Source organism: Vulpes lagopus, chromosome 9 (genome assembly GCF_018345385.1).
Source record: "Vulpes lagopus strain Blue_001 chromosome 9, ASM1834538v1, whole genome shotgun sequence".
Taxonomy (NCBI): domain Eukaryota; kingdom Metazoa; phylum Chordata; class Mammalia; order Carnivora; family Canidae; genus Vulpes; species Vulpes lagopus.
In genome coordinates, this window is record NC_054832.1 from 48,638,112 (window position 1) to 48,690,449 (window position 52,338).

The 52,338-nt window shown below is 42.3% G+C and overlaps 2 protein-coding genes and 1 pseudogene across 5 annotated transcripts; 2 read left to right on the forward strand and 1 right to left on the reverse strand.

Moving 5' to 3' along the window:
- Positions 1-943: 943 nt before the first annotated feature.
- LOC121499113 lies at positions 944-2,463 on the forward strand (annotated as a pseudogene).
- A 12,362-nt stretch (positions 2,464-14,825) lies between these two features.
- RBIS (ribosomal biogenesis factor) lies at positions 14,826-19,972 on the forward strand. The gene is made up of 4 exons (XM_041769272.1): positions 14,826-14,951; positions 17,174-17,290; positions 19,433-19,549; positions 19,845-19,972. The coding sequence occupies exons 2-4, from the start codon at positions 17,177-17,179 to the stop codon at positions 19,914-19,916; spliced, it is 303 nt and encodes a 100-aa protein (XP_041625206.1). The 5' UTR covers positions 14,826-14,951; positions 17,174-17,176; the 3' UTR covers positions 19,917-19,972.
- E2F5 (E2F transcription factor 5) lies at positions 19,957-49,616 on the reverse strand. 4 transcript variants are annotated; one of them, XM_041769271.1, is made up of 8 exons: positions 49,186-49,616; positions 29,683-29,792; positions 28,561-28,722; positions 27,035-27,078; positions 25,549-25,613; positions 24,351-24,615; positions 22,078-22,122; positions 19,957-20,742 (listed from the first exon to the last, which is right to left on the reverse strand). In XM_041769271.1, exons 1-8 carry the CDS (start codon positions 49,408-49,410, stop codon positions 20,633-20,635), a joined length of 1,026 nt encoding a protein of 341 aa, XP_041625205.1. In that variant the 5' UTR covers positions 49,411-49,616; the 3' UTR covers positions 19,957-20,632. The 4 variants fall into 4 exon arrangements, with proteins under 4 accessions (XP_041625205.1, XP_041625204.1, XP_041625203.1 ...); XM_041769270.1 differs by having other exon boundaries at positions 22,078-22,125; XM_041769269.1 differs by lacking the exon at positions 19,957-20,742 and having other exon boundaries at positions 21,425-22,122.
- Between the last annotated feature and the right edge of the window lie 2,722 nt (positions 49,617-52,338).

A 52,338-nucleotide genomic window follows, 5' to 3' on the forward strand; every position in this document is an offset into this window, starting at 1 on the left:
GTGTATCATATCTCAAAATAACAAAACCTTCATTTTTTAAAAGATTTTATTTATTAATTCATGAGAGACACTAAGAGAGTGAGGCAGAGACACAGGCAGAGGGACAAGCAGGCTCCACGCAGGGAGCTCGATGCGAGACCCGATCCTGGACCTGCAGGATCACACCCTGGGCTGAAGCAGGCACTAAACTGCTGAGCCACCCAAGGATCCCCCAAACTCTCATTTTAAAGTGAAGGCTGGTAGCTTCTGTCACAGTAACAGGGGAAATTGTCTCAATTTCTACTATCTGTAATTATTGTAATTTTTGTAAATAAACTCACTTTTGTTTGGAAAAAAAATAGATGTTCACCACAATGTATTTATAATAGAAAAAAAATCTAGAGACAACAGAAATGTCAGTGATAAGAAGAGAGTGGAAAAAAATTTATTGTATATCAGAAAGATGCAATTTCAAAAAGACATTAATTTATTTTCAATATACTTATTAAGTATATGTGTTTACATTTACAGATTATTTTATAGATTACAAATTTTTATCTAGACAGAAATTCCAATTCCAATAAATAACATAGTATAATTGCTTAGGGAAAAAGCTGCAAAGAAAAATACTTTTGAAAATCTTCATGGTGGAATTTATTCATTGTTCAAAACATTTATTAGATTACCCTTAGATGCTGGCAGTTTTGGGGTGTCTGGGTAGTGCTGTTGGTTAAGTGTCTGACTCTTGGTTTCAGCTCAGGTTGTGATCTCAAGGTTGTGATCTCAGGGTCATGAGATGGAGCCTGTGTCAGGCTCTGCACTCAGTGTAGGGTCTGCTTAAGATTCTTTCTGCCCTCCCCTCCTCTAAAATAAATAAATAAATAAAATCTTTAAAAAAAAAAAAAAAAAACAGGTTCTTGCCGGAAGTGGAGAGCAGCTGATCGCAGTCGGGAGGTGGTACATTATGGCTGACATGCAAAATCCGGTGGAAAGATTGGAGAGGGCACTGGGCCTCCTGGAGGCAGTATCCCATGCCTCTGACATGCACTGTGGGTATGGAGACAGTGCTCCAAAAGCAGAAGCAGCTCCATGTGTGCAAGCATTTGCCTCACTCCTTGCTGGTCCTATGGCCAAGTACCTGAAGGTCAATAAAGATACTGGGGGAGATGTGCAGAAACATGTGGAGATGGTCCACAGAGGTCTGAAGTTGGAGCGAGCTCTCTTGGTTACAGCCTCTCGGTGTCAGCAGCCGGCACACAATAAGCTTTCTGACTTGTTGGCACCCAAATCAGGGCAGATCCAAGAAGTGATAACCTTCTGGGAGAATAACTGAGGCAGCAAGTTGTTGTCAGTGAAAGTATCCAGGCCCTGGGTTGGGTGGCTGTGGCTCCCAAGCCTGATCTTTATGTGAAATAAATGAATGATGCTGCCCTGTTTTACACAAACCGAGTCCTCAAGGAGTACAAAGCTGTTGATAAGAAGCATGTGGATTGGGTCAAAGCTTATGTGAGTATATGGACAGAGCTACAGGCTTACGTTAAGCAGTTCCATACCACCGGACTGGCCTGGAGCAAAACGGGGCCTGTGGCACAACAACTGAGTGGACTGCTATCTGGACCCTCTGCTGGATCGGGTTCTCCTCCCCACCCACACCAGGCCCACCTCCCACACCAGACCCCACCAGTTCAGGCTCAAATGAGTCTGCTTCCCGCTCAGCACTGTTTGCGCAGATTAATCAGGGGGAGAGCATCACACATGCCCTGAAATATGTATCTGATGACATGAAGACTCACAAGAATCCCTCCCTAAGGCCCAGAGTGGTCCAGTACCAAGTGGTCCCAGACCATTCTCTGCACCTAAGCCAGGAGTTAGCCCATCCCCCAAGCCAACCACAAAGAAGGAGCCAGCTGTACTTGGAACTGGAGGGCAAGAAGTGGAGAGTGGGAAATCAGGAGAATGTTTCCAACCTGGTGATTGATGACAGAGCTGCAACAGGTGGCTTACATATACAAATGTGTCAACACAACACAGCAAATCAAGGGCAAAATAAACTCCATTATGGTAGATAACTGTAAGAAACTTGGTCTGGTGTTCAATGATGTGGTGGGCATTGTGGAGATAACCAATAGTAGGGATGTCAAGGTTCAGGTAATGGGTAAAGTGCCAACCATTTCCATCAACAAAACAGCTGGCTGCCATGTTGACCTGAGCAAGAATTCCCTGGATTGCGAGATAGGGCCAAATCTTCTGAGATGAATGTCATCATTCCTACCGAAGGCGGCGACTATAATGAATTCCCAGCCCTGAGCAGTTCAAGACCCTATGGAATGGGGAGAAGTTGGTCACCACAGTGACAGAAATTGCTGGATAAGAGAAGTGCCACTGGGTTCTTTGCCCTCCCCCTCACACCATGGGATAAATCTGTATCAGGACGGTTCTTTTCTAGATTTACTTTACCTTTCTGCTCTTAAACTGCTTCTCTGCTCTGAGAAACACAGCTCCCTGCCTTCACTGAAATATACCTCAGGCTGAGATTTGGGGCAGGAGAGCAGGTCAGCTGGTCTTCTGTAGGAAGGTACGGCTTCTCCCTATCACCCCAACCACACCGCCAGTCCATTCTCTGGGAACCACACACCAGGACTGGTGTGTTTTAGGTTTCAGCCTTTGGGGGTTATTTGACCAACAGTCTTTCCAGAAGAATAAAGCAGTCCCCAGGGATTAACAGATGAGAATGTTCACACAAGGTCATCTTTTTCTAACAATGAGCGTGAAGGTAGCAGAGGCTGGGGGAGATCCTAGCCAGTTCTTCTAACCAAACTAATTTTTCACTGCTGACCAGCGAGGCAGGGCTTGCACTGGACCAAAGGCTGAAGCTTGGCCATCTAGCATTCCAAGCATCATTGTTTCCTGTAAGCATTCCTTTTATTCTGCATTCCATCCTGGCTTGGCCTGAACCTGGGTGCAGGTTCTCCTGTATCAGCTGCTGGCAGTGCCCTGCATCCAGGCCATTTAAAAGAGTCTTGGCCCCTTCCTTTCACTGGGGTCCCTGTCCAGCACCTTCCTATAGAGACAACTTAGACAAAAAAAGACAAAAAAAAGAAAAAGAGGAAAGCACACCATTCCGAGGAGTCTGAAATTCCTTCCTCCTTCTGTGCTAGGTTCCTGTCCACCTTCATTGCCTCCTTTGCCCTGTCATGCTCACCTGTTTTTGGTTTCTGTCCGGGCATCTGATCAAAGGACTAACGTCTCCACTGCAGCCTGGTTTTAGGTCTTATATAAAAATCTTGCACAGCACTGCTGATGTAAATTACAGTTTTTCTCTCTAGGACACTTACTAAAATATGCAACTTTTTTGGTGGGAAGTGAGATTGTCCTGTTGACTTCTACACATTTCCTGAGGCCTGTGGAAATAAACCTTTATGTACTAAAGTTATACAGAAAATGGAATAAAATTAATACCAAAAAAAAAAAACTAAACAGAACAAAAAAGACAAAAATGCTAGGCAGTTTTAAGCAAAGGGAATATAGACTAGTCAGCCTCCAGGATAGTCTTCAATGATCCTCACCTCCTGGTATTTAATTTTTTTTTGTGTAGTCGCCTTCCTTACTGAATAGGATGAGCATATATAAATAATAAACAGAGTGGAAGTGATAGTGTATGGCTTCTGAGTTTAAGTCATAAAAGACACTGCAATTTCTCCCTTGCTCTCTTGGATCCTCAGCCTGGAGGTAGCCAGCTTCCACATCGTGAGAATACTCAAACAGCCCCAGGGAGAGGTCCTCCCAGAGAGGGTTTCTGGCATCCTGGCACTAGTCAGTACCAACCTATAGCCATGTGAGTGAGTGGCTTTGCAAGTAGATCCCCTCAGCCCCAATCAAGGCTTCAGATGACTGCTGCCCCGGCCAATACCTAATTGAACCTCAGGAAAGACCCTGAGCCAGAACCATCAAGCCAAACCACAAGCCAAATTCCACATCCACTAAAATTATGAGATAATAAATGAGGACTGTTGTTGTGAGTGACTAGATTTTGGGGTGATTTGTTACATATTAGAAAACGAATACAGAAGCAAGCAAACAAAACCAGATAGAAAGCTCTGCCTTTACGGAGCTGACATTCCAGCAGGAGGAGACAGATAAAAAACAAAATGAATAAATATATGGTATGCTATGGAACAATAATGGGATAGCAGAGAAGGAATGTAGGTGGACTTGGAATTTTACAGAAGTAGTCAGTGAAGCCCTTCACTGAAAAAGACATCTCAGAGAAGATCTGAAGGACATGAGAAAGGAGCCTTGCAGATATTTAGGAGGAGAGTGCTCCAGGCAGAAGGGTTGAGGAGTTACATGCTTGGCATGGATTACAGAACAGTAAGAAAGCAGTGGGACCAAGGGGGCAGGGGAGGGGGTCACATATGGCTTCACAGGCTAGAGTAAGCACTTTGGCTTTTACTCTGAATGACGTGGGAACGTTGGGGATTTTGAGCTGAGGAAGGACATGATCTGATTAACATTTTAACAGGATTCCTGTGGCTGCTGGGTTTGCATAGAGATTAAAGCAGGGGAACCAGTCAGGAAGCTATCATAATAATCCAAATGAGCAACAATCCAATCATGAAATGGGCAAAAGACATGAAGAGGAATCTCACAGAGGAAGACATAGACATGGCCAACATGCACAGGAGAAAATGCTCTGCATCACTTGCCATCAGGGAAATACAAATCAAAACCACAATGAGTGAGATACCACCTCACACCAGTGAGAATGGGGAAAATTACCAAGGCAGGAAACAACAAATGTTGGAGAGGATGCGGAGAAAAAGGAACCCTCTTGCACTGTTGGTGGGAATGTGAACTGGTGCAGCCACTCTGGAAAACTGTGTGGAGGTTCCTCAAAGAGATAAAAATAGACCTGCCCTACGACCCAGCAATTGCACTGTTGGGGATTTACCCCAAAGATTCAGATGCAATGAAACACCGGGACACCTGCACCCTGATGTGTATAGCAGCAATGTCCACAATAGCCAAACTGTGGAAGGAGCCTCGGTGTCCATCAAAAGATGAATGGATAAAGAAGAGGTGGTCTATGTATACAATGGAATATTACTCAGCCATTAGAAACGACAAATACCCACCATTTGCTGCTACGTGGATGGAACTGGAGGGTATTATGCTGAGTGAAGTAAGTCAATCGGAGAAGGACAAACAGTGTATGTTCTCATTCATTTGGGGAATATAAATAACATTGAAAGGGAATATAAGGGAAGGGAGAAGAAAAAGACTCCTAACTTGGGGAAACGAACTAGGGGTGGTGGAAGGGGAGGAGGGCGGGGGGTGGGGGTGACTGGGTGACAGGCACTGAGGGGGGCACTTGACGGGTGCCCTGGATGAGCACTGGGTGTTATTTGTATGTTGGTAAATTGAACACCAATAAAAAATTAATTTATATATAAAAAAATAATAATCCAAATGAGAGGAAGGTGATGGAGAATAAAATCAGAATATAATCATGGCTGGTTATTTGTTTTCTTCTTTATATTTTTCTGAATTTTCCATTTTAACAATGACTCTTCATGGCCTTCCCGATCCAAAAGAAAAACAAGTCTTCAAGGAGGCAAATGTTTGTGAGAACTTTTAGTCCTCTGTATTTTCTGGTTATATTTATGAAAATATAGATGCCCATGTAATTCTTAGTAGGATTTCAGCAAAACAGGGGTTGCTACAAAACGACACAAAGAAAAAAAGTTAAAAACTGTCGACTTTAGTCTGTGCAGACTCAACATAACCATTTCAAATGAAAAACAAAATTATTGTTGAGCTTTAGACAGCTTGAGTGTTTGCATTATCAACTAAACTTGATAATTACAAAGCCCAGCATCCTTTCATTTTTTACTTTGAAATACCGTTCAAATTTAGAGGTCAAATTGCAATTAAACAGCACACTGCCTTCTTTGCCGTTGCCAATTTTAAACATGAGTTTTAAACATGCATCTGCTAAATATTCCACAATGCCTGTAATTTTTAACCATTACTCGCATTTTAACCAAGCATCATAGAAAAATGTGCCCTGGGGCACCTGGGTGGCTCAGCTCATTAAGTGTCTGCCTTTGGCTCGGGTCTTGATCCTAGAGTCCTGATGGGAGTCCTACCTCCAGCTCCCTGCTTGCTCCCTGCTCGGTGGGGAGCCTGCTTCTCCCTCACCCTCTGCTGCTCTCCCTACTTGTGCTCTCTCACTCGTGCTCTCTCTCAAATGAATAAATAAAATTTTTAAAAAATAATGTGCCCTTGGAATGCCTGGGTGGCTCAGCGGTTGGGTGCCTGCCTTCGGATAGTGAACCGGGATTCGGGATCGAGTCCCGCATCGGGCTCCCTGCGAGGAGCCTGCTTCTCCCTCTGCCTGTGTCTCTGCCTCTCTCTCTCAGTCTGTTTCTCTCATGAATAAATAAACAAATCTTTTAAAAAGTGCCCTGTGAATATTTTCATTGCCTTTGTGCTATGTATTTGAGCATTCTTAATCTTCAAATATTTCATATACAAGCTCTCCTTTGTGACTATACTTAGTTTAGTTCCAGGGTTTCTAGGCACTTGGCCAGGATATTACTCTGGATAAAAATCTGTTCAAATAAGTTAAAAATATATATGTTGAGCACCTAACATTCCTGAGGAACAGTGCTACAAGAAGATAAAAATAAGTGTTCTTCTAGGCATTTTTAGTCACGGGAAAGGTGACAGAGCTCTAAAGTCAGTTCTGTATATTGGCTACAATACCTTGCTTGCTTTTTTATACTTCAGGGCATTTTATTTCATTTAGCAAGTGTTTATGCCACACCTCCCCTGTGCTGGAAATACGGAATCCTAAAAAAAAAAAAAAAGAAAAGAAATACGGAATCCTACGTGGGGACACAAGGGCAACTGAGTCAGAGACCGGCCCTTGAAGAGCACACGGACTAGTCGAGAGACAAACATGCATACAAGTAATATGATATTTGAATTACAGAAAACATATAGTGAAACGCTAAAGCCTGTGACCTACCTCCTGCAGCTTAATAATAACCCATAGAAGTGAATCATTTTTCCTTCCCCCAAAAGGGCTAATCGTCTCTTTTCATTTACAGGTTCTAACCCTCCAGATATTTCCAGGAATTTGGCCTAGTTAGAAAGGTGGGGGATCCTGTCCATTCTGCTCCACTTTATTATACAGACTGTGTTACAGATATGTTTATTCTCAGTCTAAAATTAAATGCTCTGTCACTGAGGAGTCAGAGGGAAACTATTTCCATAATTAATCATGAAAATTTTCATGATCTAATTGGCCCCTCACAAGATATGCAGATTCATTGGAAGATAGCTTTCCTATTTACTTGGCCCACAAAGAAACTATACAGTAAGGCAAAATGCATATCATTTCTATTGACTGTTCTTGCACTGATACTCAGGGGAGCCATAGCAGGTGCGCCATCATCCAGGCTCTCTGTCAGCCATTTCCTGAACCCCTGCCTCCTTGCTTGCCATCATTCCTTCTTCCAATCTACTTTCATGCCGCCAACTAAATTCATTCCCTGTAACGAGCCATAGCATCTGTGGGGGGGAGGGGTGTGGAGGAAAGGGGAGTCCTTCATTGCATATAGAATAAAAATCCAAACTTTGTTATCTGCTTGTCCGTTTTTTCTCCTTTCCCCTTTCTTTTCCTTTCTCTCTTTCTCTTTCTTTCTTCTTCCTTCCTTTCTTCCTCCCATCTTCCTTCTTTCTTCCTTCCTTCTTCTCTTCCCTCTTTCCATCATAATTAAGGCTAAAAGACGTTAGGTTTTAGTAAGGGAGGGGAGATAGCAGCATCCTAGGGAAAGTCAGAGTCTGAGAAGGGTAAGGGAACCATTTCTGCAGGTGGCAGTAGCCAGAGTGGATGATTCAACAGATGGTGTGAGCCCAATGGGGGTGAGGAGCGTATCTTCATGAAGTCAGGATGAAAGAGGTGGCAACAGTGAAGGAAGATTGGTTACTAAGAGGAAGATAATCAAATGAGTGATTAGTATATATATTTAGAATAATGGGAGCCAGGTTTCTTACTTGGTGGAGAAAGAAATTACAAATATGAATAGGTAGAAAGCTAAAATAAATCTTATGGTTTCAACTGGAATTGGAGATACTGACATAAACTCATGGTTTTATAGATAGAAATAAACACAGTTGGTGAGGTGTGGGAACATGTATAGACAGGTAGATAGACAGGCAAATAGTATGTACATCCATGCACGTATTGCCTAGATCTGCCCACTGAGGCCTAGAACCATCAATATTCCAGGGCTTGGCTTCTAAATATTATACTCCACTGAAAGGAACCAGGGCTTCATGGAGAAATGACTAATTCTGGGACTTGGAATACATAGGCTTAAAATGAACCTGAAGTGCTTTGCTGTGACAGAAAGTAAGAAGGTGGCCAATGATCGATGGGAGCAAGTGAAAAGGATATATGTGGGGGAGCACTCACTGGCCAAATCTCAGGCAATGTAAACATCAAAAAGAATTATGATAATAAAAGGCTATAATCCACTGAATAAAATAGCAACCCGTGGGCCTGTATTAATATAAACAAATGAATAAATGAACAAAGAACAAAGTTTTTATTTACAATGGAATGTCAACTGATGACTATAGAAGGAATGACAAAAGTATAAAAATTACAATTTGGGGGCAGCCCGGGTGACTCAGCGGTTTAGTGCCACCTTCAGCCCAGGGCGTGATCCTGGAAACCTAGCATCGAGTCCCACATCGGGCTCCCTGCATGGAGCCTGCATCTCCCTCTGCCTGTGTCTCTGCCTCTCTCTCTGTTTCTTATGAATAAATAAAATCTTTTTAAAATTACAATTTGGGAATCAACACAGTAATAATTAAATTATCCAAGAAACATCAGCGACTACCAAAACCAGCATGAAAGTTTGATGAGGAATAAAATAGTGGCATAGTCTCAAATAGCTCCTCACAAAATACTCATTGATTAAAAGAGGAAAGGAGTAAATCTGTGGCAAGAGTTGAGAAAAAAAATCTTAAGCAACCAAAGTTAACATCCACATAATGGGACAAATTTCAGTCATGAACCACCTGATGGGATGCAATGAGACCACAGCACCACTTCTGTGGTATTTCTGTTTACGTCCTTTCCCAAAAGTATATCCTGAATCAAGTTATGAGGAAACAGAAAAACTCCCAATTATGAAATGTTCTACAAAACAGACTATTATTTTTTAAAGTGTCCAGCTGGGAAAGCCAAAGCAAGATTGAATCACAATTCCAAGTGAGAGTTGATTAAAGAGAGGGGTGCCAGGGTGGCTCAGTCAGTTAAGTGTCCAACTCTTGATTTTATTTTATTTTATTTTATTTTTTTAAATTTTTATTTATTTACGATAGTCACACACACACACACACACACACACAGAGAGAGAGAGAGAGAGAGAGAGAGAGAGAGGCAGAGACATAGGCAGAGGGAGAAGCAGGCTCCATGCACCGGGAGCCCGACGTGGGATTCGATCCCGGGTCTCCAGGATCGCGCCCTGAGCCAAAGGCAGGCGCTAAACCGCTGCGCCACCCAGGGATCCCCCAACTCTTGATTTTAGCTCAAGCCATGATCTTAGGGCCATGGATGGAGCCCTAGGTCAAGCCCTGCATAGAGCCCCAAGTCAAGCCCCAAGTTGAGCACCATTACCCCCCCCCACCCCCAGACTCAGCACTGAGTCTGCTTGTCCCTCTCCCTCCCCTGCTGCTCACTACTCACTCGAGCAGCTAGCTCCCATGCAAGGCACACAGGAGCATTATGTGAGCTAGCCATAGAGCCAGAAACCGACCAACATGCATGCCATGCTTGTAGGGGTGAAAGGAGTCCAGTATGGCTGAGGAAGTGGGAGTACGCAGGTATCTTTGAAGATGACGCTAGTATAATGAGCTAAAGAAGGTCCTTGACAACCAAGAAGGATTTATTTTATTTATTTTGAAAGAGTTTCAAACTGACAGAAAAATAATAATACAAGGTTTTCCTTTTCTGAACCATTTGAGACTAAGTTACTGATAAAATATTCTCATTTCCCCAAACACTTTTCATGCGTATTTCCTACAAATAAGAATATTCTCCACATAACAAAATAGTCACCCAAAATAAGGAATCTAATCATCCTACTACCTACTCACCCTACAAGTACGGCATGCATGTCCATTTCTGGCTCTAGGGCTCGCTCACATCATGTTCCATTCCTAGGCTTCGTAGCTCCATTTGCCTGTAAAAAGTTTGAGTATAAGAAACATTATAACCCTTAAGTGCCTGAGCGTAAGTATCTCAGAAACAGCATAAAACTTAAATTTTTAAATCAAATTAAATCTGGCTCCAAACTTTCACTCTTTAATTTGGCATAAAAATTCCATCTCAGTCTCAAGTACATATGAAGTAAGTGCCTTACCCCATACCCAGAAAATGGAAACTTTCTTTGGTCTTCAGTCCATCACAGTGGCTGCTACAATGCTCAATATTAATGGCTAGATTTCATTGGCAGGCAGAAAGCTCCATCCTTTCTGCAACCCTTGTTGGCGTAAGGATCCTATGCTACTACTCCTCAGGCCATGGTGGTATGTGCCACAAGGACAAAAGCCTCAGACACTTGCAGAAAACTGTTAACCACCCTCTCCCCCAAATATTTCCTCAATTTCCAGAAACTCATCTTCTCCCCTAGGATTAAGCCATTTCCCTTTTCCATTTCCTAAGGAACACCCAGGTGGGAATGTCTGAAACATTTCTAGAAACTTCCATCTTCTGTCCAGAAACATGAAAATGCTTGATAACCATTAGAGACAAAGAAACTCAGACTCGTTATATAAAGCTTTAGCTACCTGAGAATGCTGGTAGAAAAAGTGTCTCTCATTCTTCTAAGACTTCTATTGCTTTGAGTATAAAATACTAATACTAGTAAAACCAATTATACCCCCTTGCTGCTCATCCTCTAAAGTGAGTTGGTAAAGTTTTTAAGTTTTTTTTTTTTTAAGATTTTATTTATTTATTCATGAGAGACATGGAGAGAGAGACAGAGAGAAATCCTGCGGGAAGTCTAATGCAGGACTCAATCCCAGGACCCCAGGATCATCACCTGAGCCGAAGGCAAATATTCAACCACTGAGCCACTGAGGTACCCCAAGTATTTAAATTTTAAAGTTGGTAAGACCAGATATATTTTAGGCTTTGCGGGCTATACAATCTCTGTTATAACTATCCAATTCTGCTGTTATAGCATGAAAGTAGTCATATATAATATGTAAACAAATAAGGCTGTGTTCCAAACTCTACTATGGACACTGAAATATGAATTTAATAGAACGTGCATGTGTCTCAATAATTGTTCTTATCATGATTTTTCCTCCCATTTTAAAATGTAAAACCATCCTTAGCTCATGGCTTGTACAAAAATAAGCAGTGGGCTACAGCTGGCCTTTGGACTGTAGTTTGATTTCTACTCTAAGATAATCAGATGAGAACCTTATTTTTTTTTAAGATTTTATTTATTTACTTGAAAGAGAGTAGGAGAGCATAGAGGGAGAGTGAGAAGGAGAAGCAGACTCCCCACTGAGCAGGGAGCCCAATACGAGCTCAAACCCAGGGCCCTGAGATCATGATCCAAGCCGAAGGCAGATGCTTAACCAACTGAGCCACCCAGGAGCCCCCATATAAAAACTTTAACATGAATGTTTCCAGAATTCAAAATTATTTTCTTCCTTAAATAGCACATTTAAAAAATATTTATCATTTTGCATTTATTACAGTCCTTCAACTTTCTGTCACGAATGATTACTGCATGTGCCCACATCTCTCTCTCCCAGATGACTGTGACCCCTTTATGAGAAAGAAATGGTCAGGTACTTTTTTGAGCTACCACAGAGCTTAGGTGTTCAAACTACTGTGATTGAATGAAACTGAGCAGTGGGGAGAATGAAGTCAAATCAGTGAAACAAGTTTATCACAAAGTATCATCTATACAAGGCTGGCTTTGTTCCAAATAAGGGCTATGAGATTTGTTACGAATGATTTGCAATTATTAATTATATGTGCTCTCATTTTCCGCTTCTCCCTAATTATCCCTGTGTACTTGTTGAATCGCTCACTTTCAAGACAGTCCTTCGCGATCTGTATACAGAACTCTGTATTGCTGAGTTTCACCAGGAAAACTGAGGTTTCTGAAAACTGCTTTTTCCACTTACGCATTTATTCATCATCAAGGTTGTTAGAAAAACTGGAAATAAATTTGCATGTATTTTTACAGATTAGAAAACTTGAAGCTATTTTTTCCTTATATAATGATTCCTTTGGTTCGTAACTAAATGGCTTTTAGAAAATTGACATTTTCTAAAATGGGCAGCCTGGGCAGCCCCGGTGGCACAGCGGTTTAGCGCCCCCTGCAGCCAAGGGTGTGATCCTGGAGACCCGGGATTAAGTCCTGCGTTGGGCTCCCTGCATGGAGTCTACTTCTCCCTGTCTCTCTCTGTCTCTATGAATAAATAAATAAATAAATAAATAAATAAATAAATAAATAAATAATCTTTAAAAAAAGAAAATTGACAAGATACTTTCTTTTGTCCTAGTAATATCTTATGCCCTCATGCTTTGTATTTTGTTAACTCTGCACAATACTCCTGTGAAGTAGGTGGGACAGAAGTAAAGACTCTTTCCAAAAAAAAAAAAAAGACTCTTTCCAGTACAAAGGATTAAAAATAATAATAATAACCCAAGACAGGGCAGCCCGGGTGGTTCAGCGGTTTAGCGCTGCCTTCAGCCCAGGGCCTGATCCTAGAGACCGGAGATCGAGTCCCACATCAGGCTCCCTGCATGGAGCCTGCTTCTCCCTCCGCCTGTGTCTCTGCCTCTCTCTCTCTCTCTTTGTCTCTCATGAATAAATAAATAAAATCTTTCAAAAAAAAAAAAAAGACAATTTAAGCCAAAAAAAAAAAAAAAACAGTGTTTTTCCTTAGGTAACAGAAGTCAAGGGAGAGATCTTTCTTCAATCTATGGCTGAATCCAAAGACTCAGATGACATCATCAGGGTCCTGTGTTATATCGTTCGGGTCTGTCTTCTTTTATATGTTGCCCTCTCCCCCTGCAGACAGGTCTCTAGCAAGTTGCCAGAAAAGATGGCTAATAGTAGCCTTAATTTCACATCATCCCAATACCAAGACACGAAGTGCAGGAGATAGCATTTTTCACCAGCTCTACGTGGAACATCTTCAGAGGAGGGCTGTAATTATCAGCTCAACCAGGACCACCCAATGGGAGAAGAATGGTTCCCCAGAAAGGATGCTGAGCAGATAATGGATGCTCTCTGCAGTGGGCATATCCTATGAATAGTCATCTACAGGAAAGGAAGCACAGAGAAATGATCCCACTACTGGTTGGTGAGAAAGGTAAACCAGAAATCCAGGACTCCTCACTCACACCTCAGCTCTTACCTGCATAACCATGCTATTTCTTTTGGGGGGGGGGGGCGTAAATCTTTATCTCACTATTTTACACTAAGAAGCCAGGCCCATAAGTTTCCAGAAACACTATGACGTCATTTCATTACATCTATTTCTTTGTCTCCTATATATATATATATATATACACACACACACATATATATATATATCAGTAACTTCACATTCAAGGAACCATAATTAGAGCTGCCTTGTTTGTTTCAATATTCTGAGGATTTTCTGTAACTTTGGTTTGGTTTTGGTTGTGCCGCCCCCCCCCACACACACATATTATGGGCATTTTACATACAAGCATGTTAAGGTGGTTGTTTTTTTTTTAATTTTTATTTATTTATGATAGTCACAGAGAGAGAGAGAGAGGGAGAGAGAGAGAGAGGCAGAGACACAGGCAGAAGGAGAAGCAGGCTCCATGCACCGGGAGCCCGACGTGGGACTCGATCCCGGGTCTCCAGGATCGCGCCCTGCGCCACCCAGGGATCCCGGTTGTTTTTGTTTTTTAAAGTCGCTCTTAGAATACAACATTTGAATAAACGCACACTGACAGGTAATTTATTCCTCTTTCCTCAGTATATTCCCTAATTTGTTGTGTGTGATGACCATACACATACTGACAGGATTTACTGTAAAAGTGGCTCCTCAAAAAAAGTTAATATAAAAAAATAAATAAAAGTGGTTCCTCTTCCTATAACAGGCAAGTGGCTGATGCAGCGGAAAGAAAATTCTCGGCGAGGCCGGCGAGGCCCGACGCCGTGAGCGCAGGTGCGCAGCGAGGGCAGGTGCGCAGCGCCCCCTCCCGGGTCCGCGGGTGCGCAGGTGCGCAGCGCCCCCTCCCGGGAGCGCGGGCAGAGCCGGCCGGGAGTCTGCGGCTGAGAGCGGACGTGCGGACGTGCGGACGGACTTCCCGGCTCCGAGCCTCGGAAACGCCTCAGTGCGCTCCGCACACATACCTCCCCGCGAGGGAAGTCCAGGCTTGGCTGCATCTCCAACGCCCTGAGCTCGCCGGGGCCGAAGGCCGCTCCTCCATCCCGCCGCAGGTAAGGGATGCTCTTGGGGCCCGGCCTCCCATGCCGGGGGGCGGACACTTCGCCCCAGGGGCGGGGCCACGTTACGAGGGTGGGACCCCGCCCCGAGCGGAATGGCGTCAGGTGGGCGGGGCTTCGTCTGGGCTGGACCGAGCGCTGTGGGCGGGACTGTGCTCGGTGGGCGGGGCTTCGTCTGGGCTAGACCGCGCTGTGGGTGGGGCTTCGTGTGGGCTGGACCTGCGCTGTGGGTGGTGCTTCGCCCGGTGGGCGGGGCTTCGTGTGGGCTGGACCTGCGCTGTGGGCGGGGCTCCGCCCGGTGGGCGGGACTACGGCCTGCGGGAGGAGTTTTTGACTGGCTGCTTCTCCCCCGGAACTTCCGGAAGCTCCTGTGCGTGCAGATGGCGTCGCGTGGGTCGTGAGCTGCTGCACGAGGGCATTGAAGGTGTGGTGAAGGTGGGTTTTCTGGCAGACTGGCGGGAAGTTTTCGGGGTTTGGGGCAGGACTGATGGGTCTCGTGTCAGTGAGGCCTGGAGGCCGGGCTCGGTCGCGGGCTGCCTCCGGCAACCCCAGTGGGCAGCGGGCTCGCGGGCGGAGGCCCGAAACCCCGGCGCCTTGTGGGCCGTAAGCCCCTGTCCGGGTGCCAGTTTTTCGTTGCGTCCCCTGTCATCCCAATATTCACGTTGTTGTCAGAGAACTTCAGTATTGCCCCACCCCCAGGGTATTCCCGGGGTCCTCGTGAACCTTCCTCAAGCCCACAGTTCCAGTGGACTTCTCCCTCTTGCGCCCATGTGTATGCTGCTGCTGGCAAAGCCATATCCCGCGTCTGTCTGTATCACGCACGTATATGCGTATATCGCTTTTTGTTAAGTCTGTCGCTTTTAAACCACCCCTGGCACATGGTAAGTTACGAATACTAGGTGAGTGATTGGATTTGGGCTATTATTGGAAGGATTTTAGAGTGTGTCTGTCTGATTGGTGGGGATAGGATGTGTATCTTCTTCCCGTGTCGGAATCATGAATTTCCTACTGTGTTCCTGTTTGTTTGGAGTCGGAGGACGGTTGGCGTTTGAAAGCATTGCTGCCCCCTAGTAGTTTATTGAAGCTAGTCACTGAAGGAGGATATAAATTTCAGTTGAGAGAGAGAGAGAGAGAAGTCGAGCAAAGGCAAGAAAGGAACATTCAGTGTCTTCAGAGAGCAATTAGTAAACTAGGAGGGGTGTGTATAGAGAAGTGGCAGGAGGTATGTTGGGTGTGTTTAAGCTAGATCTGGGGCTCCGACGTTATACCAGGACAAAGCGCACTGCCCCTAGTGCACTGGAAGAGTGATTCAAAGTTTTTAATATTGGGGAGGTTCATCACATAGACTTGAATGCGGATGACTTAAGCCAGAGGTTGGCAATCTTTCTGCAAAGGGCCAGATGATAAATTATTTAGGCTTTTTTGGCCACCGTTGTAGCAGGAAGGTGGCCATAAACATAGCTGTGTGCTACCAACACTTGAGTTTGGTCCATTGATACAGTTTGCCCATCTGTGGTCTAACCAAATGGACCTAACGACGGTAGCAGTAATCCAGTCCTGAACCAGTCAGTATTACATTATGTTTCTGTATTGGCTTTATTTTTACATGAGACCATATCTAGTCTCCCTGGCTTTGAATCGTGTCATTTCTTCATTACTAACTGTGACATTGGTCAAATTGACCTCTTTGCATCAGTTTTACCTGTAAAATGGGGATAATAAACAGTACCTCCCACAAAGTCTTGTGTAAATTAAAGCACCTATAATATTCACATAGTGCGTAAACACATATTATACACGTAATACTACAAGCTCAATAAATCTTAGTATATTTTTTTAAGATTTTATTTATTTATTCATGAGAGGCACAGAGAGAGAGGCAGAGACACAGGCAGAGGGAGAAGCAGGCTCCATGCTGGGAGCCTGTCACAGGACTCGATCCTGGGTCTCCAGGATCACAGCCCCGGCTGCAGGCGTCGCTAAACCGCTGCACCACTGGTGCTGCCCTTAACTTAATATTTTTAAATTTTTCCTCTATGCATTGTTAAAGCAAACGTGAGACATGTAAGATTTATAAGGCTAGTGCTCTGTAGAACAAAGAAAATATGTAAAGTTTCAAGCCAAGAGCCATTCAGATAGAGGTGATATGGAAGTTGTGAAAGTAATTTAAGGTAGGAAGTTAAGATTAAGGACTGATTTTGAGGAAGTGTACGTAAGTGAGAAAGTGAGGCAAGTAAAAAGGAATGAGAAAGGAGACAGGAGTCCATCCTAAAGTATGATGGGAACCAGAATAGCATAGTAGTATATATAAACTAGCAGGATGGCTGGTGATGGTTAACATGATCAGATGCTGCAGAGAGCTGAGAAAGCAATTGTGTTGGTATTAATGACTTAAACTAGCAGAAATTAACATGGTACTTCCAATGGGCCAGGTATTAGAGATACTGGAAAGAATAAGATATACTCTGCACTCAAACAGCAGAAAACCTAGTAACGATGAAAGACATGAAAATAATTTAATATATGCAGCAACTTTAAAAATAATCAAGAATAAAATGCAATTTCTTAAATTAGTATCTTTACTTTAAAAACTTAAATTGATTTATAGTTTATAAATGTGGGCAGTTAATTGAGCTCCTTTTTTTTTTTCCCCCTAGACAATGGCCAAGAACAAACTAAGAGGACAGAAGTCCAGGAGTGTATTTCATATAGCCAGCCAAAAAAACTTTAAGTCTAAAAACAAAGCAAAACCAGTTACCACTAATCTTAAGAAGGTGAGTACGCATTCTAACTTTATTGTTTACTAGCAAAGCATAGTTGTAAAGCCACTGGGAAACCAAATGCTATTATGTAATACAGGTTCTTTTCTCACAAAGGCAGGATAATTTTCAACATTTTTTTTTAAATGAAAAAACTTACCTCCCTTTTTTGATGTAGATGTGTGAAAAAAGAAAAGACACTATAAATGCATGAGGCTCCAAAGAATGGATTTAAAAGCTTTATCAGTCATTCAAAGAACTGTTTTTAAAAGCTTTATCAGTGAAAAACCATAGTATGGGAAACAGTTCTTATCTCTGAACTCAAATATAGTCAAGAACCTCTTAACAAAGCAAGACATAAAATGCTGGTCAGCACCCCCCCATTCTTTTTCTCCTCACTAATTCTGGTCTCCCTGAAGGTATCTACAACTCAAACAAAAACCTATAAAATAAGATCTTTTCTTTCTTAAAATGCAAAATTTGAAAATAAAGATGTTTGTTTTTGTGCTTTTTTTTCCCCCAAAATATTTGGGAAATGGGAAATTTCTTTGAGCCTACGTAGATTTTCGAAGAAAATTCTTCAAAGGAATATTTTCAAGTTTAAGTAGTAGGTGGAGTCAGCTCTCAGGACTGAGTAATTGTCATAATAGTCATAGAAATGTAACATTTTATCTTTCAGTTTTTATCAACTATCTAAATTGAGCTTTTTGATCAAGCATTTTATGACTTATAAGTGCTATAAAGAAAATAAAGCTAGGTGATATGATATGGGTAGGGAGTGACAATTTTATATAGGGTTATCTTCAAAGTTGACAATGAAGCTGAGATCCAAATAAGGAGCAGTTAGTCTAAAGTTAAGTGTTGGGAGCAGCATATTCTAGGTAGAGAATAGCAAATGCAAAGGCCTCAAGCTAGGGAAAAACTTGGTGTATTTGACTGACAGGAGGTCATACTAGAAGCTTTATATATACTAATAGATCTAAAAGAGGGAAATCTGGATAAGCAGGCTGGTTAGAGAAATTATCAAATAGTTTTTTCAGAAAGTAGCCTAACTTAACTAAGCGGAGGTTGTAAGATTGCTGGGCTTACCATTATCTATGTGGTAAATTAAAGTTTGTGGTCACGAACTCAAAGTGAAGCAAGCCAGTCAATCATCATTTCCTCCAGATTCATTTTTAGTCTCAGAAAAAGCTGTCAGTTGGATTTGACTAGGTTGCCCAGCAGGTTTGATTAAGGAAGAAAAGAGAAGGAAAGTTAAGAAAGAAATGGTTGATTAAATAACGTCATGGAATCTGCTGGCTAAAGGAAAAGTGAGGATATGAAAATGTGAAAAATAGTGAAACTTGTGGGAGACGATTTCAGTAAGACTTACAAATGGTTAATGTTAGTAAACTAAATCAACTAGAACAGGAGGTAGTCCAGTCACAAGCAATGAGGCAGCCAAAGGTGATCCCTTGGGATTGTGTGGCTGAAGGTAGGTGGTAGGAAAGAATCCTGCAGTTGAGGACCTGAAAAGATGAAGAAACCATAGGATTCAATTTCTGTTGGAAGCCCATCACCAGGCATAAGAGAGGTCAGTGAGCCAAGGTTTGAGATCCTGCATGAGGGAGCAAATAAATGTGTTGACAAGTGACATAGTGAGGGAAGAAGTATCAGAATGTTCTGATGCATTAGGTGCAAAGGAGCTGAGTTTTTAAGGAGAAATGGTTTGAGAGCAGCAGTCAAGAACAAGAATATCACCTCACCTCTTAGATTTAAGAGAGGAGTGCTGCAAGGGAAATTGTCCTCCAGTGACTGGAAGGGACATCCAATAAGATCAAGGAAGGATTCAGAGATGGACTGTTAGAAGGAGTGTAAATCATCAATCCAGGTTCCTTGTTTTAAAATGAGAGAGGATACTACCATAGCCTAAAAGGAGTGTGGTTGTGTATTTCAGTGCCTAAACCAACTCTATATCTGAGGTATGTCCACATAATTTTTATTTTTAAAAAACCAGAACCTTTTGTCCAAAATTTCCCGGTAAGACCATAAGAAATTTTGTGTGACTTTTCCCCAAAAATGGGTAGGGTTAATGAATTTTTAGATTTTTAGGTTTAACAAAGTTGAATTAAAGTTGGATATATTTTATCGTTAATGGCCTTTTTTCTTTTTTAAAAGATAAACATTGTGAATGATGAAAAAGTTAACAGAGTGAATAAAGCTTTTGTAGATATACAAAAGGAACTTGCAAATTTCTCAAAAGGCCTTTCCCTTGAACCTCTGCAGAAACAGCTGGTGAGTAGGAATCCTTTGCTTTTGTTATGGCTAATAAGTTAATCTCCCAACTTTTTAAAGCCAGTAAGTTGAGTATAATTTTTAGTATTTGGCTCTCTACTATACTTGGCCCTATAATATATATATAGCATATTGAATCATATTCAGACTCTAAAACATTGAGTCCAAATATGAGAATTTATTACTCTACTTCCAAAGGTATGCCTGGAAGAAATTAGATAATCAATTATATACAAGTCATTTTTGTTCACTGTTGTTATCTACATTTTAAAATATAACATTTTTCTCCCTTCAGATTCCTCAGCAGTGTCATGAAAATGAACCAGTTAATGTTGATGAAGCAACAAGATTAATGGCTCAGTTGTAATACACTGGAGATACATCAACTCCCGCAAAAGACCAATAAATTAAATGTTTTATACAGTTTTATTTTTAAAAATCTTGTTAATGTACAGGCATTGGCACATTTTTAAAACAAACTACATAAACAGATCTTTCCTATAATCTAGGAAAGTGGAATGTCAGAAGTCAACAAAATGTGATAAACTTAAAGTGCTAAAACAGAAGGCACTTCACAAAATCCGTTCACTGAAACAGTTAATATATCCTACTTTACATCCTTCACTTTATAAGTGGCAGTGAATGTGTGTTTGGATTGGAGGACACACAGAAACATGGACAGTTTCGTGGCAGTAAAAAAATATAAGACAAACAAGTGATGAGCTGTTGGCCAACTTTTTTGTTTTCAATGGCCTTAAGTCTACTTTAACTTTCCTCTCATAAGAGGGAAAAACAAGGATTCAGAATTGGAAGAAAAGTGGAAATCTCAGGATGTAATTACTTGAGGGTGGGGGGAGATTTATGGGTATTAAATCAACTTTTCCCTTGAAAAAACCCTTTGTTCTTGGTTGAAAAGAGCCCTTTGTTTTTATGAAGTTTTGTGAAGTAAAAAAGAAAGTATTAGAGAACACTTCAGAATCAGTGAACTAAAAAGGTGTTACATTCATTATTTTAAATACTTAGGTTATTAAGTCTAAAATGTTACAGTTAGAGGTAGATAACAGTCCCAAGTTTCCATGGAATCTAATAATTTAGTATCTGGACATCAAACAGATCACAAACTCCTTCATTATCATCTAAATTAAAGTTGTAGTCATCTGCCGGGGTAGGAGAAAGCCGTAAGAGAGGAAACACTATAAGCAAAAAAAATACAGTGTTAAACACAGGTTTTACATACAGTTAATGATGTTTAACAAACCTGTTCAAATTCATCTACCCAAATTATGTATAAGAATTTTTTAACTATATAATAGAAAAAGTAATCAAATTAATGACTTGTAAGATACTGTATATTTTGAAGGATTCTCATTTAAAGATAATTTATGGATTGGTATGCATAGGTAAAGCTTGAGAAAAAGGTTAAAATTTTTATGGCTTGAACTTGTCACACTAAAATATGTGCTTCAGAAACATTGGTCAAAGTATATCCTCTGATATGCTAAATAAGTTACTACTTTGTTTTGGTTTCTCATAGAGACAGAGAGAGGCAGAGACACAGGCAGAGGGAGAAGCAGGCATCATACAGAGAGCCTGATGTGGGACCCAATCCAGGGTCTCCAGGATCATGCCCTGGGCTGCAGGTGGCGCTAAACCGCTGCGCCACCGGGGCTGCCCAAATTACTACTTTGAAAACAAAAGTAGGAACTCCACTTAATCTGCTGATGTTCTGTTTTTACAGAAATGTGTAATCTCTAATGGTTACTGTACCATTTGCCTCTTTAATAGTTACAACTTCCTAGGTTTGGCTATATTTGTTAGGAACCAGGACTGAACCTAAGAACTTACAAAAAGGTGAAGCCAAGAGTTATTGTTAAAATAATTAAAAATTATTTTTTTGTATTTTTAAGAATTAATTCAGATTAGATGACGACTTGGCTAATGTTAATAATAGTTCATGGAGGGGCACCTGGGTGGCTCAATCGATTAAGTTTCTGCCTTCAGCTCAGGTCATGATCCCAGGGTCCTGGGATTGAGCCCCTGCATTGGGCTCCCTGCTCAGTGAAGAGTCTGCTTCTCCTTCTCCCTCTGCCTTTCCTTCCCTTTGCTTATACTCTCTCTCTCAAATAAGTAAAATATTTTAAAATAATAATAGTTCAGGGACTTCACACTGGTTGCTTGAAATGGTCTTAGTTGGATTATTTACAAAACTGGATTTTGAGATTACCTATAATAATTTTACTCCTCTTGGCCACATTCTTTAGATATGAAAAGAGCTAGTTTACTAACTAGAAATTTATTCAGTGACAATAATAAGTATCCCCTTATGGGCTCTTTTTTTCTCATAATGCAGAAAAGTAAAAATTCTGAAGGATGCCTATGATTTACTATTAAGTGGGAGATTTTTCATAAATCATCATAGGATGTTAAGCAGTTAAAAAACATAGGTTCTGCATTTCTTTTAAATCTTATGCCACTTACAAATTCTAGAAAAGCATTCTTGATAAATAGTAAAACTTTGAACTGCTTACCATCAGAAGACATTAACTCATCAATGATATCTCCACTAATAGATCCTGCTGGAAACAAATGTGATAAAGTTGTCACATGTCTATTTATATAGTTTAGTAGTAAAAAGCAATTTTATTTAAATGCAGCATATATTTAACACAGTATATATTTAAACAGCATAAAACAGTTAAACAGCAGCTTGATTAACAGCACAGTGTTAAGGTCATAGAACTTTATGAAAAAGATACCATTTTCATGAGCACCTACTCTGTGCTTGGCATTACTTTAAAGCTTCCAAACTCAAGATGTAGATCAAAAGACTTGTCATTCGCCCAAAACTGACTCCTCGGTTTTACAAAGTCAGTGGTACTGTAATTCTCCCAGTCACCCAACCTTAAAACTTCAGCATCACTTTCCATTCCTCCTGTTAAATTTATCTCCAGATCTCACATATTTTATTTTGCCTAAACAATATTTCTCAAAAACTCTTTCTCCAATCCTATTATCACCCATTTTAGTGTTAATGTTCTCTCCTTGTTGCATAACTGCAGACATCAAATCTTTAGTCTCCATTGCCTCTAATCTCTTCTGTTTCCCAAAAGCATCCTCTCTGCTAATTGTGTTACTCCTGTGCTCACCAGTACACAGCTCTAAGTATGCTACTTCCCTTCTTGGGGAATCTTCATTGGCTTATGAACTAAAGTCCCAACTCAGCAAAGTTCTCCCTCACTGAACCCAAATTACTCTTCCCTACTATTTCCAAATACAAAACCATATACAGAAATTTAATGCTTTGTGGAGGCTGATGTACTAATTGTGTCTAAGTTAAACCACATAAAACTTGCCTGCCTTTATACATCTCCCACTAGATTATGATTAGATCATAAACTTTTTAAGAAGAACGCTTTCTGCTGTGCACCTCATTCTATATCTGTATCGGAATAGTTATAGAGGAAAGAAAGGAGGAGGCTGAAAAGTATTTTGTGTCCAGTTAGATCTTTATAGCCTTATTCTGAACTATTGTGAACTCCCAGAGTAGTAAGCCTCATGCCACATTCCATGACACATGAGATGTGTGCCAAAGGTGAAAATAAACATGGGATTGTATACAATATCGTTTTTTTTTTTGTTTTTTGGTTTTTTAAAGATTTTGTTTGTTTATTCATGAGACACACACACACACACACACACACACACACACACACACACACACACACACGCAGAGAGAGAGAGAGGCAGAGACACAGGCAGAAGGAGAAGCAGGCTCCCTGCAGGGAACCCGATAGGGGACTCCAGGATCACGCTCTGGGCTGAAGGTGGCGCTAAACCGCTGAGCCACCCGGGCTGTCCTACAGTGTTGTTTTTAATAGTCTGCAATATTACATCTAGACTGGCATGACTAAGTCTAAGTCAATCATTCAATAACTATTCAGAGAATAGCTGCCATGGACCCTTTATTTGGGATCTGTAAGGAGTGGCTAAATACCTGGCCATGTAACCACAGAAAAAAAATTGAGTGCCAAGGAAGTTTCTATAATTTAGATCTGGACCCCTCCGAATGCCCAGTTTTTAGAGTTTTAATTACTTTCATTTCAGATTAAACGACTTAGGAAGGCAAGATATCCTAAATTGGAATTGAGACCTTTTTTCAAATACATAAAACTAAGCCTTCCAAATAAAAAGTATGACAATAAGAGTATGAAGAAAGGAGGCAAGTGTCACTATACATCAGTTTTGATTTTTTTAAAGGTAATTGGAACGCATTTAACTCCCTTAATACTAGAGTGACTTAAGAGATAAAAGAACCTTACCCAAGTAAGCCTCTGATTAAAAAAAAAAAAGAAAAACCTGACATATGTACATAGTAAAAGTGGGGGGAAATGAACAAATTTCGATTAATTCCAAACATGGAATCCTATGGAACACTGCATACTTAGGCCCATTAACTATCTTTTCCTTGGTCTCTGTTTTAAAAGTCTACAGTCCTAACCACATTATCCTGTATCCAATTGTCTGTGTGTCTGAACATATAATCAGATTGTACGTCTACGTTACCTCAGAAACAAATCTGTAGTAATATAATTAAAGGCAGGGTCCGTTTTAAAATTTTCCTCATCACACCTATCCCAGTGCTGGGCACACAGGGGACACTAAATATTAAGCTTACCATTTTGCCGCCTGTGTTTGGTAAGAGAATAACCATAGCTGACATTCAGAACAGCTCACCAACTTGTTTAATACAGTATTCATATTCTCCCTTCTTGACTTTTTAAAACAAAGGCCCTAGACCCACCTGATGATAAGTCTGTGGCTGGTGTCTGTTGAAGATTTTGGCTTCTTTCGGAGACATGTTCAGGCAGATTCTGGGTTGCTATGTTGGATTTCTGTGCAGTCACTGGAGTGGAGGGCTGAGAGGAGGGTTGTGTGAGGTCATCAGGTGGGGGGACAGGAAAAACCACAGGCTTAGACGAACTGGACTCTTTATTTATAAGCAGCACGTGGATAGGTCCTGAATGACTCTTTAGATTGATCTGGTATTTCTTTTGTCCATTCTGACCCTTTAAAGTTATTGGTTATAAACAAATGAATAAATATTAACATTTCTAAGTACCTTGGAACATTAAAAACTAAAATAAGCAAAGCTATTAGGCACTAATTATACATATAGCATAGAATTATATATAGCAGAGTCAATAAATCGACTTTGACTCAAAGCAATCTATTATTGTTATTATTGTTGTTATTATTATTGTTGATATTCAAGTTGAACTTTCTCCGTAGTCAGGACTGTTATATCAGTTATAGTCATTTTAATTGATTCTTCAAACATTACTGACTGTATCATTACCCATTCCTTCATGTCTTCTAGCTCAAAATCAAATTTGATAAAACTGGTAATCAGAATGTTAAATGGGGGACACCAGGGTGGCTCAGTGGTTGAGCATCTGCCTTTGGCTCAGGGCATGACCCCGGAGCCCCAGGATCGAGTCCCATGTCAGGCTTCCTGCATGGAACCTGCTTCTCCCTCTGCCTCTCTCTCTCTCTCTGTGTCTCTCATGAATAAATAAATAAATAAAATCTTTAAAAACCAAAAAATGTTAAATGAATCGGTCACTTCTGTAATTTTACTAAAGTCATCCAAATTCAGATATCAATACTTTGAGATAAAAAACTTAAGAAGCAGTAATTGAAAGTGTTTACACACAGTTTGCTCTTGTACAGCTAAAGAGAAAACACTTGTCCCTCTTAAAGACAGTAGGTCAATTTTAAGAAAAGTTCTCCTACATGGGATCCCTGGGTGGCGCAGCGGTTTGGCGCCTGCCTTTGGCCCAGGGCGCGATCCTGGAGACCCGGGATCAAATCCCACGTCAGCCTCCCGGTGCATGGAGTCTGCTTCTCCCTCTGCCTGTGTCTCTGCCTCTCTCTCTCTGTGTGTGACTATCATAAATAAATAAAAATTTAAAAAAAAAAAAAAAAGTTCTCCTACATACCATTTCTGGGATAGGTACCTCCAGCTGAGTACCAGAAGGTGCTTGAATGGCCAAAAGTGTATCACCTGGTGAAAAAAATATTTTTAAATTTTAGAAGATACAATGATCTTGGAATACAGTGGCAAGAGTATGGACTCTGGAGTCAGAATGCTTGGGTTTGAATCCCAGGTTAGGTGACCTTGGTTCCTAATTCTGTAAAATGAGGGAAATATAACTTACTGCATTGGCTTGTTTAGGGTTTAGATGAGGTAATACATGTAGACCTTAGAAGAGGGTAAATATTCAGCATTAGCTCTATTCTCATTAACAAAGTCAGCTCGTTAATTTTATCTTCTGTCTGTGTAAAAATCTGAGGTTCTTGAAACCTTTAGCCTCAAATAACACTGTTTACTTGAGATTTTTAAATTACTGAAGTGTCTAGGGATTCTAGAGATTAGGTATGATACTGTGAAATCTTGAGCTTAAGTGAACTTAATTTTAAAAGCTAAATTCAAAGCAGACTCTGTTGAATTGAAAATTAAAAATACTTTCCCCAAACTTTCTTAGAATGCTCAGAACAGGGATGCCTGGGTGGCTCAGTTGGTTAAGCAGCTGCCTTCGGCTCAGGTCATGATCCCAGGATCCTGGGATCAAGCCCTGCATGGGGCTCCCTACTGCTTGGGGAGTCGGCTTCTCCCACTCTCTCTGCCCCTCCCCTAACCTGTCCTCTGTGCACGCTCTCTCTCAAATAAATAAATCTTTAAAGAAAAAGAAAAGAAAGAAAGCTCAGGACATAAGGTGGCAGAATAAAGCAGTAACTCCACACATATCGTCAACATAGCCTTGGAAAGTCAGACTTCCCCTGGCAAGGTGCCTGGCAGATCTTTTTTTTTATGTGCATAATGCACAAGACTGTCCTTTTAATAAGCCAGCATAACTAAATGTAAACATGTATGCAAAATTTCATACTTGCAATATAATTATGGGAATATAGCCCCTTTCCCGCTATAGTTATTAATACACTGTATTGTCCTTTCGGGGGAAAACATGGAGGCAGGGCTAGGAATCATTGTCCTGGTAATATAATGGATTCACCTAACTCTGCCCTCACGTTTTCTTTGAAGTGCACTGTGACCAGCACATTTGCTCCATACAGTTTCATAAACAGTACCAGTGAGAACCATGTTTTGTTCAAATTTGGTCACTGACAGACACTCCAGTTCTGGGACTTTGAGACTGCTGTTTAATCTCTGACTTAGCTGCCCCGCCCACACCCAGTTTACACCTACCAATACAGTCAATGAGGTGAAAACCGAAAAGCAGTTATAGTCATGAGAACAGAAACAAAAGCACCTATAACTACAGAGGCTCTGCAGAGGGACACAGAATGTCCTTAGTTCCTGAAAATAAGGACTTAGGGTGAGTGCCTGGGGAATTTCGAATCACTCTTTGCTAAACAGGTGGATCAGAAGAAGAATGTTAGAACAAATTGACTAAAAGTACTTACCATTAAAGCAATTACAGATGTCTTCATGAGTTACATAGGAAAATGTACTGTCATGAGAGTTAAGGAACAATGTGTATACCAAGGTCTAGGCATTTAAATTAATAAATCTGCAGGCCAAAACAAAATGACCAATGCATGAAGGTGCTGCCACACAGGATAAGATTTAAAAAATAAATTTTTAAAAAAGGTATTTAGTCTAAAAGGCAAAGACAGAGGTCCATAAGGATGGGTCCAAAAGCCCATCCTTTGCTCTGAGAAGTCATTTTTGATTTCTGTGACATCTAAGGACCTTTGAGAGGGAGATGAAAAACAGTGCATATTGCTCACAGAGCAGAGCTTCTGGAAGGGAAAATATTGATGGGGAAAAGGATGTTATTAGCAGGAGTGGACAGTGACCAGATAGACCTCCAAATCGAGAATCTTCCTGAGTCATGGTTTAGGGAATTGGGAATGGCCAAAATCTTGGAAAGCAGTGCAGCAAAGTCCAAGATCAACTAGTTCAATGGTTTTTGTATCTTGGGGCACCACAAGGCACAGCTTGAAAACCCCATTGTTATCAAACTGTTAAGGAGCTTTGATTCATAGAAAGGAAATAGCAAATGAGATCATGGACTTATTCAACAGATTACAAAACAACATAAAAAATTAGTTGTAAAAAAAAAATTAGTTGTATACATTAGTCAAAATTCATGAGAAGTGGTAGGAGATAAAGGCCATTAAAAAATTCCATAAGAGGGATTCCTGAGTAGCGCCTGCCTTTGGCCCAGGGCAGGATCCTGGAGACCCGGGGTCGAATCCCACGTCGGGCTCCCGGTGCATGGAGCCTGCTTCTCCCTCTGCCTCTCTCTCTCTCTCTCTCTCTCTCTCTGTGACTATCATAAATAAATAAAAAAAAATTAAAAAAAAAAAATTCCATAAGAGTACACATAAGTTTACAAATCAAGAGAATCATTGGTATTTAAGAGAACAGTGATTTTTAAGAAACACGTGAAGTAAACACTAATTTTTTTCCCCCAACGTAATATCATAAATACATAAGCCTTGGTCCCCAAACTCAAGCAGGTACTATCTTTGAGTTAATATTAGGCAGAAAATATCCTGGATTGATTGCAGGCTCATGATATTTTATTTTCAAGCAAAAATTAATTTTTCAAAACTACTGAATTTTTAACCACTTCAGAACACTGAGCATAATTATTTAAATATATCTATACATTTAACAATGACTTCTAGTATTCAGAAACCCCCATGCACACTTTAGCTAGCATACTGCATCCTATCAATGATAGATTGAAAGTAGATGAATTTTTTTTCTCAATGCAACACAAGAATAATGTTAATAGATGTATTATGTACTTTAAAAAGTAAAAACTTTTCAAATGTTAGTATAAATTACTAGAATATAAAATTAAAATATATTCACTTATAAAACTTTTTTAAAAAACAATAAAGTAACTGATCTTCAGACTGGAAAATATATAAATACAAATTCTACAGCTATATGTGTAACTTATTTAAAAGGATATCTATTATTAATGGAGTCGTCCATCACATTTTTGATGCTTTGCTGTAGCCACAACTTCTGCTGATCAAGTTCTCTTTCCTTCAGTTCTAGATCTTCAATTTCAGCTTTAAGATATCTTAATCTATCTATGACTTCTTTAGTATTACAGCCAGCACCTACACCTCTTAAAAACATACAAGAATTAGTATTCCCAGTATCAGGCCCAGGTTAACATCATTTACTTTTTATAGTAATAATAAAAACTGACTTAATTAGTAATTTATTCAAAACAAAAATCTTTGTAATTTTCTAAAAATGAAGCATTAAAATCCTTAGAAAATTTAAACATCGTACCTCTGAATATATTTGCTTAGAAAATGTATCCGCAAGAACAATCAGATTATCAAAATTCTCAATGTTTTTGCCATACAGAGAATGAAAATTTTTGTAAAGTCAAAAAAAAAAGTTTTCAGTATGTCCTAGAATGGTGCTTGTCCTCTGAAAGGCCAGGCTAGTGACTGGCACCAAAAGGGTATCAGAGCTAAACAGTCACACCTGGAAGTGTCATGATGTAGACTGAGATGCTGGTAAAATAAATTACAACCTTTTAATATTTTGGTGAGATTCTGGCTTTAAAACAAAACAAAACACAAAACTAAGGCCAAAGGGGACAAATCTGCAGAACAGAAAGGATTTTTTACATTCAAACATACAACCATACAACAGTTAACAAATGACAACATGCATTTCGATCAACTTACTATATATATGGTACACATTCCTACATATAGCATGTAGTTCCTGTTCTTAAGGAGTTTATGTTAGCTGGGCAGCTAAACACTTAGGCAGAGAGGGATTAATAATACAAAGCAGCATGCAGTGTGTGCCAAATGAGCATCCTGAGGGAGAAAATAAGTTGTGAATGTTCAGACTGTAAATCAACAGTGGACAGAGCAAGGCAACATGCCAACACAGGAGTGACACATACAGAGGCCCAGAGCAGTATGCAGGGAAGGACAAGGTAGGTGCCCGGTGAAAGCAGGGGGCCAAGAGAGAGGATTTAGGAGAGCTAAACAGGTCAGATCTTACAGAGCATAGGAAGAAAAATAAAGGTTTTAGACTAGGGTGCTGGTTTGTGACTTACTTCCATTGTATACTGTTTTTTGACTTTTTTTCAATCAGGTCAATTCCCTCCAAGACATTGGTGATATCATAAATTCTTCTCTTTTGTCTCACAGCCAGAGTATCTGCAGCCTGTTTTTTAAAAGGGGGGGGGGGGCGGCAAAGAACAATGAAATAAAGGACAATTCATATTTTAAAGCCAAAAAAGATTAATTATTAAGTTGACAGCATGAGAGCCCAATCCCAAATTTGACCTGGTCAGTTGCTTGGGAACAATAGCTCTGAAACGTGGCAAATACCAAAGAAATTATTCCATTTAAAAGCCAGCAGATGTTAGAGTGGGGAAAAAATATATGAAATATGAAAGGTCATGACATGAAGCCCGCAAAAATAAAAGAACACAGTAAGAATACTTCATGTCATCTTATGGACTAATCTCAAGGAGGAGCTACTAATTGTCTACCCGTGTCACTTCCTATTTTATTTCTCTGTTCATAAACAGTCTCGTCTAAAAATAGCCTTGTTTTTTGCAACTTTGGAAAACTACATCTCAGCAACCTGTTAAATAATTAAGTCTAGATACTTGGCAGGGGGGTGGATTCTATATTATACGTACATTTGTAGAACCTTGAAATGTACTATCTACATTTTTTAAATTCACAGTGAAAATGGAGGAGTGAATCATGCCATCCCAACACAAAGCATAAAATCAACAAGAAATCAGAATCTATGGCACAAAGTCATGGTCCCAGAAGATACAATACAAAAGCTTGGTAGTTTGACTCAACAAAAGTTAGGTCAAGAAGAATATTTCATGCTATCTAATGATACGAATAAAATGCAGGAATATCATACTGTTTCTCTAACTGGTTCCCACTCATACTTGGGAGCTTCATTCTGCCTAATGGAATAGACAAAACCTTAAAAAAGAGGTTATCCTACAGCTCTTTTTCAGGGTGAGTTAGACAATAACCTATCTTGAATGTGGAGTCACACAATAAGAGTCATGGTAGTAATGAAAAACACATTTATGTCCTTACTGGCAAAGCTCAGCATGTTACCCAAATTAATGAACAGAATTTAGCTTCATATAATGGGTTACCACTCTCCCAAGGCATTACTACATTCTCAATTCTTTAAAAACATAGGCCACACACACGCATAAAAATCCAGGACCTTCTTTCTACAGGAGCGGGTGTGACCAACTCACAGGCATTTAATGTCGATTCTATCAGTCCCTTTATTGTGCTACCAAAAGGCCAAGCTACCACTGTCTGATTAATCATTCATGTCTTTGGGACGCCTGGGGGGCTCAGAGGTTGAGCATCTGCCTTTGGTCAAGGCATGATCCTGGGGTCCCGGGATCGATTCCCATATCAGGCTCCCTGCGAAGAGCCTGCTTCTCCCTCTGCCTATGTCTCTGCCTCTCTCTTTCTGTGTCTCTCGTGAATAAATAAATAAAATCTTAAAAAAAAAATCATTCAGGTCTTCAGGAAGGGGACTCATGCTTCAATCAGTGGCCCGAGAGAATAAATAACATGTGGCAGAAAGAATGAAGAACCAGAAACCGAGGCTCTGAGCCCCAAAGTCTGACTAATTTGATCCCATCTCTTCTAGGAAACCAGAAAATCGAAAGTAGGACTAGACATGGTCTCATTGATCTCCTCTTCCCTTGCACTTAACCATTTCCTTCCTGTTTTATCGACCTTCACAAAGTTCCTTGAGTTTAAGGCTGTGTCCCTAAAGAGCAATAATCTCCTGCAAAGTCAAACTGTAAAAATCTGAAGTTGAGGATTCATCTCTCACTTTCCTCTGAAAAGGCCCTCTTGAGAAGTAACCCAGGGCACTTCAAAGCCAGCTCTACATTATCCGTGTACTCACTCACAAAAGCCTTCACACCCATAGCAACGGCTCACCGGTTGGGGTATTAGGACATGTTTGTAAGAACCAGACTGCAAGAGCTATCCAAGGTCACCAGGCACAGAGCCATCAGAGCTCACTTTTAGCTCCAAATTTTTTAAAGTCTATAATCTATCTAGTTTATTATTAATTCATTATTAACTAACAATTACAAATTTTTGTCCTTTATTTCCCAAACTAAATACTTTTCTACTTAAGCATATAAACACATGAACGACCAGCACGTACAGAACATATCACTTAAAAAGGATCTCCAGGAAGCTTTTATTTCAGCAGCCCCGTCATTCTTTCGACATTAGGTTCTGGAGTTAGGCACACAGAGATCCAGTCACAGCAACTGGTGACTTCCTATCTTCAGCTGGCCTCAAACGCATTAGGCCTCATTTTCTTCTTTGTAAAATGTAACCTATCTGAATTGTGAAGATTAAACTAGATAATAGCACAACGTCTGCTGCATAATGAATACTTCAATGCTGGAAAGTAACAGCCTCATCATCAAAATACAGGTTGAAGCAGGGGATCGTGGATGAGATTTAGAGTTTGTGTGTATATATACGGACCTATCACGTTTTATGTAGTGTTTGGAAAAAGTTGTGTGAATTATTAAAGTTTTATGAAGTAATTCAAGACATCATACTCAATAGAATCATACAATGAAATCACCACCACCACCACCTTCATTCATTTCCACCTATGATGTGCCAGGCTTGTTCCATGTCTTGGATAGAGTAATAACAGAACAAAAGTCCCTGCCCTCAGAAAGGGGAAAGGAGTTAACAATATGCAATTAATTAGGAGGAATGCATGTAGGGGCTATATTTAACAGAATTTTAGAGCTCCCTGAATAAGGTGGCATTTGAATTGAAAGGAGACAGGGACCCTTGAGAACCTGTGACAGGAAGCAGCAAGTGCAAAGGCTCTGAAGTGGGAATATGCTTACTTCCCTCAAGGAAAGACAGGCAAGCCATTATGGCCAGAACAGTGAGGGAGAGGGAGAACAATGAGAGAAAAGGGGAAAAAAGGAAAGGAGCAGGAGGGAGGGAGAGTAGGAAAGTGAGAGACAGATAGATGATTAACACTGGATATCAAGGGGCCGGATCACTGCGGTCTTGCAAGCCACTGTGAAGACTTCAGGTCTTATTCCCAGTGAAATGGAAAGCCACCGGAAGGCTTTTAAAGCACATGCTGATTTGATGCCATGCTTTAAAAGGTTCTTTCCTGCTGCTCTGGGTAGGGAAAAAAAGAGGCTAGTGAGAAGGCAATGACAATAATCCATTCAAGAGATGGTAGTGGCTTGGGAGAAGGGGTAGCTCTGGAGGTTGTGAGAAATGGGGAGGTTCAGGATAGATTTTGAAGCTATAGCAAGCAGCAGATCCAGAGCAGTCAAGAGTCATTCCCACAGTTTTTGACATGAGCCACTGGAGATGAGGAAGACTGTAGAAGAACAGGTTTGAGGCACCAAAAATCAGGAACTTGGCTTTGTATAATTTGACCTCCAAGGGGAGATGTTCAGAAGACCACCAGAGACGAGAGTGTGTGATTAGCAGAGAAGTCCAAGCTAGAGATACAACTTCAGTAATCATTAGTATATGGACATTTTAGGTCCCAGGATAGAACCTACTGGATTCACCTAAGGAGGTGACCATAGAAAGAGATGTCCAAGGGCTGACCTCAGGGTGCTCCAGTGTTTAAGATCTGGGAAGCGAGAGGAACCCCTGGGTGGCTCAAGGATTTAGCTCCTCCCTTCAGCCCAGGGTGTGATCCTGGAGTCCTGGGATCGAGTCCCACATCAGGCTCCCTTGCATGGAGCCTGCTTCTCCCTCTGCCTGTGTCTCTGCCTCTCTCTCTGTGTATCTCTCATGAGTAAATAAATGAAATCTTTAAAAAAAAAAAAAAAAAGATCTGGGAAGCGAGGAGCGACCTGCCACTGAAGAAAGAGAAATACAGAGTGGGGTCTTGGATGCCAAGGGAAGAGTGTAAGAGTGACCAGGTCAAGTACCGTGTCAGGGTGAGTCAGATGAGCAGTGAGACCTGATCACAGATATGACTTTGGCAAGGTCACTGGTGACCTTGGTCAGAGCTTTCTTGGCAGAGTAATGGAGTCAAAGCCTTAATGGAGAGATTCCAACAAAGAGTGGAAGGAAAGTGGCCACAGACAACTCTTCTGAAGAGTTCTGAGGCAAAGAGGAACAGAAGAATGGGGCAGTAGGTGTCAGGAGTTGTGGGGTCCCTCCAGGAAGTTTTTTCCCCTTCCTTTCTCGTCTCCTTTAAAGATGGGAGCTAATTCAGCCGGTAAGTTACGCTGATAAGAACTGTCCAGTGACGAGGGAAGAGGGATAATTAACCATGCAGGAGAGACAAGGGCCAGCTGTAGGTGGGCAAGGGGGAATGTGAATCAGATGAGCTGAGGATTAGCCTATAAATATAATAACAAGCATTTTAATAACTGCAGTCCAGCCAAGTGGCCGGTGCAGATAGAGGTTGGATAGTGAGCAAGGTAGGGGGACGGGCTAGACATTTCCTTCTGGTTGCTTTCTATTTTCTCCTAAGTGGAGGCTGGTGAGAGGGGGGTGTGGACGGGAGAGGATGCTTAATGGTTTAGAAGATAGAAGAAAGTTGAAATATTCCTCTAGGAGAGTAAGAGAGTAAGCAGCGTAGAAGAAATGCTGGACCCAGTACTAGTCCTCCTGACGTGGTTGTGAATTTAAACTGAGACCCATGAGCATCAATGTGCACTCTTCCCCAGGCCTGAGGGTCAACCTGGGTACTGACAAGGGGCAGGCAGACAGCAAAATGGGTACATCCTCATCCCATGTTGCCACAGAATTATTGAATTAGACGCACATGTGCATGTATCGAATTTACTTTTAAAAATTACATTTGCTATTATAGATTTGACCTAGAAGACATTAAGGAAGCCTCTATTTGTACCAAATCAACTCAACTTGAGGGCGGGGTTGGGGGGGTGGGGAAGGAGGGGAATAAACCACCCTCTGAAAGAAATACATCTCCCCTCCAAATATTAAATCCGTTCCTACAAATACTGCGAACAAGGTGGCTTCTATATGTGGGACAAACTTAAAGCCTGTGATGCTTTGTAGAGGTGGGCAGGATAAATCAGGAGAACCAAGAGAGGTCGCATGTAAGGGCTAAAAGGGCCTTAAGAATTTCCTGGACCCACTCCCTCACTTTAACTAAGACCCAATGTTAACTCTGGAGGAGGGAGAGAGATTATGTGGTAGATTTATTTGAGTTAAGATTAGTTGCAGCTCATTTGTTCAACAATGTTCTTCTGATGGAGCCTGATGTATTGCATTCAAAAGCGCTAATATGCAAACAATAACTATGGGAAACATCCCGTCTTTCAGGTTCTGCATCTGCAAATCAGGTACTTTACTCTCTTCCAGGCAGTAACTGTCGATCCATGTGTATTCAATGTTTTAGCTACCGTGCTTCGGAAACACTTCAGTAAGTGGGGCCGGAATCCAAAAGTAAAAAATGTGCCATGGAAGCACTCCCGAAAATCAATTAGTTATATACGCATGTGCACAGGAGAGGATAGGATGCTGAGAATAAGGTGAAGAGAATCCAACTGACGCATGCAGAGTACCCATAAAATATTTCTTAAAATTTTAAAAAACTGAGTGAACTCACTTTCGACAGCACCACGTGGTATTTTCTGTTGCTCTGCCTTACAATAAAGTTTGGACTGATTATTAGCTAATTTTGAATACTGTTAAAGGGAATTACCATGTCAAATGTCTGATTTCAAGTCACAGTTAAGAAGAACCCTTTATAAGCCAGTAATGGGATAACTGTAATAGGATCTTCCAAAGATGCTATCTGATTTAATGCTCACACCCTTTGGTAAAGTAGGTACCATTCTCCTGATTTTATAGGATAGAGACTCATCAAGCTAATGGATAATCAAATGCCATTTGACATTAATTATAAATTCATGAAATAAATTCGTGGCAAAACCTTTTCAAATGGGCTCTAGGGTTTCAAGATTTTAAAGAAGTGTGGTGTGCCGTCAAAATTCCCACGCTAAGAACATTGCACTGAATAAGCAGTTTAAGCACCGCTGGTACTTGTAACAAAAGAATTATATACATACCTAAGGCTGTGGGTAACACCTGGTGTTAGAGAGTGAGGTATAAAAAATGGAAACAGTCCGGTACTGTAGAGATAAAGTGTTGTAAGGGGTTGAAAAAAAAGAGATTACTTAAGGAAAGTTGCCAGGAAGCGGTTGCCATGGGTTTTCAATGGGTCTGCAGGAGACATTAAATCAATAAGGAAATTAAATACCAAAAATATAAAGAACTTACTTTCCGGATGCAAAGGCGCTCCCTCAAGAAGCAGCACTAAGCACATAGTATTTTAATTCCTACTCAGTGTCCTGCCCCAAAGGAATTCCTCCTAAAGCAATCCACAGAGCTTTTGCTACCCCTGTTATCCGTAAATACGACACTGTTATATATGTACCAATGTTTTTGAAATGCACATGCTTTAAATTTGTTCTAAGTTTTCTTTTTAAATTGTTTTTATTGCAGTATAGTTGACATACAATAACTTACTAGTTTCCAGTGTACGACCTAGTGATTCAACATTCATATACATTGTCATCACCGTGTTAAACCTAGCTGCCACCTGTCACCACACGAAGTTGTTACATATTATTATATGTATAACTATATTCCTGAAGTATGTATAACTATATTCCTTATGTTATACTTCGGATTCCTGTCTTAGTATAACCTTTTAACAAGCTCTGCATAAGCTTTTATAAAGAAACTTGTTTTATTATTTTACCCAAATCACCAAAGAAAAAGATATTTGGTCAACTATCTATTTAAGTAGGAAAAACCTGCTGAAACTCTGGTACCTGTGGATTGCAAACTCTGGATTGCTTGTCTAAGTCTTCGACTGCTTTGGAAATTCTCTTCGTAGAAGTACTTTTTAAAACGAGCAAAATTAAGTGTGCATCTGCTATTTTACCTCTTTGATTTACCTCTGCACATTTTAGATCATCCTACTGGTGGCAGGCACAGAAGTGAGAGGCACGGGTTCTGGGATAGGCCTGACTTTCTAACTTTATGATCCTGGGTAAGTTACTTAGCCTCACTGTGCCTCAATTTCCTGATCTGTATGCCTGTTAAGATGTTGTTACTGTGAGGACTAAAGGAGCATATGTGAAACACTTAGAAGAGTGCCTGGCACATGGTAGGCATGACGGTTGTGTTAGCTATTATTACTATTATTGATCCAATTTCTCCCCTAAAGTAATAAGAAAATTTTGTTCTTAGAAAGGTCTATCATGGAACAAAATGGAACACCCTTACCTCCCTCACTAACTCACTAACTTTAACACTTTGGAAGGCAGTCAAGTGCAATGAAGTAGGAAAAAAGGATTCTGAAGAGCAAAAAATAGATATAAAATGTTGTATTTCACTACTGAAAACATTCACTCCACGTGGATTCTACTTAGTCCTTCTTTTATAGGATTCCTAACAGTTGGGCTTATTTAATTTCATTGTCCACAGGAGTACTGGAAGTGCCATCTGGGACAGTAGGGAGGCACCTCAGAGCAGTCAAGGGATGAGAGAGAAACTACAGAAAGGACAAAAAATCACAAAGCAGACAAAGCTGAGGCCACTGGAGAAAATGGCAATCCAACATAGAAAAGCCTCGAGGCGGGGAGCCTGGGTGGCTCAGTTGGTTAAGCATTTGCCTTTGGCTCGGGTTGTGATCCCGGGGAACTGGGATCCAGCCCTATGTTGGGCTCCTCAGCAGAGTCTGCTTCTTCTCCCTCTCTTCCTCTGTGTGCTCTCTCTCTCTCTCTCAAATAAACAAATCTAAAAAAGAAAATTAATCTAAAAAAAATCTTACTGACTTATAACAACAAATACTTTAAAAAAAAAAAAAGAAAAGAAAAAGAGGGGCAGCCCCGGTGGCACAGCGGTTTAGTGCCACCTACAGCCTGGGGCGTGGTCCTGGAGACCCTGGATGGAGTCCCATGTCAGGCTGCATGGAGCCTGCTTCTCCCTCTGCCTGTGTCTCTGCCTCTCATTCTCTCTCTGTGTCTCTATGAATAAATAAATAAAATCTTTAAAAAAAAAAAAAAGAATGTTATTAATTGATACAAATTCTCAGTTAATCAGAAAACTCAGCCAGGGACAAAATCTTATTCATTACCTATAGGATAAACAATGGTTTCAGGATGCTTGAATTTGTCATATTCAAGAAGAATATTTGAGTCAGACGTGGACTTTTAAATAAATCTAAAAAAAAAACTCAAGGGATTATAGTGAAGATCAATTCTGACTGAATTACATACAACTTTCGTGTTAGCTTTCTTCATGACCGTGACCAACAGCTTATTCCGAAAACTGATTAAAATCCTTCAAACTTACTGAGGAATCTCTATCTTAAACACACACAAACACACACACATACACACACACTCATACACATGTATATACATCAAAATGTCATAAATTTCCATCACTGGCTACTTCTAAATGTTGACTCTATAGAATAAATAAAAACGAAAAATGGTTTGACTATCTCAACAATTAAAACTCAGATAAGCAGGAAGAACACAAATTAAAACATGGACAAGGGCAGCTCAGGTGGCTCAGCGGTTTAGCGACACCTTCGGCCCAGGGCCTGATCCTGGAGTCCCAGGATCGAGTCCCACATCGGGCTCCCTGAGTGGAGCCTGCTTCTCCCTCTACCTGTGTCTCTGCCTCTCTCTCTCTCTGTGTCTTTCAAGAATAAATAAATAAAATCTTTAAAAAATAAAAATAAATAATAAAAAATAAATGGACAAAAAATGAAATCACACCAAGAAAATTGTTAACATTCTTGAAAAAGTTTTCAGGGATCCCTGAGTGCGCAGCAGTTTAGCGCCTGCCTTTGGCCCAGGGCGCGATCCTGGAGACCCGGGATCGAATCCCACGTCGGGCTCCCGGTGCATGGAGCCTGCTTCTCCCTCTGCCTGTGTCTCTGCCTCTCTCTCTCTCTCTGTGTGTGACTATCATAAAAATTTAAAAAAAAAAAAAAAGTTTTCAAACTTTTAAGGAGTTATGCAAGGAATAATCAAATGAATGCAAACTAAAACAAGGAAAAAATATATCTACACAAAGACTTGTACCCTGTCATAACAGCCCCAGGTTGGAAGTAGCAGGCGAACGGATAGGCGAAGTGCAGTGTAGCTATAAAATGAGACAAAGGAATGACTACTGCTACATGCAACAATGCAGGTGAATCCCCCAAACGCCATACTGAGTGAGAGAGAAGCTAAACACCGAGTACACACTCAGTTCACTGACATGAAAAGACCTACAAAGACCATTTTAATCCAAAAGAACAGCAGAGAGGTCGGTTACTTAGGGCTGAAGGTGAGGCTGAGGAGCGGCTGGAAGGAGGCCTGAGAACTGCAACTGTTGGCGGTAATGGTGAGGGTTTCCATCTGGCAGTGGTGGTTACAGATATAAGCATTTGTCAAGACCACTGAACCACTGCACATAGAACATGACCATTTTGGTGTACGTACAGAGAGGGACGCCAGGGTGGCTCAGTGGTTGAGCGTGATCCCGGGGTCCCAGGATCAAGTCCTGCATCGGGCTCCCTGCATGGAGCCTGCTTCTCCCTCTGCCTGTGTCTCTGCCTCTCTCTCTCTGTGTGTGTCTCTCATGAATAAATACATTAATTTTTTAAAAAGTCAACAAAAAATATTATTTATCACCATTCGAATTCGCAAAATATGAAAACACCTGAATACCCAGTATCCATCCTTCCTTTTCTACCTATTGTCTAATGAACACTGGTTCTGGTTCAACACTTACTTGTACCGAGCACCGTTTTCATGCTTTAAACTCACTTTTAGCAGCTCCTATACTAACTACATGAGGTAGATATTACTGTTTGCACTTCTGCAAGAGAAAGTGAGCCTTGGGAACTTGCTCAAGTCCACAGAACATGGTAAAATCAGGATACAGACCCAGGGTGCGTGTTTAACCACTAGGCTAGGCTACTCTGATGTGCTAAGGTGGCTGGTCATGATTGCATGCTGCTAGTGGAGGGTAAAGTAGTAGCTTTTTGTAAAGCGATTAGGCAATGTTCATCAAAGGCCTTAAAAAAGCTTATTATCCTTTGACCTGGTAATTCTTTAGTGCAGATTATGAGAAGTAGAAATAATTCAAAATGCCTAAATGCCAAAAAATGTTTTCTGGACATCTGTTGCTAAACCCAACAGATACCACAAAGTCTGGAATCCTCTGCAACTCAAGACACCAATTGGTGGGGCGGGGGTGATTATTCCACCTACTACAACATCCAAAATGAGAAAATATTTAAACTGAGACCAGAGCGTTTAGGGAAATGGCCACATGACTGTGTATTTGTGTAGCAATGTGCTCCAGGCAGAAGGAAAAGCCTGTGCAACAGCCTGAAGGCAGAGAGGAGAGCGCATGTGAGCCTGCTACAACAGTGAGCATGCTAGGACCAGGAGCATGCTAGGACTGTGGGCCTACTAGGACAGTGGGCCTGGACCTTGTCAGAGGAGGCAAGGTCTAGTGGGTGTTTGGATGCTTTTCTAGGTAAAGGAGCAACAGAGTCTTAAAATGTACAATTTTTACAGAGCAATGCCATCTGACTTGCCCAGCTTGGCTCCCAGCTGTTCCCTGCCTCGATGGCTCTCACGTCAGGGATCTCCAAGGCTTAGGAGGGGCTTCCATACCCGCCCGTAAGAGCATAAGAAGTATGCAACTGCCTGCTTCCCGGACTTCCAGCTCCAACTGTAAGCTGCAATCTACTAAAGGAAGGGACTGAGGCAAGTTATTTGTTGAACGAGATGGGAAAAAACTAGAAACAACTGCTACACCTATCTATAAGAAAGGTTAATTCTGCCTGATGTGATGGATGTCAATTGTGAGGCCATCCCAAATTATATTTATAACTTGGAAAGATAAAAGTTTGATCTCAGCTATAAAAAGGTGTAACAAATTGAAGCAATACTAAAAATTGAAGATAGTGGTTCTCTTTGGGTGATGGCATACTGGGTAATTTTTATTCCAGATGCTATTAATCTATTTCCTAGCTTTCTATTTATAGGTCAACTCCATACTCATACTTTAAGTTTAAAAAAGTGAATCAGAGGGACACCTGGGTGGCTCAGCGGTTGAGCGCCTGCCTTTGGCCCAGGGCATGATCCAGGGATGCTGGATCAAGTCCCACATCAGGCTCCCTGCATGGAGCCTGCTTCTCCCTCTGCTTGGGTCTCTGCCTCTCTCTCTCTCTCTCTCTCTCTGTCTCTCATGAATAAATAAGTAAAATATTAAAAAAAAAAGTGAATCCGAAAAAAAAACCCTTTCACAAATATATTGAGTTTAATATATAAAGAGAGAAAAAAATATATATAAAGAGAGAATAATTGGGAAAATTCAGTTTTAACTGGCAAAATCTAAAAAACAATGTATTAATAAAAATATTTATTAAAGAAACAGCATTCTATTAAAGAAACACATTTCACACACCCAAATATACATGATCCATACCAACAGGCAACCCTATTCAAACATTTCATTACTTTCGTCCGCTAATAAAAGTACTTGACTTCTGTAATTCATCCTTGGGAGGTGATATTATCCTTAAAAACACCCATTTATACCATTTAGTACTATTGATATTAAAGTAAACTTTCTCTGAAAATTATTACTTTCATTCCTAACTTCTTTTCTCGTTCTTTTTGCCTGATACATACCATATAAACTTTTTGGGCCTTTTGTTGGAGAGCTTCTTGTAAACAACAGATGCCTGAATTCTTTTTCATCTAAACAGCTTTATTAAAGAGGCGCCTGGTTAGTTCCGTCAGTTAAGTGTCTGACTGATTTTGGCTCAGGTCATGGTGTCAGGGTCGTGAGATCAAGCCCTGCGTCAAGCTCTGAGCTGGGCACGGGGGCCTGCTTGGGATGCTCTCCCTCTCCCTCTGCCCCTCCTCCCCACCCACTGGCACTCTCTCTCTAAATAAATAAATACATAATAAAATAAAACAACTATTAAAAAGAAAAAGGATCTGAATACATTCACATATAGGAACAGGTTTCAAATATTACTCATTTGATTTTGTGTCTTATACTTTCATGATGTTACTTTTTGTTCTTTTCACGGACTTGTTAAGCTGTTTTACGCCCCCCCCCCCCCCTTTAAATGAGATAGCAGTTTAAAGCAGGTCTTATCTGTTAACTGCTACCTTTACTTACATGCTTAGCACTGTGGTTCAGAGCACCTGGACTTACATAGCACTTACTGTGGATATTGTCTTAGGTAATCTCTGCACCCGATGTGGGGCTGGAACTCACAACCCTGAGATCAAGAGTCACATGCTCCACTGACAGAGCCAGCCAGGCACCCCTAAAACTTTTCCTTTTTAAAAAATAAGCTCTATGCCCAATGTGGGGCTTGAATACTGTGGATAGTGACTATCACTTAACCTCCTTAAACCTCACTTTCCTATCATCAAAGTGAAGATATAATCTGTCCCTTATACTTTTGTTGCAAGGATGAAATGAGCTCATACAAGTAAAGTGTCTGGCCAATTATTTATTTTTTATTTTTTAAAAATATTTTATTTATTTATTCATGAGACACAGAGAGAAGCAGAGACACAGGCAGAGGGAGAAGCAGGCCCCATCAGGGAACCTGATGCGGGACCTGATGCCCTGAGCCGAAGGCAGATGCGCTTAACCACTGAGCCACCCAGGTGTCCCTGGTCAATTATTTAGTACTAGCTACCAGTAATAATTTTTATTAGTGTTGTAGAGCCTTAGTCTCCTGAGAATTTTTTCCATTAAGCTAAGCATCTTGTATTGATGTTTAATAATTAGACACCAGAACAGATATAACCAGATCAGCTATCTACATGCATATTTAATAATTTTATTTTTTAGAGCCGTTTTAGGTTCACGGCAAAAGTGAGCAGGAAGTAGAGTTCCCATGTACCCCTGCTGCCACACGTGCATAGCCACCCCCACTATCAACATCCCTCACCAGGATGGGACATTGGTTAAAGTTGATGAACCTACCCTGACAGGTTATTATCACTCAAAGTCCATAGTTTCCAGTAGGGCTCATGCTCAGTGTTGTTGTACACTCTATGGGTGTTAATAAATGTGTAATGACATGTATCCACTATTACAGTGTCAAACACAATAGTTTGCTTCACTGCACTAGAAATTCTCCGCGCCCTCTCACTTCTGGCGACCACTGATCTTTTACTGCCTCCATACTTTTGCCTCTTCCAGAACGTTATATAGTCAGAATTATACAGTAGGTAGCCTTTTCTTTCTTTCTTTTTTTTTTTTTTAAGATTTTATTTATTTATTCATGGGAGACACAGAGAGAGAGAGGCAGAGACACAGGCGGAGGGAGAAGCAGGCTCCATGCAGGAAGCCCGATGTGGGACTCGATCCCGGGTCTCCAGGATCATGCCCTGGGCCCAAGGCAGGCGCCAAACCGCTGAGCCACCCAGGGATCCCAGTAGGTAGCCTTTTCATATCAGCTTCTCTCACTTAGTAATATACATTTTTAATTCCTCCATGGCTCACTGGCTTTTTTTTTTTTTTAAGCATTCCACTGTCTGAATGTGCCAGTTTATTTATCCCCTCAGCTACCAAAGAACGTCTTGGTTGCTTCCAAGCTTTGGCAATTGTAAGTGAAGTTCCTACACATATTCATGTACAAGTGGACAAGTTTCCAACTCATTGGCGTAAATACCAAGTAGTGTGATTGCTGAATCATATGGCAAGAATATGCTCAGTTTTTTAGAAACTGCCAGTCTTCCAAGGTGGCTGTTCCATTCTAACATTCCCAGCAGTAATGAATGAGAGTTTCTGTTGCTCCACGTTCTCACCAGCATTCAGTATTGCTAGTGTTTTGTGTTCTTTTGCCATTCGAATAGGTATGTCGTAGTAGCTTGTGTTGCTGTTTTATGTTTCTTTAACTTAGGTAAAATACACAGGACATAAAATTTACCATCTTAACCATTTTTAAGTGTACAGTTCAGTAGTTTTAAGCACATTCACACGGACGTGCAACCAATGTTGCACGCTGACGCTACAACACTTCTCATCTAGCAAATTCTATATCCGTAGTATTAGTTTAGTATTAGTAGCTGCCATAACAAAAGACCACAGACTGGGCGGCTTAAACCAGCAGAAATTTATTTTCTTACAGTTTTGGAGGCTGAGATTCCAAGATCGAGGTGTTGGCAAGTTTGGTTTCTTGTGAAGCCTCTCTCCTTGACTTGCAGATGGTCACCTTTTCCTTGTGTCCTCACACGGGCTTTTCTCTGGAGGCATGCATCCTGGCGTGCGTCTGTGTGTCTAAATTCCCCTTCTTCCCTCTAAGGACACCAGTCTGATTAGATTAGTGCCTATCCCAATGACTTCATTTTATCTTCATCATCTCTTTAAAGGCCCTATCTCCAAATATAGTCACATTCTGAGGTACCCATGGATTTTGAGGGGACACAGTCCAGTCCATTACGTGTTGACCCATTAAACAACTCCCCACTCTCCCCTTCCCCATAGTCCCTGGCTATTACTCTTCTATTTTGTCTCTGTGAACTTGCGCACTCTAGTTACTTCATGTAAGTAGAATTGCTATTTTTTGTAAGCAGCATAACGTCTTCGAGGTTCATCTATGTTGTAGCCTGTGTGAAAATTTCCTTTCTTTTTAAGGCTGAATAATCTTCCATTGTATATCCATATCACATTTTATTTATTCATCTGTCGATAGAAACTTGTAATGCTTCTTTCTACCTTTTGGTTATTGGGAATAATGCTACTATGAACATCGGATATATAATTATCTATTTATGACTCTCTTTTCTCTTTGGGGTATACACTCAGAAGTGAAATTGTCCTCAGAATTTTTAAGCACGTGCTAAAGTTCTGGCTGTCTGAATCAAATATCTTTCCTTAGGCTAATCCTATCTTTATCTTGTGACACAAATCCTTTGCTTTATGTCACAAACTAAGGCCTTAAAGTACTTATTTATTCAAGGACATGTATTAATTAGCTAATTATAAATGATTAGGAATCAGGGACCTGTGAGATAAGGAACATCATAACTCCTTTATCAGGGCAGCCCGGGTGGCTCAGTGGTTTAGCGCCGCCTTGAGCCCAGAATCAAGTCCCACGTTGGGCTCCCTGCATGGAGCCTGCTTCTCCCTCTGCCTGTGTCTCTGCCTCTGTGTGTGTGTGTGTGTGTGTGTGTGTGTGTGTGTGTGTCTCATTAATAAATAAATAAAACCTTAAAAAAAAAAGTACTTTATCATTTTAACCTAAGTATCATGCAGGCAATTTGTAACATCAACAATTATAATACAAGCTTAATCATGCTTTTAAAAAGTTCAAAGTGGCACCAAAATGACAAATAAATAAAATATAGAAACTCAGAAATTATATTTAATAGGAATTTCCAAAACAATATATAGATAGTTGTGACTATCTTAACAGTTCTTTAAATTCTTACTTCTGGAAAAGTAGAACCATAGTTTAATTTGTGAAATAATGTAGAATTTGCTATCAATATCCTCATTTTTAAAAAAGATTTTATTTGTTTTTTCATGAGAGACACAGAGAGAGAGGCAGAGACACAGGCAGAGGGAGAAGCAGGCTCCACGCAGGGAGCTCAGTGTGGGACTCGATCCCAGGACCCCAGGATCACGCCCTGGGCTGAAGGCAGGAGCTCAACCACTGAGCCACCCAGATTCCCAAGATATCCTCATTTTTAAAGGAGGAACTCAGGGCGCCTGCGTGGCTCAGTCGGTTGGGCTTCCAGCTCTCAATTTCAGCTCAGGTCATGAGCACAGGGTTATGAGATTGAGCCCCAAGTTGGTGTGCTTACTGTGGAATCTGCTTGGGATTCTCTCTCTCCCTCTCCAATAAATAAACAGAATCTTTTTAAAAAGAAAGTAGGACCTCAATACTTTGCGCTTCTGTGATGAATAGAGGGATAAAAATAATCACATGTTTTTCTTTAGAGGAAATATTGCTTGTTCTTACATAGATGAAAAAACTTAAATGAGAGAAGTTTGTTTTTTGTTTTTTGGGTTTTTTTTAAGGAATAGTAAAAGGCAGTACAGCATAAACAATAGAAAAATGGTCTACTTTCAAATCCTACTCTGTCACTTTCTACTGAGTGACACTGGGCAAGTTACTTAATGTACCAGTTTTCTCATCTGTGAAACAGGGATGTTAGGCCCCAATTTCCAAGTTGTTAAGAGCATAAAATTAGTTAATATGTGTAAAAAGTCTGGAACAAACTCTCAACAAATGCTAGTTATTAGCAGCATAAATTGGCAAACCAGATAGTGAGAGGAGTCAGAGATAATGTGTCATCTCACTGGAATCAAAAGATATAACTACTGAACCCCACATCTGTAAATAAGACCATACGGTGTGGATGCGGGAGCGGGAGGGAGATTCTATATAAGTTTCTCAAATCACTTCCAAGGTGTTTCTAATCCCTAACTGTTAAATTATACTCGAACAGCTTTATTAGAATTTATCTGCTTTATTAAGCTATGTCCTCGATTAGGTATATTTTGAAGAAGAAACGCATCACCGAGATATAGCATTATGTTCTTACTTTTCAGTAGTATATGTCAAGGTTCACAATAAAAAACATCATTGGAAAGATTTCCTTGTAACATTTTTACCTACATAAGATTTTACACATACATGCAAATAAATGAAAAATATATGTAAATAGATGAAATACGTACAATGATACTCAAAGTGCTCTTTAGGAGTAAAAAATCATTAATATAAAGAGACATAATGGTACTGCAGAAAACTCTGAAACTAAGAAAAATTTCAGGATGAATTAAAGTCCACTTCCTACTCACTTTCTCTGTGACTTCTGGAGAACAACTATATAGCCTTAGATGAAACAGGACGGAGTCAAAGAATTTAAAGGCAAGTAATGCAAAGTTCCATTCTATTCCCAGGTGAGTTGAGAAAGAAGCCCTCAAAGCTAAACCCTGAGTTTGGTTCTATCTGGGAAACCCCAAACTTCCATGATTCCCAATTCTGAAACCACAGTACGTTTACACGGTAAATTCAGGATACAACTCACTGTCTAGATTTTGAATAGCAGTTCGCAAGTCATGTTTTGTGACATCTCTGGCTTTCTGTGATGGCCTCATGACTTCCTTTGAAACTCTTTAAACCGAATCCTTTTTAGTTCTTGACAATCTAAATGCTATATATGCTATAAAGCACTTCCAGGGAGGAAGCAAGGAAAAGGCTGTGGAAAGCACAAGGAATTTCCAGAGTTGGGGGAAATTCCAGGAATAAAAAAGAATATAGTAGAAACTATTTCCCAAAATGCAAAATGCACACATTATGCCTCATTCCAATTAGGGTAATTCAATCCAACAATCACTTAATGAACACCTACTGTGCTCAGGGTAAGGAAAGGGCATTCAAAGACAAACCTCACCCCTGGGCTACACTCCAGAGGAGGGCCTGCAGTAGAAACCTTCCCGGGGACCCCAGTGGTCCTCGCCACCTTGAGGGATTACTACAGAATGCTCTCCTGCTCAAATGCTCTTTCCCTTGCTCTTGGCACAACCTTAATGATGATCTGGGTCACACTTTCAACGCCAAGTAAGGTGGCCCCACTGGCAACTCCCCGGGGGTGCTGGGACCAATCAATGGTGTAAAATCAGACCTCAGGTATGGGGAAATGCCTAGGAGGGTAGGTCTACGGTGATTAATGACTTGTTAGTAATTTGTATTTGTTTTTAAAGCTTTGGTCTTTACTTAAACTTGGTGCACTGGTTGAATTTTAATTCATGTAATCACATTCTGTTCCTCCGCATTGTGGAATCCTTCCAAATCCTGCCTGGAAACGGTTAAGTCATTTTGTTTAACCCAACAGCTTCTGATGCACGTTATTGTTTGAAAAGCCATAGTAAAAAAGATGAGGGACCCGTTCTCAGGGCACAGGAGAGTTTCCCGAGCGCTTCCACCTCCTGGAATGAAAGTCCTAAACCATCCCCTTCCCGTGTGGCGGCACATCTCACTTCTAGAATTCTGCATCAGATACCAAATTAAAGGGGAAAATATCCAATACCCCTCCCAGTCATCAAGATGATGAAATGGGAGTGCACAGGGACGTGGGAATTTTTTTTTTTTTTTAGATGGCTATTAGTAGTTCAACGAGGAACGATTATGGAAAGTTCACTTCTTTTCTTCTTTCATTCCCAGAGTGGGGGCAAAATCGTGTTTTGTTTTGTTTTGTTTCGTTCTGTTTCGAACAACGGGGACACGGGCTCGACTAGAAGAGGCCATCAGGACCATCGATTCCCAACAGCACAACCACCCCCAGGCCGAGCGAGCGCCCGGTGCCCCCTGCTCCGCCGCCACAGGTGGGCGCCCAGCTGCAAGGCCGCCCCCCAGCCCCCCGGGGGCCTGCGCCCCCGAGGTCTAGGGGGTCCTGCGCCCTGAGCCACGCGAGGTCCTGCGCCTGCCCCCCGGGTCCCAAGCCCCCCCCCGAGCCCCCCGGGTCCTAAGCCCCACGCCCCCCGGGGTCCTGCTACTCCCGGGTCCTGCGCCCCCCGCCCCTCCAGGTCCTCCTCCCCCGCCCCGAGTCCCCCCGGGTCCCGCTCCCCGCGGCCCCCGGTCCTGCGCCCCCACGGCCGCCCAGGTGCTGCACCCCCTGCCCCCTGAGTCCTGCTCCCGAGCCCCCCGGGTCCCGCTCCCCGCTCCCCCGAGTCCTGCTCCCCGAGCTCCCTGAGTCCTGCGCCCCCCGCCCCCCAGGTCCCGCTCCCCCGCCCCCCAGGGTCCTGCGCTCCGAGCCCCCCAGGTCCCGCCCCCCGCCCCCCGGTTCTGCTCCCCCGTCCCCCGGGTCCCGCTCCCCGAGCTCCCTGAGTCCTGCCCCCCCCGCCCCCCGGGTCCCGCTCCCCCACCCCCAGGGTCCCGCTCCCCGCCCCCCGGGTCCTACGCCCCGAGCCCCCCAGGTCCCGCCCCCGGTTCTGCTCCCCCGTCCCCCGGGGTCCCGCTCCCCGAGCTCCCTGAGTCCTGCGCCCCCTGCCCCCCAGGTCCCGCTCCCCCGCCCCCCAGGGTCCTGCGCTCCGAGCCCCCCAGGTCCCGCCCCCCGCCCCCCGGTTCTGCTCCCCCGTCCCCCGGGGTCCCGCTCCCCGAGCTCCCTGAGTCCTGCCCCCCCCCGCCCCCCGGGTCCCGCTCCCCCACCCCCAGGGTCCCGCTCCCCCGCCCCTCGGGTCCTGCGCCCCCCCTTGCCCCCCAGGGTCCTGCGCTCCGAGCTCCCCTGGGGTCCCGCTCCCCCGCCCCCCGGGTCCCGCCGCCACCCCCGGGTCCGGCGCCCCGCTCCCCCCCAGGTCCCGCGCCCCGAGCCACGCGGCGCGCTCCGGGTCCGGGGCCCTTTGTGGAGAGGCGGGCGCGGCGCGGGGCCGCATGGGTTGCGCGTCGGTCGGGCCCCCGCGGCCCCCGGCCCTGCCCCCCAGCCCCGGCCCGCCGCATGGCCGCCGGTCCCCGCCGGTGCCCGCCGGTCCCCGCCCCCCGCGCTCACCGCTTTGAGATCCAGGACGCCGTCCTTGGCCTCCTGCAGCAGCGACACGAACTTGGTGGTGAGGAGCCCCAGGCTCTTCTCGTGCCTGCTGCTGCCGCCCGCGAGCGGAGGCGGCGGCGGCGGCGGCGGGGGCTGCGCCTGCGGGGACGGGGGCTGCGGCCGCTGGCCCTGGCCCTGGCCCGGCGGCGCCTGCTGGCCCGAGCCCGCGGGCTCCGCCGCCGCCATCGCGGCCCCGCGCGCCGCCACCTGCCGGGCCGCTGTGCCGAGGCCGCCGCCGCCGCCGCCGCCGGAGCGAGGGTCGCGCGGGTCCCGCCAGCAGGTGCGCGCGGCGCCCACGGGCCTCGCCCCTCCCCGACCCCGGGGAGCGTGGACCGAGTCCGCGACCGAGGGGAGGGGCAGCGCACGCGAGAGAAGGGGCCGCGAGGGGTGGGCACCCGTTTAAATGGCAGGAAGTGACGCCGCCGCCCGCCGTTGCCTGGAAACGCGTTTTTCTGCGGGAAGGAGGAGCAAGCAGGGCCACGCGCCCCGGCGCCCAGGGACCGGGTCGCCGCGCCCGGGGGCCCGCAGGGGCGGCCTCGGCGGCCTCTCCCACCGGAGGGCCCTGTGCCAACAGGGTCTCGGACCAAGCGCACGGTGTTCACTGCAGAGATCATCCTTTTGGGGTTGGCACGCAGAGGAGGGCAGGGGAGCTCAGGGACCCGTCCCCATCCGCAGTCACTCTGCAGGCCTTTGTACACAGAGAAACTCCAGGGTGGTGGGACAGGTTAGAGACCCCAGGTCTCAGGCAGGTTAGAGACCCTAGGTCAGCAGGCCTGAGGTTAGAGACCCCAGGGCTCCAGGTCTCTGAGACAGGTTAGAGACCTCGGGTCTCCAGGTCTCAGGCAGGTTAGAGACCCTAGGTCTGCAGGCCTGAGACAGGTTAGAGTCTCCAGGTCTCCGAGACAGGTTAAAGACCTCAGGTCTCCAGGTCCCCGGGACACGTTAGAGACCTCAGGTCCCCCGGTCTCTGAGACAGGTTAGAGACCTCAGGTCTCAGGTCTCTGAGACAGGTTAGAGACCCCAGATTAGAGACCCCAGGTCTCTGAGACCTGCAGTAGTTTAGGGCGTTCCTTTTTTTTTTTTTTCCTTTAAATATTTTATTTACTCCTGAGAGACGGAGAGGGAGAGAGTGAGAGTGAGAGAGAGAGAGAGAGAGAGAGGCAGAGACACAGGCAGAGAGAGAAGCAGGCTCCATGCAGGGAGCCTGATGTGGGACTCAATTCCAGGTCTCCAAGGTCACGCCCTGGGTGGAAGGCAGCACTAAACCGCTGAGCCACCCAGCCTGCCCAGTTAGAGGTGTTCCTAATGCCTATTGAAATCAGATTATACTGTTATTTAGAATATTAGGCGTTCATTGGTTTTTGTGCCTCAGTGAAACGTCAAACCATTTATGCTAAATGAGGTGGCACCCAGATCTAAGGGGTTTTTTTTAAGTCTTTTGAGGTGCGATCACAAACTTTTGAGAATAAGGTCTAAATTTTATTTTTTTTTAAAGATTTTATTTATCCATTCATAGAGACACAGATAGAGAGGCAGAGACACAGGCAGAGGGAGAAGCAGGCTCCATGCAGGGAGCCCGACGTGGGACTTGATCCCGGCTCTCCAGGATCACACCCTGGGCCGCAGGGGGCGCTAAACCGCTGCACCACCAGGGCTGCCCTCAGGTCTAAATTTTATTTTATTTTATTTTATTTTTTTTAATTTTTATTTATTTATGATAGTCACAGAGAGAGAGAGAGAGGCAGAGACACAGGCGGAGGGAGAAGCAGGCTCCATGCACCGGGAGCCTGATGTGGGATTCGATCCCGGGTCTCCAGGATCGCGCCCTGGGCCAAAGGCAGGCGCCAAACCGCTGCGCCACCCAGGGATCCCTCAGGTCTAAATTTTAAATGAATTGTTTTCACAACACTTGGAACATAGTAGATGCTGGATAAATGTCTGGTGAATGGAAATTCCATGTCACAAAATTAAGAAAGCTTCATGCCAGATTTTACTTAAAGTAACAGCAAGCTAGCAAAAAAGGGGTCCCTAAAATGAAGTGAAATATTCAGGCAGCAGCATTCACAAGTAAAACTAGACAAACCATTTATAATAAATGTATGGTTCCTATTCATAGGCACAGAGCTTTATTAATAACCAGATAGTCTTTGTTTTAATGAAAGAACTCTAGAGGCAAAACTTGAAATTAAAAGTCTGAAGTAAAACATGAAAAATTCAGCTTAAAAAAGTCACACAACTTAAGTGATCTGAAAACGGTTTTTCCTGTGTGATTTGGCATTAGCCAAAGCAATGACCAGTTTTGCAAATTCATTTTATTGGTTAATAAAATTAATAAACAGTTGTGTTTCTTTTTTTTTTTTTAACAGTTGTGTTTCTTAAGGAGGTTTTGGTTTTAATATGAAGAGGGAACGTTCTGCTATAGATGCTGCGATGGGAACTGATAAAAATAAAATTATTGTTATTTTTTTAAAAACTTACATTTATGTTTTGCCTTAGCTAAGGTTGCCATAACAAAAATACCATAGTAATTTTCACGGTTCTGGAGGCCAGGAAATCCAAGACCAGGGTGCCAGCATGGTGAGCTTTTAGTGAGAGCTGTCTTCCTGGCTTGCAGATTTTCTCCTCTTGTCCTCACAAGACAGAGACAGAAAGAGCTAGGAAGATCCCCAGTGTCTCTTATAAGGACACTAATCCTATCCTGAGGGCCCTATTCTCATGACCTCCTCTAAACCTAATACCTTCCAAAGGCTCCCTCCTCAAATACCATCACACTGGGGATTAGGGCTTTAAATATGAATTATGGAGGAGACACAAGTCATTCCATAGTCTGTAGTATTACTTTATAAAAGATATTTTGGTAATTTTGAAAATACCTTTTTTTAATTTCAGTTTTTAAAGGTTTTCTAAAAAGCAATTACTATACTGTTTTTTTTTTAACATTTTATCCATCCATTCATGAGAGAGAAACACACACACACACACACACACACACACACACACACAAAGCAGAGACACAGGCAAGGGGAGAACCAGGCTCCATGCAGGGAGCCTGAGGAGGGTCTCAATCCAGGGACTCCAGGATCAGGCCCTGAGCCAAAGGTGACACTAAACCGC

Bases quoted from the DNA above. Each gene is read 5' to 3' on its own strand.
- E2F5 (XM_041769268.1), bottom strand. From the start codon at position 49,410: ATGGCGGCGGCGGAGCCCGCGGGCTCGGGCCAGCAGGCGCCGCCGGGC. The intron at 27,079-28,560 runs ATATCCTTTTAA...TCATGACAGTAC, and splicing joins GACGACTCCATTAATAATAG to ATTTTCCTATGTAACTCATG. The intron at 25,614-27,034 runs GTAAGTACTTTT...TTTTTTCACCAG, and splicing joins CATCTGTAATTGCTTTAATG to GTGATACACTTTTGGCCATT.
- RBIS (XM_041769272.1), top strand. From the start codon at position 17,177: ATGGCCAAGAACAAACTAAGAGGACAGAAGTCCAGGAGTGTATTTCAT. The intron at 17,291-19,432 runs GTGAGTACGCAT...CTTTTTTAAAAG, and splicing joins TTACCACTAATCTTAAGAAG to ATAAACATTGTGAATGATGA. The intron at 19,550-19,844 runs GTGAGTAGGAAT...TTCTCCCTTCAG, and splicing joins AACCTCTGCAGAAACAGCTG to ATTCCTCAGCAGTGTCATGA.